The sequence below is a fragment of the Temnothorax longispinosus genome, chromosome 8, assembly GCF_030848805.1.
Source record: "Temnothorax longispinosus isolate EJ_2023e chromosome 8, Tlon_JGU_v1, whole genome shotgun sequence".
Taxonomy (NCBI): Eukaryota; Metazoa; Arthropoda; class Insecta; order Hymenoptera; family Formicidae; genus Temnothorax; species Temnothorax longispinosus.
In genome coordinates this window covers 12,497,834-12,569,922 of record NC_092365.1, presented here as the reverse complement: position 1 = coordinate 12,569,922, position 72,089 = coordinate 12,497,834, and the positions used below count along the sequence as shown (strand labels likewise).

Here is a 72,089-nt window from a genome sequence, read left to right as displayed (position 1 = left end):
TCATGATGAAATACGTGATTATATCAAAGCGATTATATCAAATTATGTTGGACCTGTAGAAGCTAGCTGGCGTATACTCGGTAAGAAATTACAAGATAAAAGTCACGCTATAATACGTTTACCAGTTCATCTACCTAATGAACAAAATGTTATCATCGAAAATGAATCTATTGAAGATGCAATGACTTCTGCTTTAAATCAAGTCACCATGTTAATAGATTATTTTGCATTGAATTTACGTGATGTTGAAGCAAGAAAATATTTGTATGTAAATATTCCACACTATTATACTTTAAAAAAAAAAATAAATAATGGTAGAAATATATCGCATTGGGTTAAACGTACACTGAAAAAAAAATTGCTAAATTCAAGAAAATTTTTGTACATATGCAACAAACTGTAAATATTTATGAAAAAACCAAGGAATCCAGTTTTTACTGTTGAATCAAGTATACTTACACGTTCTCTCTGTTTCGTTTTCTTTTTGTATACATCAATTGACAATGATTTCATATAATCTGCACATTCTTGAAATTTTTCTTCAATTTCAACATAATTATCGCTATGTATAGGTTTTTTGAAACTATGTTGTCTTAAATTTTTGGAGTTGAATATGTCGAAAAGATCATTAAATAGTTTTACGAATTTTATAGTTGGCGAACAATCTCTAAATTCCGGTAATTGTAATTTATCTTTACATATTGTCAGAGCATCAGCCACGGAACAACTGAACAATTGCGTGGCTAACTTGACCTTCATTTTATTGTTGTGGAATTGTATATGTTTTGTCGTTAATTTATTTACCAAATGGAGGCCTTCGGCTTCTTGTAGTTCGTGTAGATATACAACGTAGTCCCATTTAATGATCTTTTCAGTATCATGTTCATAATCTTTTTCATATACTTGTTTTACACGATCTAGCACATTTCGCACTAGTTTTATCATGTGAGGCGGATCCATAAATACGTATACATTACTGTCATTCGCTGGATGTTTAAACCAAGACTGAAATGTTAATTCCTCATGCGTGTTAAAATTACACCCAAGTCTTTCAAATGTGCTTACATTAGATTTTAAGCCATCACACGTTACTGATGTAATTAACATTCCAGTTTCCTCAATAGCTGTTAAACATTGTATTAATAAATGACTTTTTAATTCGGTACTTACGCCGTTAACGAGATAGTACGCAACAGGTAACTTCCAAGATGCATTAATGCATACTATACAAAATACTAACGCTTCTCTAGCTATTTTTTTTTTATCACAGTCGATATTATTGCCATAATCTACGTAACCCACTATTTTACATGTACTATCTCGTTCAACTTGTTGGTATATAGCCATCTCGTCAAATACTAACAAACCTACTAATCTATATGGAACGGAATCAGCAAATTGGCGTATAGCTCTTAAAGCTTCAGAATTAATGCCCGGTTCTCCATTAAATAAACGGTACCATTTTGGTATGGTCTTTACGTGTGGCAAACACTTGTAAAACTTACTACGAACATAATTGTATGCTCTTGGCGAATAAAAATATAAAGTGAGAGCAAATCGCCGAATACTAGGTTTATATGTTTTTGATACGGGTAAATTTTTTCGCTTTCGTATTTCACGCTTTACAAGTTCTTTCGTACCTGGATCGAAATCTTCTAATACGCTTAATTTTTCTGGTGTGAGATTCTTCTTCGACATTCCCTTTAACAGGTCCCGTAGCGAATGAATATTTTTTACTGCTATTCGTTGCTTATAAACGGAGACCGCCAGTTTTCTTTTTAAAAGTGCATTTTCACGTGTGCGTATTTCCAATAGTTTCTTTGTTGGCGAATTCAATACTCTCTCTGGAGAAATACTTGTGGAACGGTGTGCCCTTCCAAAATTAATATTGCACATTTCTTCTTCTATTTCCATTTGTTCACCATCTATTATAATAATAACATTATTATAATTAGATCATACAGACAAAGATTGTTAAAAATTATTATGCTAAATTTTTTTTATAATGTATATTAATGTAATCTCAATACTAACCATCTCCATCATTTTGTACAACATTTTTCTCACTGAGTTTTTCCGGTTTTCCGTCATCTGTGTATCTTATAATTTTGCAAGCATATTCTTCACCCAACTAAAACATGGAAAATCTATAATCTGTATCTCATTATTGCACAATAAAAATTACTAATTAAGAGTAAAATTTTATTGTTTGCTTACAAATGGAACAGCATTTCGTTTGAGCGTTCGACGAATATTATTTGTGTCGTAGTCCACTTCTCTAAAATGGGCAGAACATACAGCACCATATTTCGGTGGATTGTAATTGTTTAAGTGTAACACTTCTAACCACTTCTGTCGCTTATTATCGTTCTTTGGGAATCTAAACTAATAATTTATTTGTTAAAATTATGAGTTTCATATGAGGGGCGTTCAACAAGTAATACAACACATTTTTTTCTCATTCAAGGTTTGTTTTATTGCAATGCTAAAATAAAACAAACCTTGAATAGGAAAAAAATGTGTTGCCATTACTTATTGAACGTCCCTCGTATATAACGTAAATTCCTAAATACTTTCCTTAATTAATAAATAAAAGTTTATATACTTACGAGTGAAATTAAAACGAATGGCGCATTTCGTTTTCTTTATTTTCTTGTTCGGTGTTTTTATTTTCTTCCCGGTTTTTGCAACCGGCCACAACACAAATTTTCATTTTTGTAATTACGGTAAATACTTATGCAGAATTTGCATATTTATTTTTTATTTGCAGAATTTGACGTTTGCGATCGTCATATGCGACAACTTCAATTCACGCGCGCGTAACGTGGTCCGAACGTCCCCGAGTCTAACCGAACTTTGCCGAGACTTGGGTCTATTTCCCCTCCCGCGCTATCCTTACCCCCCTTGTCCATAGTAGCAGTTTACGCTCCGTCTATCTTATCCTAGGTCTATGATTCGAAAATACGCGTTGGAATTACTTAAAAAATTAACGCAATTAACTTTTTTTTATCCCACGGACAAATATATGCGTCAGAGGTACGATTAATAAACCGTGACGATACACGTTGCGAAATCAAAATTAAATTGCATTTGGAAATAACCGAGGTGGCAATACGAATTCATAAAATTTAATGTTGCATAATATCGATTAATGGAAGTAATTTGGTTCATAAAGGTGTGAGTGAGATTGATTTCTTTCTCGGCGCTGTAAATGAACGCTCGTCCGCACTTTCTCTGTATATTTTGTGTTGTGATACTATTCGCTGTAAAACGTATTCTCAATCAGTGATATATATTGTAATGATTACTTGTAATAAAAATAAATCTGATTAACTGACAATTATTGTCACTGATTCACTCTTCGCAAATTTATTACTGCTATCTTATTTGTTACTATCTACATATTTGTTATTCTAGACTATACTGGCTTCTTTGTTAATTAAACGCCATATCAGGTAACCATTAATTATAACACAATTTTGAATAAATATATTTAATACAACTCAATTTGTGCGCAGGCATAGAAAATAAGAGAAAATAATGACATTAAAAGTAATGTGATGCTAATATAAAAATCTAGAACAAAGTAGAAAATGAATTACAGTAGAAGATCAAAATATATTTTGAAATAACGTTGTTGAAAAAAAGGCTAACATAATACTAAGATAATATATTATTATAAATTTAATTAATAATTAATTGCGAAAACAAGTTTTAGACACGAGAGTATAAATGATTATACTCCTCGAATGGGGGGAAGAGGGCAAAGCTCAAAGATCACCGGCGTATTTGACTCGGAGTAGGGATAAAGATTCGACCCGCGATCCCCTCGGAACACGGATTTGACTTCGGTCGCTACAACGCACAACGACGTATATATTTGCACCCCCGCAACTCCGTCACGGCGGTTGTTGCATAAACGTACATATTTATTTATCACTGCATAATCCCTGATTTTATTAAAAATCATTATTCATTGCCCTCTCCCACTGAAATGGTAATGCACCAGTACCTATAAAAAAATTTAAATAAGCATTTCGAATTTCGATGCCATTGTTCAATTGTCTGCCTCTAGTAACTGGCAACGAGCTAAATCCTTGAGAAATTAAATTGCGCTCTTCAGGTGTTAAACACACATATGTACTCTTGGAAAGTAATGTTTCCTCATTACTGATGTGCGAATTAGCACTTGCCGAATTTTGTCGTTTTGGGAAAGGCAGGAAGAAGCACGAAAGCGAGTTAGAAAGCAATTGCAAGAAAGCGTGTATTTTTCACAAGTGCAGTGTACAAAGCAGAAGTGCGCGAGTTCGAAGTTCCGCGAAAATCGGAGTTAAAGCGTGATACATTTACACAGCAAAAGCTACGTGCGATATGCGTGCGGGCCCGGCCATGCGTGCGTTATTTATAGTCTCCGACTTTCCAGAAGATTCTACCCGTGATCGACAACAATTCTGTCTAAGACAAAGGCGGTGGCGAATCTTCTAGAAAGTCGGAGGACAAGTTGTTTGTTTGTATTCGAAGGCTCCATCCGTTTGCCTCGTGCGGTTGCTAGCCGACTTTTAAGCCGCGCGATTCGCGGAGCGGGGCCCGTCAGCGCGACGCGTCATGCAGGCGAGCGCGCGCTCGTAATTGGCGCGAGCGAATCTCGGTGTGATCCCTCGCGGCCAAGCCGCCTTTTCCGAACATCTGATAATAAAGTTATGAAGTGCTACTGTTGCTTGAACAATTTTTTTTGCATTTGCAACACTTGCAATTATGGGTCTTCTATAAATTCTCCATCTTACTGCTAGAATCCCGAAAGCGCTCTCTACAACACGTCTTGCTCGACTGAGCCTGTAATTAAAAACTTTTTTCCTGAGATCTAGCTTGCCACTTCGCGGATACAGTCTCATCATGTAGGATAGACCGGGGCACGTTGTCACACGGGGCACGTTGTCACATCGGCTTTATTAAAAAAACTAATAACCAGAGAGCACAGTACCCGTCATTCCCAAAACGTGTTAGTGTATGCCCATCTTTGGTGTGTTTACAGTGTTGAGATTGCTCCAGCCGTGTTGACGTAAAATCAATTTGAAAGTTTTTTGCGACCGTAAGTAACATTTTATTGTCTAATATTCAACGTACTGGACATGAAGCTTATGTTTTTTCAGAATAGACCTTTATATTATCTTAAATTATGTACTTTTACCTACCGCGTGCAATACCTAACCTTATGAATATCTCAAACGTGTCGGCCATGAGGCTGTTTGAAGTAAAAAAATGCCCTCGGGGCACGTTGTCACGAATTTGATGGGAATCTATTGCGAATCTTCGGATGACGATAACGAGTAAAAATATTTTATGTTTAATCACCGACATGATTATAAAAAAAAAAATGTGTATCAATAATTTGCGCATTCGAGTGGAATTCTTGTATTTAGATTAAGACGAAAACTTCGTGCTTTTTGTACTTTTTTTAAATAAAATAAATGTTTCTGTGAAGGATTTTACTTTTTTACATTGCAGCGCACTATAATATATTGATATTTACGTTGAATACAGTTTGGATAACATTTTGCATGCAATTACATTTGATGTGACAATGTGCCCTGGTCACGGGGCACGTTGTCACAAGCGACCTGTCGTTATTTATTGTTATGTAACAACTGTAGAATAACAACCACACAAAATTTGATATTGTCCAATTGAAGCTGAGGGTTTACTCGAAATTTTGGCATATCAAAGTACTCTTAAATATTGAATGTAAAAAATACAAAAAATATTGAACCAAATGTGTGACAACGTGCCCTGGTCTACCCTACGTTGTCAGTGGAAAAGCCTCATCCGCTAGCAACACATAAGGCAGTGGTGGTCCATCAATTTCGATAGGCTTTGTATTTGGCAGTTTGAATATACCTTCTTCGAAACGTTTTCCCATTTCACTATTTTTAAAAACTCCTCCATCACTATGTCTACCTTCCGCACCGATATCGACCATAGTAAATCGATATTTTGCATCGTTGATCGCTAACAGATTGATGCTGTGGTGTCCTTTGTAATTGAAATGCGTCGAGCCACTATTTGCCGGAGCCTGTAAGACAAATTACATATATTGCAGCTTTTGTATCATAATTCATAATAAAAAAAACATCTTTTTATGTACCTGCAATGTAACGTGCTTTCCATCAATACATCGTATACAGTTTGGATAGTTCCAAAGTCGCTGAAATTTGTTGGCAATTTCCTGCCAATTCTCTGGACTGTCATCAGTAAAATATGTCTCCTTCAAAGCATTCCATATTGCCTCGCAGGTCTCTGATATTATCTTTGATGCAGTATTATGGCCAATTCGATAGGCATATGAGATCGATGTCATGCTGTCTCCTGATGCTAAATATTGAAGTGTAATTTGCAGACGTGTTTCAGGAGGAATTGGCTCTCGAACAACATATTGTTTCACAATCGATGGGCCGACTAATTTGAGTAGTTCTTGAAATAAGATGGGATCCATTCGGAAATAATTGACAAATTTTTGTTTGTCTGCAGTCTCCATTTCAATTACGAGATTATCACTCGCTCCTTGTAATAATCGTCGTTGTACGGTAAATATAGGACGCACCCAATATTGTCATTCTTTTTTAGATTCTTCGTCTATCGCAATTACGTACAGTGCATACAATAACAATATTTTACGTCGCAATTCTTGTCGACGAAAACTATTGTAACTTCGTTTAAATTTATTTACAAAACAGAAAATGGCTAGTAGTATTGTTTCGGAATCCATTTTCTGCCGTACACCGATGTCACGCAAAAGTCACAACGATTCTTCGGCGAACGCAAGCGAGGTGATCCTCTTCGAGGAGAAAACGAGGGCGATCTGGATCTGAAACGTAAATCGACATGGTGATACTGTTCTCGGGGTAACGTAGGTGATTTGGATCTATATTAAGCGGTGGCGAATACCTTGGCGATGACCTTGGTGATCTTGATCTCGACATTGTCGTACACCGATGTCACGCAAAAGTCACAAAAATTCTTCGGCGAACGCAAGCAAGATGATCCTCTTCAAGGAGAAAACGAGGGCGATCTGGATCTGAAACGTAAATCGACGTGGTGACACTGTTCTCGGAGTAACGTAGGCGATTTGGATCTAGATTAAGCGGCGCCGAATACCTTGGCGATAACCTTGGCGATCTTGATCTCGACACTGCCGTACACCGATGTCACGCAAAAGTCACAACAATTCTTCGGCGAACGCAAGCGAGGTGATCCTCTTCGAGGAGAAAACGAGGGCGATCTGGATCTGAAACGTAAATCGACGTGGTGACACTGTTCTCGGGGTAACGTAGGTGATTTGGATCTAGATTAAGCGGTGGCAAATACCTTGGCGATGACCTTGGCGATCTTGATCTCGACACTGCCGTACACCGATGTCACGCAAAAGTCACAAAAATTCTTCGGCGATCGCAAGCGAGGTGATCCTCTTCGAGGAGAAAACGAGGGCAATCTGGATCTGAAACGTAAATCGACATGGTGACACTGTTCTCGGAGTAACGTAGGTGATTTGGATCTAGATTAAGCGGCGCCGAATACCTTGGCGATCTTGATCTCGACACTGCCGTACACCGATGTCACGCAAAAGTCACAAAAATTCTTCGGCGAACGCAAGCGAGGTGATCCTCTTCGAGGAGAAAACGAGGGCGATCTGGATCTGAAACGTAAATTGACATGGTGACACTGTTCTCGGGGTAATCTAGGTGATTTGGATCTAGATTAAGCGGTGGCGAATACCTTGGCGATCTCGATCTCAACATAGATTTTTTGCCGTACAACTGGCTTCACTTTGGAGGTTATTACGTTTGCCCTTTTAGGTGCATGCGTCACAAGCGTGTTTGTGTGCGTGTTTACAGTACGCGTCGCCAAACGGTCCTACTGTCCCATGGAGCGGATAAAGAGAAAGCGTAACCAGCGGATCGTCAATCACGGATCCGTTTCAACGGAATCTTTAAAAGGGCTCTATCGGAAAGATTCTGTGATTGGCGATCCGCTGGTCCGCTTACGCTTAATCTGCTGAAATCCGCTCCATGGGACATTTAGGAGCAAATTTCGGCGTACCAAAATCGGCGGATCGTCTGTGATTGGCCGCAGACTTCGATACGCCCGATACTCGCGTATCGCAATACGCGCCATGGGACGGCACCCTCAGACGTATGCGGGAAAACGAGACGTACATATTGGACTCGCGTGGAAAAGATTCAGTTTGTTGTTATTCATCAAACGTCGTGTCCATTTTCGTATTTTTAAAAAAATCTTCCCGGCGACTTTTTTTTGTTTGACTTGACAACGCATCGAGTCTAAGTAATAAAGATAGCACGCTCGTCATACCTCGTAGATTCTGTTACTGCAGAATCTAACGCGATAAAATACAGAAGATCGTCTCTATATTTGGCGACAACTCCTGTCCCGTAAAGATAATAAATGCCGTGAGTTTATTATAGTTCTGTACCGTTGGGGAGAGAATCGCAGAGAAAATACGAAAGATGGAACCGAGGGTAAATTTGTCTATTCTTTTTAGGTTCTCGTGCGTCTTCGCATGAACGTCGACATCGAGCTTTGTACATTACCTTCGAGATCCGCGACTTCAGAAACACCGGGATCACACTTTCTTTCATCGCGAATGTCGAAAGCCCAAGATAGAATCGTATCTCCTATAGAACGCCTCTCGTACGTTTCGAAAATAATTGCATCGCTAAACGTGTCTTTCTTCCATATATAGTTCCCCAAAAAATTAATACAGTCCTTATATCTCTGCGTACTAAGGAAAAAGAAACAATCGGTGAGAATGTCAATGGTACATAAAAAAATATCCAAATACGCGCCGTCGAAATGAGATGCCGTGAATTAAATGTAAACGACGAAACGTACGAAGGGCGAGGTTTTATCTTATTCTAGCGTGGTACGTCAGCTAGGTGTTCACGGTGTTATGCGATATCCGCTAAAAGGTATTATATTGTTGCGCCCGTACCGAGACACCCGTTTGTGGGCTGAATCTGGCTCTGCTTCGCGGAAGTTTCAAGTCGAAGCGCATCCCTTGACAACGGGACGCAGTTATTGATTTATTGATTTATAAAAACGCCTGTCAGATTGTTTCGGAGTTTTGAACCTTTCGTTCTTACTCTCCAAGCTTTTTTGTATTTACGTTCCGAGTTTGAATAAACCGAGTTCTTCCTTTTGTAATAACGAGTGTCGTTATTTCCGCGGTCCCGGGAGTGCGCGGTCGCGAACGCGAGTGAGCGCGATTCTAGCAAGAAAAGCGCAACATTTTTTGGGAGCTCGTCCGGGATCGTGTGAGTCCGTGTGCTATGTCGACGTCAGTCGTGACGAGAAAGAGACGCCTGGTGTAGTCTTCGGAGCCTGCGACGGAGTCGGCAGCGTCAGAGACGACGGCTCTCCAAGCCGTACTTCTGGAAATGCGGCAGATGCGTCAGGAGCAGGCACAACGGGATGAGGAGCTCGCTTTAACGCTCCGCCGCGCCGGCATAACGAGGAGCTCCAACTTCTACGGGGAGACCGGTTACTTCATCCAGGAACACAGCTAATTTCTTCCAATATAAGAGCGAATCGCGGTCCTGAAGTAGGTACCCTTAGTGCGGGAGACGGCGCGCAAAGTGAAATCGGTTACAAACTAAAGCCTGATATGTTTGACGGTGCAGTTCCGTGTTACGGGAGTTTTTCTCCCAATTTAATCTAATTGCGCGCGCAAATCAGTGGGACATTACGGCCAAAACCGTGGCTCTGGCGTCGAGTTTAAGGGGAAAGGCGCTTTCCGTTTTAGAATCGGTGGAGAATTTAGAAAAGTTTGAGATACGAGGAACTTAGATCGAAATTAGAATTACGTTTCGGTGAGGGACAGTGTTCGCAAAGTTAGTATATACAGTTTACGAATAGAAGACAAAGATTTGGGGAAGATTTTGCTACTTTTGGGTCCGAATTAAAAAGGTTCTCTCGATTAGCTTACCCTGAGTGTCCCTGCGTGGTTCGGGACAAGATCGCCTGCGCCCAATTTATCTCTTCTCTTATGGATGGATGCATTAGAAGGACTCTTCAGCTGGAAGGGATTACCTCGCTGAAGTTGGCCATAGAAAGGGCAAAGGCCGTGAAAATTATACTGAGAGATAATTTTGACAAAAGGAAGGGGTTTGAAAAACGATTTGAGAAAGGGAAGGATGTGAGCGCGAAGAGTTATGAAAAGGGAGAGGGAAACGAGAGGGTCGAAGAAAAAGGGAAGAAGGTAAATGGTTATAGTAGGGAGGGTTTAAATAGAACAAGAGAGTGTTGGCAGTGTGGGAAGGTGGGACATTTCCGTTTTGATTGTCCCGAAAATAAGGGAAACTCGGATTAGTTGCTCTCGGCGGAAGGAGGACAACGGAAGACATTACCCCGAATGTTAACAGTCCCCAAGTGTTTTCTATTAATCGGATTAAGTCGAGTTCCAATTATTTTAGTTATAAGGGGAGGTTAGATGGTAACGAGTGTAGTTTCAAAATAGATACGGGCTCAGACGTTTCGGTTCTCAGTAGGAGAATGGTTAGAGAGGGCAAACACATTATCCAAACTGAGGAAAATTTTCTTAGGTATCCCTCTGGAGAAAAAGTTCCAAATTCAAGGTCATCGCAAGGGTCCTTTTAGGGAGGTATTCCGTGGAGATGATTGTTTACTGGGTGTAGATTTCTTGGAGAAGGTGAATTTAGAAAATGTTTTTGAATTTGCTTTTGGTTCTTCGGAGTTTGGCAAAAAAAAGGTTTTGAGTTGTTCTCGAATCCAAGCTTCTTCCGAAAGAGCCCCATTCTTGAAAGAGCTCTATACTAACAATTCTTCAAACGAGACTCAGAAGGAAATCTTTTCAGATTTTTTAGAAGAGTACCAGGACGTATTTTCTGAAGAGATTGTTGCTGGAAATTGTGGAATCGTGGAGCATGTCATCAATTTAGAAAATTCTTCTCCTATTAAGCAAGTTCCTCGTCGAATTCCCTTACGAATGCGAGATAAAGTAGATAAGGTTATTGAGGAAATGAGGAAACAAGGGGTCATTGAAGCCCTTCACCTGCTGTTTTAGTGAGAAAAAAAGATGGGACGTTAAGGTTTTGCGTCGATTTTAGATTAATTAATGTAATAACTAAGAAAGATTCGTTTCCTTTTCCCAGAATAAACGATATTTTCGATCAGTTTTCAGGTAACTTTTGGTTTTGCACTCTAGATCTTAAAAGTGGTTATTGGCAGATAAAGATTTGTTCCGAGGACAAGGAAAAGACTGTCTTTTCTATTGGATGAGAATTATGGCAATTCACTGTAATGCCTTTTGGGCTATGTAATGCCCCCGCTTCCTTTCAGCGGTTAATGGAAAAAATATTGCTAGGGTTATTATATAAGATTTGTTTGGTCTACTTAGACAATGTGATAATTTTTGGTAAAAATTTTGATGAAATGCTGGAGAATTTAAGGAAAGTACGATTTTGTTCAGCTGATCTTAAAGTAAACCCTAAAAAGTGTATTCTTTTCGCGAAAAAAGTGAAATACTTGGGACATATAGTCTCTTCGGGGGGCGTTACTACGGATCCGGAAAAGATCTCTGCTGTGAAGGATTGGCCGATTCCGCATAGCAAGAAGCAGCTTCGAAGTTTCCTTGGGTTCTGCTCGTATTATCGGAAGTGAGATTCCGCTTCATTAAAGAAGGTTTCCGCTCGCGTGAGATTGCCCAAAATAGAATTGCCTACCTTTTCCGGTCAATACGAAGAATGGCACGTCTTTTACGACGTATTCAATTCCTTAATACATTCGAACCAATCAATAAATGACGTGCAAAGATTCCATTATTTGAAATCCTCGTTAAAGAGCGAGGCCGCGGAGAGCATAGCCTCGTTAGAAATTTCGGGCATAAATTATGTGAATGCTTGGGCTAGATTGCAAGAAAGTTAATTTATAATAAAAGGTTGATTGTGCAAAATCATATAAATGCGATATTTGATTTACCAGCGGCGAGAAAGGAAAACGGAACTGCGATTAGGCAAATACTAGATGGCGTTCTAAAGCATACTCGAGCCTTGCAGGCACTGAAAAGGCCCACGGATCAATGGGACGATTTGCTGATCCACATAGTGACTAGCAAATTGGACCTCGCCACCATAAAGGAGTGGGAAAACGCGCTGGGACCGACCATTATGCCCAATTTCCAGGAACTAGTCGCGTTCCTAACTAAAAGATGCCAAACGTTAGAAGCGGTAGCGAATCAACAATCGCATGTAAGTACAAACTCACGTAAGGGTGGACCCAATAAAATTACCGCTGCGCATGCGACTGCCGCAAATGCTAAGTGTGTTTATTGTAAAGGCGAGCATCAAATATACCAATGTAAAACGTTTCAAGGGTTAACCGTGGAAGAGCGTACCAATCAAGCGAGAATCAAGGGCCTGTGTTTAAACTGCCTACGGCCTAAGCATTTAGCTAAGGATTGCATAGCTGGTAATTGCAAAAAGTGCGGTAAAAAGCATAGTTCGCTGTTGCATGTGGAGACGGGAAATGATACGGAAAACAAAGCTAAGCAGTCAAACCTAAAGCCGGAATAAGATTCGAATACGAATAGCGTCTCGTGTAATCATGCAAATTTAGTAGAAGCTGCAGCGCCGAAGCAAGTGTTGCTCTCTACAGCGGTAGTAAGGATTAGAGATAGGCGCGGCCAGTTCATAGAGGGAAGGGCGCTGCTAGATAACGGATCCCAATCCAATTTCATCTCGGAGAAATTTATGAATAAGCTAAGGCTCCGGGGTAACAAGACACAAATCCACATTAATGGGATAAACCAGCAAATCGCACGCGCCTTAAAAATAGTTGACCTGAGCGCCACTTCCCGCTTTGATTTATTCAATACGGATTTAAAATGCGTAGTAATACCTTGTATCACGAGAGGCCTGCCCGCGAATAAAATAGATGCGGGGGGACTAGAGATACCGAACAATATTAGATTAGCAGATCCTAAGTTTCACATTCCAGGGGAAGTAGACTCGTTGATAGGAGCCGAAAAATTCTGGGATCTCGTCTGTGTAGGACAAATTAAGCTGGGCAAGAACAAGCCAACCTTGCAAAAAACAATGCTCGGCTGGATAATAGCTGGGGTCGTGACAGGGCAAAATAGCGACGCTAAAAGTATTTTTTGCCATTTAAGCATGGAGGAAAGCTTATGCGAGGCAGTAAATAAGTTTTGGCAAATAGAGGATAGTTTAACTCAAAAGAACTTAACGGAGGAAGAAAAATGCGCGGAGGAATTCTTTGAGAACACCTATTCGAGGGATGCCGAGGGTAGGTTTATAGTAAAGCTGCCGGTGAATCGAAAAATATTAGATAAGTTAGGCGACTCCGAGAGTCACGCGATGAAACGGCTTCTATCGGTAGAAAGAAAGTTAAAGAAAAATCCAGAACTTGGGGCAGAATATGTTAAGTTCATGAACGAATATTTGGAGTTAGGGCATATGAGGCCGGCTAACAAATCAATATCTAAGACGAAAAGGATCTTTCTTCCCCATCAAGCCGTAATAAAAGAAGAGGCCACTTCTACCAAAACGCGAGTAGTATTTGATGCGTCAAGCAAAGATTCAAAAGGCCTTTCTCTAAACGACGCATTGTACAATGGTCCCGTGATTCAATCCGATTTGTTCTCTATTCTGCTGCGATTTAGATTCTTTCTATATGTGCTGTGCGCGGACATACGGAAGATGTACAGGCAGATTAGGGTCCATGAAGAGCATGCAGAGCATGTGCCTTTACAGACTATCCTTTGGCGACCAAACCCCGCGGCGACGCTCCTAACTCTAGAACTACTTACCGTAACATACGGCCAAAAAGCATCCGCGTTCCTGGCAATCAAATGCTTGCAGAAATTAGCAGAGCTCGAGAGAAAAAGATTTCCCTTAGCTTCAGAGGTCGTTGTCAGGGATTTCTACGTAGATGATCTATTAACCGGGGCTGCCACGATGCAAGGCGTCAAGGATTTAAAAAAGCAAGTAACCGATCTATTGGCGCTGGGAGGCTTTGAGCTTCACAAATGGAATTCATATACAATTAGATCCGCAGGAAAAGGCGCGCGTAAAAAAACCATTGGTGAATTTGTGTAAAGAACAAGAATCAAAGCTACTAGGCATCTTATGGGATCCGAGTAGGGACATACTACTTTACAAAAGTCCGATTGTCAAACAAGAAAACAGGATAACAAAAAGGGTAATGTTAGCAGAAGTATCTAAGCTGTTCGATCCATTGGGATTGGTAGGCCCTATAATTACCGCGGCGAAAATCTTAATACAATCCTTATGGGCATGTAATGTTGGTTGGGACGATTCGGTGCCCATGAGGATTCACAAGGCTTGGTGTCAGATAAAATCCCAACTACACCTGTTGGAGTTTATAGAGATTCCCAGGTTGGTAATCTCGAAAAATCCCGACTCTGGGATACAGCTGCACGGGTTTTGTGACGCGAGCGAGCAAGCATACGGGGCATGCATATACGTGAGAGAAGACGGCGTTTTGACTGCTTTACTTTGTTCCAAATCTAGAGTGGCGCCGTTAAAAACATTGTCTCTGCCACGGTTAGAGCTATGCGCGGCGGTTCTTTTGATTAGATTGATGAACAAGGTGGCCTCCATCCTAAACGTGAGAGTGTACAAGCGTCATTATTGGACGGATTCGCAAATAATCCTAGCATGGTTAAGTTCGCCGGCGAGACGATGGAAGACGTTCGTCTCAAATCGTGTTAGCGAGATACAGGATGGCTCGTCGCCCTCTGCGTGGCACCATATAAAGTCAAAAGAAAACCCGGTTGATTTGATCTCTCGTGGTGCAACTCCGGAGAAATTAAAGGGTTCAACACTCTGGTGGGAAGGTCCGCGATGGTTACGCTTGAGCGAAAATGAATGGCCTGCAGAGGGCGCAGAACTATCCAGCAAAACTGTACTCGAAGAGCGGGTAGAGGTGCTGATGGCGGAAACCTCCTTGCAGGAAGCAATCATACCCTACTATCAATACTCCTTGTTAGGCAAATTGTTGCGGGTAATAGCGTACATCTTAAGATTTTGTTACAACTCGAGATACGGGGTGAAAAATCGTAAAACGGGTTGCATATCCGCGTTGAAAATAAACGAAGCGCGGGTCGCGTTGATCCGGATCACTCAGGCGCAAGAATTTGAGAAGGAAATAAAATTATTAAGGTGCCACGAAAGCGTTCCCAGAGGTTCTAGGTTGTACAGCCTAAATCCATATCTAGATAACTGTGAGATACTGCGAGTAGGTGGAAGGCTGGAAAACGCGCAGCTGCCCGAGGCCACCAAGCATCCGATCATACTGCCGTCGACGCACCACGTCGCGAGACTGATCATCAGAGACAAGCATCAAAAATTGTTCCACGCGGGCGCTCAAGCGACGCTAGCCTCAATAAGGGACGAGTACTGGCCTCTCGCTGCGAGAAACGAGGTCAGGAGAAGCATTCGGAATTGCGTGAGATGTGCCAAGGCGTCGCCCGTACTGTGTCAGCAAATTATGGGTCAGCTCCCGAAGACTCGGGTTACTCCTGTTAGGCTGTAACCGGACGATGCATAATTGGGCTACAAGACACGCTATTTTGTTTTATAAGTCATCGGTCGCCACTCGGTTTGACCTATTTCTACCGAGAAGGTAAGTATCTTTGACGTGAACGACGATATGGTCAATCAATTTGTTTAAATAATTCTATTTTTAGAATCCCGCCACGGGGTCCTCTTCACCATCGCCCGTCCTCAGGGACTCGATATCAATCGCCTCCCAAAGTCGCCCAGGTTCAGCGATGGATGACCACCGCTTGATCAGGTAAGTACGTGTCCACTAACTCCCTAATCCTTCTTCCTTTTTAGATTCCCGCCACGGGGTCTTCATCTGCGTCGTCTCCCCTCGGATACCCGATATCAATCACCGGCCTGTCTCAACGTGCAACCAAGATGACGCGACAACCGCTTGATCGGGTAAGTCCCAGCATTAAGGTTAATTAACTAACTAATTCTCTTTTATTTTCAGGTTTCCACTACGCGGTCCTCATCACCATCGCCGATGTCATGGATCACCGCTGCTCACCGCCGTCCAGGATCACCGCGTATGGAAGATGTCGCGACACGAGATAAGTATGAGAACTGTCGCCAGAATTATGTTTAATGCCGTTTCTTTTCAGGTTTCCGCCACGGGGTCCTCGCCTATGGCCTCCTCCGTTGCAGACCCGATGATAATCTACGACCCGGATGGGCTCCCACGCAAGATGGCTGACCACTCCGCTTGATCAAGTAAGTAGAAGGTAAGAAATCGATAACTACGTATATATTTTCACAAATGATTCTTCCATTTATTCAAGATTGTCATTTCACACAGATGGTTGTTCACAATTGTTGTTCCCGCACAAGATGGCGGTCGCACGTCTCGCAAAGTGCGAAGTTTTCGTTTACGGTACGTCAAAACCTTTCGCCTTTCGTATCGGCGACGAGTAACGCGTTTCACGGGCGTTCCCGTTTGTTTCGGACGCTGTGGTACGTTCAATTCGTAATTCGGTACGTAATCGCGATAATTACAACGACACGCCGAGATATACGCGCGAGACAGGTGTTATACCTACGAGCGCCCACGAGAGACTGCCTCGAGGAATATTCCTCTCTCGGGCTCCCTACCTCTGGTAAGTTACCCCTACCATGGGGTTTCGGCCGCTTTCTCTTCGCGGTACTTTTCCGTTCTCTGCGTTAACAATAGGTGTTTACGACTTTTAGCCGCGCCAGATGTTCGCCGCTACGCAGTTACAATAGGTGTTGACAACTTCTGGCCGTGCCAGATGTTCGCGGTGAAAATTTCCACTTGTAGTACCATGTACGCGATGCCCTGAAACGGCCCCCGGATAGTGGTTTTCCACCACTCGTAATTTTCAACCTACGACGACGCCGACCCGTGCGCACGTCTTCTCCTACGTCCCTTTAGGCGACCCCGGGTCGACTTCTCGAGGAAGATGTCTGGGTCGCGTTCGCGACGTCCGCCGTTGACGGCGAACCCCGGGTCTCGCTTTCACGGCCCGGTCTTTCCGGACTCAGTCCCTGTGGACGACGTCCGAGTATCGACTTGGCCGACACGTCGCCGTATCTCGCGTCCGGGTGATCGGATTTTGACGGCGACCTGTTCCTCGGGTGTACCAGGTCCCGTTGGCTGTGATCCGCTGGGTTTTTCCTGCGGATGACGCCTAGCTACCTATCTGGTTACCCAGTGGTCGGATCGCGTCGCTCTTCGGCCGGTCCCCTATTTTTCGACCTCGCGGTTTGGATCGTGTGGCTATCAGTCCCTCATCACGCGCGGTTCGACCACCTAGCTACCCCGGTTCGCTATCTTCCGATCTAGTAACCGTATCGCGTCGCTCTTTCGCTGGTCACCTATTTTGTGACTCCGCGGTTCGGACCGCGTCGCTATTATTCCCGCGGCACGCACGGTTTTACTACCTAGATACCCTGGTTCGCTATTTTACGATCCGGTGACCGGATCGCGTCGCTCTTTCGCTGGTTATCTATTTGTGACTCCGCGGTTTGGACCGCGTCGCTATTATTCCTGCGGCACGCACGGTTCTACCACCTAGCTACCGCGGTGCGCCATCGTGCTATCCCGGGTTCGAATCGCAACGCTCTATCGCTGGTCCGCTATTTTGGGGCCTTGCGGTTCGGACCATGTGACTATTACTCGCGTAGCTCTCACGGTTTCGGTACTCGGTGACCGCGCTATCCCGAATCGTTATACGCTTCGCTATATTCCGCGACTAGTGCGAATCTGGGCTCGCGTGCCCCGCGTTAAAGATTGTGTGTGGCTCGACCGCCGTGCTTTTCCGCGCGTTACCGCGATCCATGCGCAAAGCAAACAAAAATCATAATCATATCTCAAGGTCGGGCCGTGTACTTTATTGCCGCTCAATGAAAATAAATGAAAGATGGATCGGGAAAGAAACATATTTAAATTTTTAATGAAATGAGCCGCTGCTCGGCGACCGCTGTTGCAAACCTTATTCTAAATGCGCCGGACGGATCAAAATAACACAAAATAAATATCGTTACTCGTTGCTAACGGAAAGACAAAATGAGAAGTCGTGGGGCTTGGGCTCCCTATCGGGATCCGTCCTCGGAGCGCTATGGGAGGGCTGGCCTTGGCCGGGGCATCTTCTTATTCGTCCGAGGAGTCCTCCCCCGAAGAAACGCTCCGGAACTCCTCCTCGTCCGGCTCGTCCTGTGCCGCGGATTGCGGCACCGCCGTCAATACTACCGTCTCTTGGACGGTGGTTCGGGTAAGCTGCACCTGGAAGGCGCAGCCAAACGCCTCGGCCGCTCGCCTGATCGCCTCCATCTCCTGCGGCGAGCCCCATCGCTCGGTGCTTGTCATCGTTCGCACCGCCTGGTGCGTCGTGACACCTCTCGAGGTACATGGGACCATGTCCCATGTGCTCAGTTCCTCGACGTGTCGAGGTAGCGGCGTTTGTGCCCGCTCCGCGCGATGCAACTGCTCCTGGGAGAGTCGCTCCAATACCACTCGGGGCTGTCCAATTAGCTGCGCGCGCACCGTCTTAGCGGACGGCTTCAAGGCCATTCCACAACACTGGAGTGGACTACTGTGGTCCGTTCTTAGTCCGTGACAGAGTGCGGAGAAATAGCAAACAGTACAAGGCTTATGTTGCCATCTTCGTTTGCATGGTGACTAAGGCTGTCCACCTGGAACTGGTCGAAGATATGACCACTGCGGCCTTCATAGGAGCCCTGAAAAGGTTCATCTCCCGAAGGGGGAAGGTGGTAAACATGTACTCGGACAACGGGCTGAACTTTCGAGGTGCAGATAACGAGATGCAGGATCTATTTCAAAGTCCGGATCTGCAGCACGCCGCCGCTGAGGAGCGCTTGAACTGGCATTTCATACCGCCAAGGGCCCCCCACTTCGGCGGATTGTGGGAAGCTGCCGTTCGGTCGATGAAACAGCAATTGACGAAGACTATAGAAGATGCATCCCTTACGGTGGTAGAAATAATGACGGTATTGGCCCAGGTTGAAGCAATTCTTAATTCGAGGCCATTAACGCCGTTGTCAAACGATCCCCTGGACTTGAGCGCATTGACACCTGCTCATTTCCTGATAGGGGATTCTTTGACCTCATACCCAGAGCCTGATATTCTAGACATACCCATGAACAGGCTTTCTCGGTGGCAACACGTGGAGCGGTTGAAGCAGCACTTTTGGTCGAGATGGTCCAAGGAGTATCTAGCCGTTTGTCAGGGAAGAACAAAGTGGAAGTCCGAAACCCACTCCAACCTAGAAGTAGGCCAGCTGGTTATGCTGAAGGAAGATGAGTCCATGCCGTTGAAATGGGTGCTGGCGAGAATTGATGGCGTTCATCCCGGTTCAGATGGCGTAATACGAATCTTAACTGTCCGTACTAGCAAAGGCATTTATAAAAGACCGATTGTAAAGATTTGTCCACTCCCTGTCGAAGAGCCCGAAGCTCAGAAAAACGAACGTGCTCCACATTAGGTTAAGGCCAGCAAGCGAGGCACGGTAGGTCGCGACTTCATTTTGTTTTAGTTGAAAATATAAATATTTGTCAAGGCGAGCGGCATATTCAGAGGTGAGCATTATGGTACTCTTAAATGTGGTTAAAGTATTCAAACTCGGTTGCCTGCCCCTCATGCCGCGCACCTCCTACTCCTTTAACTGTTAGCCGTGTGTGGCGCTAGGGCGGATGCCGCCCCTACTCTCGAGTTTCCTAGCTATGCGCAGCGAGCAAGATCAGATCGCTAACGATTGTCGAAGGAGGTTGTTCACGTGTCTCGTAATAAAGTTCTACTTCAGTATAAACGAAAGTTTCATTAATCGTGAAAAAGAGCTTAGTGCATTACACCCCCTGCACTGACGAACATGGGTAGAAGCTTTTCCTCTCAGGAATATTAGGGCAAATACGGTGGCAGAAGTCTTTGTTTATCAAATTATTTCTAGACACGGAGTCCCCTTGGAGGTCCATACGGATCAGGGAAAGAATTTTGAGTCTAAACTCTCTGCAGAATTGATGAATCTCCTTGGTATTAGAAAAACGAGAAAAACTGCTTTACATTCACAATCGGATGGGCAAGTCAAGCGGCAACATCAGACTATTATTAATTATTTAGCGAAGTATATTTCTGAAAACCAGAGGGATTGGGATCGCTGGGTTCCTATGTTTTTATTAGCGTACAGATCTTCTAAGCACGAGGCTACTGGAATGACTCCCGCAGAACTGTATTTTGCTCGAAATCTTAGGTTGCCGTTGGATCTGTTTTTAGGAAGTCCTCCGAGAGAAAGGACTCAATCGGTTGGAGGTTTTGTTGAGAGGTTGAAGAAGAAATTGGATAGGATCCATTCCAACGTTAGGAAGCGAATGGACGTGAGGTCTTTGCGAGTAAAGTCCTGGTATGATCGGAAGGCCAGGCAAACTCTTTTTCAAGAAGGGGAAAAAGTTTGGTTTTATAATCCTCGAAGGATGAAAGGTAGAGCCCCTAAATTGCAGAGCAATTGGGAAGGACCTTTTTTAATAGTGAAAAAGTTGAATGATGTGGTCTATTGTATTCAAAGGTCTGTGAGACATAAGAAGAAAATTGTGCATGCGGATAGGTTGGTTTCCTTTTCCGAGAGACAATAGAGTTTGATAGGGAACAGGGCTTGTTATGGACTAAGTTGGGTGTGATAATTTGTGGGAAAGGTTAATTACGGTAGAAATTAAGATTGTTGTGTCACATTGTTTACTGCGCGTGTTATTTTGTTCTTAGAAATTTACGGAAGCTGAAGCGGTCGTAACTCTTCGCCGAGTTGCGACATCTTGGGAGCTGGCTTGTTGCCAAACCTAATACCGGCAAAGGATAAGTTACGAAGCTAGAAGACTGCCTCTCTCACGGTTGTTTGATCCGTGGTTTTTTCGTGAGACATAGGGCAAATGCAGAGGCAGAAACTTGGGGAGTCTTTCGAGACGTTGGGTCCACGGTAAGCTTTCCCTCCTTGTCCGACAATTTAGAAGAGGAGCAGCGACATCTACGACGACTTCGGGAGCTGAGAAAAAGAGGCCTGTGTTGGGAAACAAGGTCTCCTGCGAGGGAACTGATGAGGGGTCGCCCTAGAGTCGGCAAGGGGGAGAGAGTATCTCCTTCCGAAAGATGTCGATTGGGGACTCGCTTCATGAGGAAGAGGACATGGTCCTGGACTTCCAGAGTACGGTTGGGACCAAGGAGAGGACGGTGCCTTGTAACTTGTGGCTGCAGCCCAGGGTAGAGCAGGAGGCCGTCCCGGTACCATGGAATCGTACGGAAAAGTTCGCCCAGTCAGGAAACTGCTCCTCCGGATTGTCGGGGACGACAATCTGAAGAGGGGGGAGGCAGTGTTGCGCCCGTACCGAGACACCCGTTTGTGGGCTGAATCTGGCTCTGCTTCGCGGAAGTTTCAAGCCGAAACGCGTTCCTTGACAACGGGACGCAGTTATTGATTTATTAATTTATAAAAACGCCTGTCAGATTGTTTTGGAGTTTCGAACCGTTCGTTCCTACTCTCCAAGCTTTTTCTGTATTTACGTTCCGAGTTTGAATAAACCGAGTTCTTCTTTTTGTAATAACGAGTGTCGTTATTTCCACGGTCCCGGGAGTGCGCGGTCGCAAACGCGAGTGAGCGCGATTCTAGCGAGCGAAGCGCAACAATATACACGCAATATAATTACGGAGTAGCGTTCACATTTATTGTACATATAGACAATATTAACCTGGATGTATTTCAAATTGCATACTCTGCTAAACAATTCCTTTATTTATCCTAACCGCTAGAAGGTTAACTAAAAATGTAATTCTGTACTTCTTACCGTCTCATCTTACTTTGTTTGCTCGCTAACTTACTTATATATAAGTAGTAAGTAAGTTGAGTAGGCAGTAAGATGAGACGGTAAGAAGTACAGAATTACATTTTTAGTTAACCTTTTAGCGGTTAGGATAAATAAAAGAATTGTTTAGCAAAGTATGCAATTTGAAATACATCCAGGTTAATATTGTCTATCTGTACGATAAATGTAAACGCTACTCCGTAACTATATTACGTGTATATAGTACCTTTTAGCGGATATCGCATAACACCGTGATCACCTAGCTGACGTACCACGCTAGAATAAGATAAAACCTCGCCCTTCGTACGTTTCGTCGTTTACATTTAATTCACGGCATCTCATTTCGACGGCGCGTATTTGGATATTTTTTTATGTACCATTGATATTCTCACCGATTGTTTTTTTTTTCCTTAGTACGCAGAGATATAAGGACTGTAATATAATTTTTTGGGGAACTATATATAGAAGAAGGACACGTTTAGCGAGGCAATTATTTCCGAAACGTACGAGAGGCGTTCTATAGGAGATACGATTCTATCTTGGGCTTTCGACATTCGCGATGAAAGAAAGTGTGATCCCGGTGTTTCTGAAGTCTCGGATCTCGAAGGTAATGTACAAAGCTCGATGTCGACGTTCATGCGAAGACGCACGAGAACCTAAAAAGAATAGACAACCCTCGGTTCCATCTTTCATATTTTCTCTGCGATTCTCTCCCCAACGGTACAGAACTATAATAAACTCACGGCATTTATTATCTTCACGGGACAGGAGTTGTCGCCAAATATAGAGACGATCTTCTGTATTTTATCGCGTTAGATTCTGCAGTAACAGAATCTACGAGGTATGACGAGCGTGCTATCTTTATTACTTAGGCTCGATGCGTTGTCAAGTCAAACGAAAAAAATTCGCCGGAAAGATTTTTTTTTAAATACGAAAATGGACACGACGTTCGATGAATAACAACAAACTGAATCTTTTCCACGCGAGTCCAATATGTACGTCTCGTTTTCCCGCATACGTCTGAGTCTTAATAGTTTCAAAAATGTCGGAAAGAATATACAACATGTATTCGTGTTATAGTTATATCTACATAAAACGATATATCCTTACAGAACTTGAAACATATAAGTAATTTTTTTGTTTCTTATACCTTGAACTTTTCTTTTGTATCTTACTTGTATCAACTTTTTTTTTAGATGAACTTATTATTTAAGGAAAAGATCCGAAGTGTCACCATCTGATTTTGATGAACTGTTAATATGTCGTTTTTTGGATAAAAATAAGGGACGCGTATTTTTTTATACGTGCCTAATCGTATGTTTAGAGAGGTAAACACCCCTTTGAAAAGAATCAGATTTTCTTTTTCGGGGCAAATATCTCCGTAGCTATAAGAGATATAGAGAAAGTTTTTTAAACAAAAGTTGAATGGAATGAAGAGAGATAGATGGAGAGAAAGAGAGAGAGAGAGAGAGAGAGAGAGAGAGAGAAAACAGTGACAAAAATGTTTTTAAATTCTTTTATTTGTTTAAAATTTTTTAAATAATAAATATTTTAATTAGCATTGTCACTGTTTCAAAATATTCTTAAAATCATTCAACTTTTGTTTAAAAAATCTTTTTTTATCTTTTAAATACTTTTGGAGATATTTACCCCAAAAAAGAAAATTTGATCTTTTTGAAAAAAGTTTTTTAAACTTCTAAACATACGATTGGATATGTACCAAAAGAATACGTATCCCTTATTTTTATCTAAGAAAATCGGATAAGGAGCACTTCGGACTTTTTCCATACTAGCTTAATTTATAAAGAGTAATAATTATGTGATTTTTCAACAACTATATCTACGTAAAAATAAAACAGTTTTAAGGCTTTTGATACTTAATCAGCCATATTGAAAATCGTGACGTCAGAGGCGAGAAATAATACATGGAGAATTCTTGCGTGCTATTTTTTAACCAAGATATTTGATTAGAAAAAAAAAACACTTCAGATCGTTTTAACACTTTTAAAATAGTCCGAAAACTAATCTTTTTGTTGACAATCAATCAACAGCTGAAAAATGACTGTAATATGAAATCTAGCTTGCAGATGCACAATCACTTGATCGCATCATGACACTTTGCACCAAGTCTCATATAGTTATTTAACCACCCTTAATTATTAACTTATAACAAAAAAGGTTAGTTTTGGACTATTTTAGAAGTGTGCTAAAGCGACCTGGAGTGTTTTTTTAAATCCAAATATCTTTTTATATAAAAATGGCACGCAAAAGCGTTCTCAGCGTGTTATTTTTCGCGTCTGACGTCACAGTGTGCAATGCGCTGTGAGCAATACGGTCGTGTGTGCAATGCGCTGTGTGCAATACAGCCATGTGTGCAATGCGCTGCGTGCAATACGCTGTGTGCAATACAGCCGTTTTTGCAATGCACTGTGTACAATACGGTCGTGTGTGCAATAACAGCCATGTGTGCAATGCGCTGTGTGCAATACGGTCGTGTGTGCAATGCGCTGTGAGCAATACGGTCGTGTGTGCAATGCGCTGTGTGCAATACAACCATGTGTGCAATGCGCTGCGTGCAATACGCTGTGTGCAATACAGCCGTTTTTGCAATGCACTGTGTACAATACGGTCGTGTGTGCAATAACAGCCATGTGTGCAATGCGCTGTGTGCAATACGGTCGTATGTGCAATGCGCTGTGTGCAATACGGTCGTGTATGCAATGCGCTGTGTGCAATACGGTCGTGTGTGCAATGCGCTGTGTGCAATATGATCGTGTAGACAAAGAGGTTTGTGCGCAATAATGCTTGTAGGCAATCGCTCTGTAGGCAAATTGAAATGTGTGCTATCGGGAGTGTGTGCAATGGGTGTGTGCAATCAAACCTGTACGCAATCGTTTTGTAAGCAACTGGAGCCCTCCCTTAATCTTTTATGATTTTTTATCTTTGTCTCGAATCTGATTAAATTAATAACATTACCCAGATGGCACAATTGATCTTTATGAATTCAAAAAGATCTGAATCTGATCTTTATGAATTCATAAAGATCAGCTGTACTATCTTGGTTAATTTATATAAATATAACCTTACTTTTTGTACGTAAAGATTTTTAATATTGTTTTTGTAATTATGTAAATATACTTTTTCTTACAAATGTGTGTTTCTAATTTTTTTATTATAGATTTTTATTTTATTAAAATTTTTGTTTACCTAATTTAAATAAAATGTTTGGTATTCAAATACTCTAATGAATTTATTTATTATTTTCAAGTCTTACATTAAAAACCTGAAGTATATATATATATATTTTTTTTTACATGCTATATACTTCCCTGTCTTTTTCCATATTTTAATTTTTATTAACTTTTATCTTTTTCCTTCTTGGCATTATAACTTACGTTACATATTCTTAATATTTATAATTATTATATTATTATTACTGTTTTGAAATCATCGTCAGCGACGATTTGAAATAAGCGCCGTAACGCCGGCTCAGACGTCGCGAGCGCAATCGGGGAGAGCGCGACGGTCAGCGAGCACGGCAACGGAGAAGCACCGGCCCTAGCAACCGTTGTTATTCGTCTTATCTTCGAGTTTTGCCGGATCGTTTCGTTCTCGCGTGTTTGAAAATCTACATCTAAAGAAAAGAAGTGAAGCGAGACGGATTGAGTGCGCGTATCGACGAGAAGAAAACGTCTCACGTTAATTGTGAGGTTTGCAACCTGGAGCGAGGAGACTTCATCGAGCGGAAAGCAGAGTCTTTCGACGGAGCCGTGGCGGAGGTCGACAAGGCCGGACGGGACGCTCTGATGCCCCGGCTTTTCCATTTTCGCATCCTGCCTAAATCCTCCCAACCGATACCTGCCTAATCATTCCCAACTGATACAACTTCGAAACGCCCGAGAGTTCTGACGTCGTAGCTTCCGACCTCGAGAAAGGCCTCAGGTTTGATTGCTCGATATAATTGCTGCGGTAATTCGAGGTAATGCTTATGCGACGATTCCCGCCTTTATTTTACCGCGCGATTACGGCGGCTACGTGATAGTTGATGTGGTGCTAAATATCCGCGTTATATGTACTTTTCGTGTGCGGGCGTTCTCAGTTTCTTTTCATTGCGCGTATCCGTAGCCGGTTGTGTCATTGTTCATTTTTCGAATTATTATTCGCGGTATTACGAGCAGTGCCTGTGCGGTTATTTTCGATATTTCTTCGTTTACGCGTCTGGGTGATATGTTCGACATTATTTTATCTCTCGTTACGATATCCGCGTTGTAATGTTCAATTTCGTGTACGAGTGACCCGGTATGTTCCCTTTGCGTACGTGCGTTGTTTCTTTTCGACATTGTTTCTATGCGGGCGACTTCGGTATTTTCCATTGCGTGAAGTTCACCAAAATACTATGCGAATGAACGTGAGTTTATTATTTCTTGCAAATGTTACATGGTAATTCAAGCGTTGTTCGCGATTGCTGAGTCTGTTTTACTGCATTATCATTTGATCACTTCAAACGATAATTCTATTTCTTCTACTCTCGCACCGAGATTTCTTGCGTATGCTGACGAGAAGGTTGTGAGAAGATCGGAGATTCGCTACGAACGAGATATCCGCAGATTCACACGTTTGACGGATCAACACGAAGTTGATGCGATGCGTTGTTGCGAGATTACGAAGGAGCTTTGCGATCAACACGAAGTTGATGCGATGCGTTGTTGCGAGATTACGAAGGAGCTTTGCGATGATGCGATGACGGGCAACACGATGTTGCGAGATTACCGCGTGTGGCTTTGCGATCAGCCAGGGTTACCGCGTGTGGCTTTGCAATCAACACGAAGTTGATGCAATGCGTGGCAACACGATGTTGCGAGATTACCGCGTGGCTTTGCGATCAACACGATGTTGATGCAATGCGTGGCAACACGATGTTGCGAGATTACCGCGTGGCTTTGTGATCAACACGATGTTGATGCAATGCGTGGCAACACGATGTTGCGAGATTACCGCTAATCCCTTGAGATACACCGCTTCTGAGATTACCGCTATTCCTTTGATAACCGCTCAGCTCAACGAGATCAACTGCGCGCTAGACATCCTTGCTCTGCGCGCCATTCATCCTTGCGTTCTACGTTCCTGTGTTCTGCGCGCTAGACATCCTTGATTTGCGCGCCATTCATCTTTGCGTTCTACGTTCCTGTGATCTGCGCGCTAGACATCCTTGCTCTGCGCGCCATTCATCCTTGTGTTCTACGTTCCTGATATCTGCGCGCTAGACATCCCTGATCTGCGCGCCATTCATCCTTGCGTTCTACGTTCCTGTGTTCTGCGCGCTAGACATCCTTGCTCTGCGCGCCATTTATCCTTGCGTTCTACGTTCCTGTCATCCTTGCGATCTACGTGCTTATCATCCTTGTTAACTGTTGCCATTCTTGATTTCTAATCTCACTCGGCGCAACACGAATCAGACTATCACACAACAATTACAAATGTCTTTTTGATTTGAAATTACTCAAGGAATTAAACATATATAAATTTAAAAACAAAAATAACATATTTTACTGTGTTTAATATAACTTTACATACTATTTTAAGAAATTTTATATTTTTAGAACGTCCTTTATTCTGTACACCAAGGTCAGATAAATATTTGTGTTAAAAATTTGCACAAAAACAAATAAGTTTCCTGTTTAAGTGTTTTTATGTTTATACGCTAAGTATAGGTAAGTTAACCTTTTAAAAAAAATAGTTACTTTTTTTCTTTCTTTCTCTCTCTCTTTCTTAGATCAGGTTGCACTATAATGTCTTATAACTTTAATTTTAACTGAACTCACTCTTCGTCTTTTTCTGTCTTCCTTAGAAAGAAATGATGAATGTTAAGTTATAAGGTTAAAGTTATGTGACATTGATGCAACTGGACCTTAAACGTACAAATACGCTAATTTGTTTGATAGAAATTCAATATTATTTACAAATCACTAAATTTATCTATTTAATTAAATCTCCTGGTAAACAATTTTTTACATAAAAACATATGTAAATATATACAATTATATATGAAATATGTTCATACCAAAAATAATTAAAAAATCATTTTTACGTTGTATTTTTTATAAAAAATAAAGTTTGGGAAAATGAGAAAAATTTGTCCATATATAATCATATATAAATATAACGTTATATTTAATATAACAGCTGTTATATTTATATGTGATTAGTAGCAGTAGTAGTATAGTAGTAGTGAAAAAGTAGGTGGTCTCCCTAGGATCTTCGGCGGTACCTAGATTTTACTGATTCTTTGTATATATGATTATATATAGTTAAATTTTTCTCATTTCCTCAAACTTCACTTTTTATAAAAAATACAATGTAAAAATGATCTTTTTAATTATTTTTAGATTTTTAGATTCTTCTTTTTATTAATTTTCCTGTATATATACAGAATACAGATTATACAAGAGAAAAAAAAACATATATAGACGTATTTCATATACAAATATATATATTTATATATTTTTTTATTTTTATATACAAAAAATTTTTTATCGGGCCATTAAGTATTTTCCTCCTCTTAACATATTTTGCTGTTTGAAATATAAGTTTACATAGTATTTCAAGAAATTCTATATTTTCAGAACGTCCTTTATTCTGTACACCAAGTTCAGATAAATAATTTTGTTAAAAGTTTGCACAGAAATAAAGTTTTCTGTTTAAGTGTTTACGTTCATACGTTCAGTATAGGTAAGTTTTCTTAACTTTTTAAAAATATGGTTACTTTCTTTCTCTCTTTCTCTCTTTTTTTCTTAGATCAGGTTGCACTAACGTATTATAACTTTAATTTTAACTCACTCTTCGTCCCTTTCTGTCTTCCTTAGAAAGAAATAATGAATGAGTTAAGTTATAAGGTTAAAGTTATGCGACATTGATGTACCTGGATCTTAAACATACAAATACACTAATTTCTGTTTTAAAAATTCGATATTATTTACAAATTACTAAATTTGTCTATTTAACTAAATCTATTATTAAATATTTCCCCCTCTCTCTTCATTACATATTGTATTTCTTATTGATGTATACCACAATACTAAGTATTGTATTTTTTATTGATATATATTTCTGTTTCTTTAAAACAGCAAATACTTCTTAGTTTTATATTAATATTTGGATATGTTTATTTACATATTATTTCATTACTAAAAAATACAATTTCAGAACAATTTTGGTCTTATTTAAAACAGATAATTTTCATTATTTAACTTTGTTTAAATTTTTATCATTGTTAAATTACAGTTAAATAATAAGCATTTGAGATAAATAATATACACTTTCAAGACAATTCTAAAAATTTTTAAATACATTTATATTTCAATATATATGAAACTTATTAATCTTTCCTTACTTTTTATCTTAAATATCTTCATTGCAAATTTGATTGTACTAATAATATTAGTTTATATAAACATAATTATCTTTTTTAACTATATATATTTTTTACATTGTTTTTTTAATTACGTATTGTATAAATATATTTGTTTTTTTTTTATACATGTATATTTTTAACATTGCTTTTTTAATTATATATAAGTATATTCTCTTTTAAATGTTTTTTTAATAGTTATATAGATTTTTACTTTATTAAAATTTATTTGTAAATTTATGTTTAAGTGTAAATTTATTAATATAGTCAGTTTAATTATACCATGTAAAAAAATAAATTTTTATTATAGACTCAGGAATTTTACTTAAGCGCGTAAATTTATACTTAAAATAGTTGGTCCCTAAATTATCTATTTTAATGGTTGTAATTCCATTACACAATTTTTTACAATTTACATATTTTACATAAATTTGTCCATTGATTACAGTGCTATAACATATTTTCTCTTAAAAAAAAAAAATTTTTTTTAACTATTTAATGTACATTCTAAAACAATTTGGATTTTTTATTTAAAAAAAATTTTTATCTTCTTTATTTATATTATACAACATAAATTACGTTAATCTTATATCATTTTTTATTTATATTGTTTTCATCCTATATCTAATTAAATTAATAATATTAATTTATATAAATATACTCTTACATTTTTTCTCTTCTTTCTTTTCTTATTTTTGGATTATAATTTGTGTTATATATACTTGATATTTATAACATATACATATATATATATATTTTAAACATTTTCAATATTGTTTTCATAATTATATAAATATACTTTTCCTTAAATGTGTTTCTAATTTTTTCATTATAGACTTCTATTTTATTAAAATTTTTTTCACCTAATTTAAATAAAATGTTTTTAATATTCAAATACTCATATGAATTTATTCATTATTTTCCAGTCTTAAAAATAAGATACATAAACATTTCATATGTTATATTCTTCTCTGTTTTTTATATTTTAAGTTTTATTATTTTTTTTCTATATTCTTGGCATTACTCATTAATGTATATAATTTCTACAACTTTTATTCTTATTTATATTGTAGAATATAAATTATGTTAATCCTTAAACATTTTTTTTATCTTACATCTGATTGAATTAATAAATATTAAATTATATAAATGTACTCATATTTTTTGTATAGAAACATTTTTAATATTGTTTCTGTAATTATGTAAATACAATTGTTTCATTACTGTTCGGGCGCGCAAGAAACGCGCCGAACGAATCGCCGAATCCGCTCCGCGAGAACGCGAGATAATTGCGAGTGGCTTCGTTCAGTCCTTTAACTATGAGACGACCGGGGTTTCAGCTGAACGCGGACTCGATCGCTTGTTAGGAACTTGAGTGGAAGGCCCAAAAGACAGCAATTGACTTACAATACATATAAACTTTATTCGATATGATAACAAAACTGACGAAACGCGAGATGTACAGATAAATTAGTGCGAATGCACTCGGCGCGCTGTGACTTGTAGTGTTTGAAGCGCGGTGTTACATAAAGAACGACTCTACCGAAACGCGGTTTTATCCTATTTTATACTCCTTCGGCGCGGTCCGTGACGTTGCATCTGCACGCGGGCGGAAACGCGATCGGTATGTGCGAATGCCCGGGGCGATGGCTACGAGAACCCTCGTTACGAGGCTGAGTACACTCGACCTCGCTGAACCATGGCCGTCGGGAGTAAGTTGGATAGAGTTCGGGAACACTCTGAGAACCCTCAGTAGAGGCTCGGAACACCGGACCTCCTTTTGCGTGTGCCCTGGGATATTGAATGGGGTAGGCTTCGTCGAAGGCAGCAGAGAGCCGGAGGCCGGAGCTAAGACGAAGTGCCGGCTCCTGTCGGAGCGCCGACTTAAATACCCCGGCGCGGCGGGTTCGTTGGAAGGGAGGCCGGCGGTCGGGCGAGCCGCGTGGGGATGCTGACGCGCGCTCGCCTTCGGCGCGGATCGGCTTCTTCCGGCGGTTCCGAACTTATCGAGAATTTTGTGTGAGAAGCAAACGAAAAGTATATCGCAGTACATATAACGGACGGATACAATTTTTTATATTAATAAATTGGGAGAATCCCCAACAATTACTGACTTTTATTTTATTAAAATTAATTCTTAACTTAATTTAAATAAAGTACTCGGTATATAAATATTTATGTTGATTTATTTTCAAGTCTTACATTAAAAACATAAAATATATAAATATTTTATACGGTATATTCTTTACTATTTTTTATATTTTAATTGTTATTATCTTTTTATTAATAGTATATTTTATTAATAGTATATTTTTCTTGGCATTGTAAATAACTTATGCCCCAAATAGCAAAGCGTGTCTAAGCAAAATTGCGCAAAACTGTAATTGCTTATGATGCTGGTAACTTGCCGTAGGATAATTCTGGTATATATGCTGCAGTTAAGGAAAACTTAATTTATCAAGTATTATTTACTATGTTTAAGGCAAATGAATTATATTAATAAAAACTTTATACTGTCTACTACTATAAAAAAAATGTAAATATGAGATATTTATTCTTTGTATTTAATAAAAAAAATTTAGAAACCCTTGTATTTTTGCCTTGTATTTTGGATGAATGGGTGAATGGATGAATGGATTTAGATGAATGGATGAATGGATGAATGGGTGAATGGATGAATGGGTGAATGGATGAATGGATTTAATAAATAAATAAATTATCATTCATTCATCCATTCATTTATTCATTTATTTATTAAATCCATTCATCCATTCACCCATTCATCCATTCATTCATTCATTCATTTATTTATTTATTAAAGGATGAATGGATTTAATAAATAAATAAATGAATGAATGGATGAATGGATGAATGGGTGAATGGATGAATGGATTTAATAAATAAATAAATTATCATTCATTTATCCATTCATTCATTCATTCATTTATTTATTTATTAAATCCATTCATCCATTCACCCATTCATCCATTCGCCCATTCATCCATTCATCCATTCATCCATTCATCTATTCATTCATTTATTTATTTATTTATTAAATCCATTCATTCATTCACTCATTCATCCATTAACCCATTCATCTATTCATCCATTCATCCATTCATCCATTCATTCATTCATTAATTTATTTATTAAATCCATTCATCCATTCACCATTTATTCATTCATCCATTCATTCATTCATTTATGTATTTATTAAATCCATTCATCCATTTATTCATTCATTTATTTATTTATGAAATTGCGAAAACCCATAGCTTACATCGAGATCTTTCAAAAACTATATAATAAAGTATATTTTTCTTTAATACTTTTCCAGAACAAACCCATATCGAAAAATTAACCACGAAAACATTTAGCTTACATCGAGAGCTTTCAAAAACTATATAATAAAGTATATTTTTCTTTAATACTTTTCGAGAAAAAGAAAACGTTGCATGAAAACGTTGCAAGAAAACGTTGCATGAAAACGTTGCATGAAAACGTTGCAAGAAAACGTTGCAGTCGTATAAAATATACGTCTTATAAAAAATTACAAATAATGTTTATAAATAAAGCAATAAAATGTCATAATAAGTTATAAAATATGTGTAAGAAGTTTATTAAGATGTAAGAATGATAAACAAATTATAAAATTAAAAAATTTTAAAAAGAAAATAGAAGAATGATAGATGCATTAAAGATTATTGTTATACAATCGAAAAAAAGAAGGAAAAAGAATACATAGGAGATTTCGAGTTTTACAAAGTGTCTGTACTATGGCATAAATCCCGCATGCTAACTTGCCGTATATTCCAAACAGGAGGAATTTACAAGATATTAAGTTAAACAAAAAATACAAAAGCTATGCATTTGTATTATACTGTATTCCATCATTTACTATCCCTCTACACTTATGTATCATGAAATAGCCATTAAATTAGAAATTAGACCTTTTACATTCCCTACAGTAATCATTTTACATAGGTCGTAAAATGATTGTGTAACACAAGATCGCGCTCCTTCCTACGCTGAGAAATCGATTCAATTCACGACAGTTTCGTTAATATCATTATCATTACTATTATATAAAACGCGACTGTTTGTCTGTCCGTCCGTCCGTCCGTCCGTGTGTCCGCGAACTACTCATTCGTTAGTGGACCGAATTTTTACCACGAGTACATGAAATAGGGGTAGAATTTCCCGGGGAGTGCCATAAAGTATATAGTTTTTCGTTACCGATTTTCTGGAAACCGATTTTTTTAATTTTTTTAATTTTTCTGTCTGATCGCGAACTACTCATTCGTTAGTGGACCGAATTTTTACCCCGAGTACATGAAATAGGGGTAGAATTTCCCGGGGAGTGCCATAAAGTATACAGTTTTTCGTTACCGATTTTCTGGAAATCGATTTTTTTTATTTTTTAAATTTTTCTGTCTGATCGCGAACTACTCATTCGTTAGTGGATCGAATTTTTACCACGAGTACGTGAAATAGGGGTAGAATTTCCCGTAGAGTGCCATAAAGTATATAATTTTTCATTATCAATTTTCTGGAAACCGGTTTTTCTAATTTTTCTAATTAAAAAAATTAAAAAAATTAAAAAAATCGGTTTCCAGAAATTGACCGCGAGCGATTACTCGCGGTCAGACAGACAGACAGACTTAAAAATTAGAAAAATTAGAAAAACCGGTTTCCAGAAAATTGATAATGAAAAATTATATACTTTATGGCACTCTACGGGAAATTCTACCCCTATTTCACGTACTCGTGGGTAAAAATTCGATCCACTAACGAATGAGTAGTTCGCGATCAGACAGAAAAATTTAAAAAATAAAAAAAATCGATTTCCAGAAAATCGGTAACGAAAAACTGTATACTTTATGGCACTCCCCGGGAAATTCTACCCCTATTTCATGTACTCGGGGTAAAAATTCGGTCCACTAACGAATGAGTAGTTCGCGATCAGACAGAAAAATTAAAAAAATTAAAAAAATCGGTTTCCAGAAAATCGGTAACGAAAAACTATATACTTTTATGGCACTCCCCGGGAAATTCTACCCCTATTTCATGTACTCGTGGTAAAAATTCGGTCCACTAACGAATGAGTAGTTCGCGGACACACGGACGGACGGACGGACGGACAGACAAACAGTCGCGTTTTATATAATAGTAGCGACTGTTTGTCTGTCCGTCCGTCCGTCCGTCCGTGTGTCCGCGAACTACTCATTCGTTAGTGGACCGAATTTTTACCACGAGTACATGAAATAGGGGTAGAATTTCCCGGGGAGTGCCATAAAGTATATAGTTTTTCGTTACCGATTTTCTGGAAACCGATTTTTTTAATTTTTTTAATTTTTCTGTCTGATCGCGAACTACTCATTCGTTAGTGGACCGAATTTTTACCCCGAGTACATAAAATAGGGGTAGAATTTCCCGGGGAGTGCCATAAAGTATACAGTTTTTCGTTACCGATTTTCTGGAAATCGATTTTTTTTATTTTTTAAATTTTTCTGTCTGATCGCGAACTACTCATTCGTTAGTGGATCGAATTTTTACCACGAGTACGTGAAATAGGGGTAGAATTTCCCGTAGAGTGCCATAAAGTATATAATTTTTCATTATCAATTTTCTGGAAACCGGTTTTTCTAATTTTTCTAATTTTTAAGTCTGTCTGTCTGTCTGACCGCGAGTAATCGCTCGCGGTCAATTTCTGGAAACCGATTTTTTTAATTTTTTTAATTTTTCGGGAAATAATCGATCGAATTTTAAAGAATTGTATATGAAATATACATGCTCGATTTGCTCAAGTGACGTCATTAATCGCTCGCGGTCAATCAGGATAAGTTGCTGCATTCACATATTATATGTCATCTATCAAAGACAAATCGCAAGGAAAGAGGAGAAAGAAGAAAAAGAATATTCATAGATCATCATAGATATAAGAAAGAGAAAGAGAAAGGGAGAAAGAGAGAAAGAGAGAGAGAAAGATAGGGAAAGAGAGAGAGAGAGAGAGAGAGAGAAAAAAGGTATGTATTTTAAATATCAAATTTATATGTTGATGTCTTTTTATCTCTCCATATCTCTTTGTTTAATTTCCTTTTTAGTTTAATATCGTATTGACTTTTTGTCTTTTTTACAGATTTAAAGGTAAATAATAACTTTTTAGTTTAATATCGTATTGACTTTTTGTCTTTTTTACAGATATTTAATCTTACACAAAAAAACGTTAAAACCTGTTTTATCCTGTTCCCGTTATAAAGATTTTAAAGATTTTTTCCTGTTCCCTGTTTATTTCCTGTTTCTATTTTTCCATTCCTTTGGATTTAAAGGTAAATAATAATTTTGGTAAATAATAATTGACTTTATTGAATATTCTGATTTATCTATATATATAATAATAGTATGATATAGATAATGTTACAAGTTTGCTTTTTATATTCTGATTATCTATATTATTATCTATATTATTTATATCTACATTATCTATATAATGATAGTATGATATAGTATAGATAATGTTACAAGTTTGCTTTTTATATTCTGATTTATCTATCATTATCTATATAATGATAGTATGATATAGTATAGATAATGTTACAAGTTTGCTTTTTATATTCTTAAATTTCACAGTCAACACTACTTTCTCTCTTTCCCTATCTTTCTCTCTCTCTTTCTCTCTTTCTCCCTTTCTCTTTCTCTTTCTTATATCTATGATGATCTATGAATATTCTTTTTCTTCTTTCTCCTCTTTCCTTGCGATTTGTCTTTGATAGATGACATATAATATGTGAATGCAGCAACTTATCCTGATTGACCGCGAGCGATTAATGACGTCACTTGAGCAAATCGAGCATGTATATTTCATATACAATTCTTTAAAATTCGATCGATTATTTCCCGAAAAATTAAAAAAATTAAAAAAATTGGTTTCCAGAAATTGACCGCGAGCGATTACTCGCGGTCAGACAGACAGACAGACTTAAAAATTAGAAAAATTAGAAAAACCGGTTTCCAGAAAATTGATAATGAAAAATTATATACTTTATGGCACTCTACGGGAAATTCTACCCCTATTTCACGTACTCGTGGTAAAAATTCGATCCACTAACGAATGAGTAGTTCGCGATCAGACAGAAAAATTTAAAAAATAAAAAAAATCGATTTCCAGAAAATCGGTAACGAAAAACTGTATACTTTATGGCACTCCCCGGGAAATTCTACCCCTATTTCATGTACTCGGGGTAAAAATTCGGTCCACTAACGAATGAGTAGTTCGCGATCAGACAGAAAAATTAAAAAAATTAAAAAAATCGGTTTCCAGAAAATCGGTAACGAAAAACTATATACTTTATGGCACTCCCCGGGAAATTCTACCCCTATTTCATGTACTCGTGGTAAAAATTCGGTCCACTAACGAATGAGTAGTTCGCGGACACACGGACGGACGGACGGACGGACAGACAAACAGTCGCGTTTTATATAATAGCGATGTATATACACACATTTAAAATACACACATTAAAATACACACATGTATATACACACATTTAAAATACAAATATTAAATTACTCGAAATTAATTGAAGCAAATATAGGGTAACTCCAATGTTTACGCCGCAGATGTCAGAAAAAATAAAAGAAATAAAGGTACTTGTTCGCAATTATTCTGTTATGATGCCTTTATGCTATATTAGTATTGTGTTGTAATTTTAGTTCTTTACTGTTAACTAGCTTTTCGGCCCGCGCTTCGCGCGGGCCTCAAAGCTCTTATATTTTCGGCCCGCGCTTCGCGCGGGCCTCAAATAGATCTATCTGTATATTAATTATATATGCTTTTTTTTATTCTCACTTTAATAATAATTTGTAATTTAAATACATTCTTTTTATTTTTAAAAAGTTTTAATTTTTCAACATTAATTTTTAATATTCGTAAATTTTGAGATATCGGGCCTTTTTTTTTTTTTTTTTTTTTCGTTGGAGGAGGAAAATGCCTAATGCATACCCTAGGGCCGGTCCCTAGGGTTATGCCGGACTTGCACCGGCTAAAAACCGGATGTCTCTTTGCATCATTTTCTAATCTTTCTCTCCTTTCCTCCGTACTCTCAATTTCTCGCTGTCGTCGTCTTTGCTGTGCATGTCTCTCTGCATCATTTTCTAATCTCTCTCTCCTTTCCTCCGTACTCTCAATTTCTCGCTGTCGTCGTCTTTGCTGTACATATCTCTCTGCATCACTTTCTAATCTTTCTCTTCTTTCCTGCATACTCTCACTTTCTTCCTGTCATCGTCTTTGCTGTGCATGTCTCTCTGCATCATTTTCTAATCTTTCTCTTCTTTCCTGCATACTCTCACTTTCTTCTTGTCGTCGTCTTTGCTGTGCATGTCTCTCTGCATTATTTTCTAATCTCTTTCTCCTTTCCTCCATACTCTCACTTTCTCGCTGCTGTCGTTTACGCCTGCCCTCCGAACTCACTCTAGACAAATTTCCTTTTCTTCTCTTTCTAGACATTTTTTTTAAATCCACCAAATAACGCAATGTAAATATATATAACAGACGGACAAACGGACGAACGGACGGACGGACAGACAAACAGTCGCACGATATATATATTTATGATCTACTCTCGAGAGTTTTACTCGCAGGTGGACACGCACCATTAAAGTTATGCTAACATAAACAAACGTTAAAGTGAAGCTTGGTAAACCTCGTAAACTTTGACATGCAAAATAATTAAATTTACTAAAATTAAATGTTTCTATTACACATAATTCAAGCTAAACTAATTAATATTATCTAAGGCGTAAGACGCTACGGCAATGCCTATGCAATACGTGTGCTACCTGTTACTACGTTTACGCGAGCGCGTTACTTCTGTAGTAACTTACGATAATTCACTCGTTTACGCGGAGTAAATTATTGTAAGTTACTACAAAATCCCGTTTACGCGAAGGAATTATCGTAAGTTTAGTATGGGCTGGCTCTAATACTTTTTCGCCGCGGTGTATAACATCTGTCGCTCGACGTTCACCGCGCCGCGCCGCGCCCCGCTCGCCGCTCGTCTCTCGACCCCCACCGCTCGCCGCGCGCCGGGCACCGTGCCAGCCCAGCCAGCCGCCGAGGCCCGCCTTTATCGCTCCTTGTGCGCTCATTCGCTCAGACGTTTTATTTAATAACTCGTTAACTATTGCGAATTTTGCAAAATGGTACGAGACTTTTCTTTTCAGTTTGACCCAATCTACCCCCCGTATTCGAGTGGTTACTTTTATATCGAACACCCTGTATACCTAAAAAAAAACCAAGTGGTAGTATCATTAATCTTAAATTCAAAAATAAATAAAATCTATTCTAACCTAGGTGGTAGTAGCTTTAATTTTTCTTAACAAAATTATTAAATTACAAAAAAGTTACTTTATTCAATCCAAGTGATTGATATCTATCTCGAAAAAACCTAAATAACAAGATAAACTCAATCCAAGTGATACGTACCAACCTAAGTGGTAGTAGCCTTATTTCTCCTTAACAAAATTATGTCACAAAATTGCGTTGTCTAACTCAACCTAAGTGACATGTATCTTCAAAAAATATATGAAATCTTTAAATTACGCCAACTACAAAGAGAATATATATATTGCTTTGAAAAATAATTGTAGTGCAACTACTTTTAAAAAATAAAACAAAATTGTGTTACCTAACTCAACCCAAGTGGTATGTATCTTTGTATTCCTGAGAGTCTTTCTATCAACCCAAGTGGTAATAGTTTTAATTCTCCTTGATAAAATTATAATATTACAAAGAATTATTTTAATCACAAAGAATTAAAGAGGTAACATTATAAAATAAAAATATTTAATTAAAATAAAATAAATAAATTTTTCTTGTAAAAAACTTGGCGCTGCTTTTTTAAGGTTTACAACCTTTGCACAAGACTGTCGTATGGCAACGTAGTGTAATGAAACGTGGGTCAACGCACAAGAAACGTATCAGTTACGGCGTTAAGCGTCGTCTACAATGGCAGCAGGAGTATGCAATAAGACGTAAGCAGTAAACTATTCTATTGACCAATCACAGTCGATTATTCTTGAATTGTAAAAATCCCATTAGTCAATAACTTACTGCTTACGTCTTACTGTATACTCCTGCTGCCATTGTAGATGACGCTTTATACGTCAATATGTTTATGCATATTTATGCAGTTATGCTCTTTATGCATATGCTTATGCACCTATGCAAGTTTGTCTAGGTTGACCTTGGACAAAGCAGCGCCAAGTTTTTTACAAGAAAAATTTATTTATTTTATTTTAATTAAATATTTTTATTTTATAATGTTACCTCTTTAATTCTTTGTGATTAAAATAATTCTTTGTAATATTATAATTTTATCAAGGAGAATTAAAACTATTACCACTTGGGTTGATAGAAAGACTCTCAGGAATACAAAGATACATACCACTTGGGTTGAGTTAGGTAACACAATTTTGTTTTATTTTTTAAAAGTAGTTGCACTACAATTATTTTTCAAAGCAATATATATATTCTCTTTGTAGTTGGCGTAATTTAAAGATTTCATATATTTTTTGAAGATACATGTCACTTAGGTTGAGTTAGACAACGCAATTTTGTGACATAATTTTGTTAAGGAGAAATAAGGCTACTACCACTTAGGTTGGTACGTATCACTTGGATTGAGTTTATCTTGTTATTTAGGTTTTTTCGAGATAGATATCAATCACTTGGATTGAATAAAGTAACTTTTTTGTAATTTAATAATTTTGTTAAGAAAAATTAAAGCTACTACCACCTAGGTTAGAATAGATTTTATTTATTTTTGAATTTAAGATTAATGATACTACCACTTGGTTTTTTTTTAGGTATATATTCTCTTTTTGTAATTGGCGCAGTATTAAAAAATTTCACATATTTTTTTTTTTTTTTAATAGATACCACTTGTTATTTAGGCTTTTTCGAAGTAGATATCACTTGGATTAAATAAAGTAACAATTTTGTAATTTAATAATTTTGTTTAAAAAAATTAAAGCTACTACCACCTAGGTTAGAATAGATTTTATTTATTTTTGAATAAAATTAATGATACTACCACTTGGTTTTTTTTCGAGGTACTGGTTTTCTTAAATATTTCAATGCATATCATATTTTTGCTTTACCTTCTGTTATCTCATCTAAAGTGCTCTCATGATATAATGTATAATAATATTTATCTTTTAGATTCTCTTTAATAACTTTTTGTAATTTTTGTGAGAATTGTGCTCATTCAGTATAAATATTAGTCGTTTCCTCAAAAGAAAAAATATAATCATTGTCAATCTGTAAATAATGTTAAAAGATAAAATCCACGCGTGTACGTGTGTGCACGCATACATACACATAATTAAAATAAAAATATATAAAATGTGGTAATCAATAATTATGTAAAATATAAAATACTTCTAGAAAAATAACTCATTCTCTTAAAATATATGCAGTTTATATAATCCTTTTATTACTAGTGGCACATGTTATACAAATATATTTATAAAGCATTATTCTAAAACTTAATCGTGAAAAATCGTTAATTAAGACACAAATCGTAATATAAAATAAGTGACAATGATTTTATTATTGAAATATTAAAAGAATGAAATCTTGGAAAGTAGACATTAATATTTTTAGGTATGTTTTTCTTTGAACTTCAAATTTCTTTTCTTAAGTAAGAGAAAAATTGTTTTAAAAAAATGTAAGAAGAGACAAATATAATACATTACATTTTTGCAGTAGATAACAGTTATATAAAGAACATTAATTATATAGAAGATAGTTACCAAAGGATATCTGTGTGGTTGCTTTAAAACAGGCCATTCCTCAAATAACGTATGTAAGTTATTATATATGTAGCTTTGCAATACGTTCTTGTCTAAGTGCTCGCGAATGCTCCCAATGATTTTGTACCATAAACCATGCTGTATTATATTTTAGCCAATTAAAATGGGTTATACACTTGTCCTTCTCCTCTGCAAAATTTTATACAAACTTGTTAGTAGCATTTTTTATAAACTCTGTACAGAAAACTAAAAATTGTTATATACACGTACATGCAGAAAAAATATATATGACGAGTTGGTAGAATGTACTATTTAAAATAACTTGATAAATATTGATTTTACGGGAAAAAAATAAATACACCTAATATTTATATACTTTCTTCAAAATGATATAATTTGTATATGAAAAAGTCTAACGTATAATTAATGTTTATCAAGTTCTTTTAGGTGGTGATCTAGGAATGCACCCTAATAAATATTTGTGTATGTGTGTGTGTGTGTGTGTGTGTGTGTGTGTGTGTGTGTGTGTATGTGTGTATATGTATGTGTATGAGTAAGAGTACGTGTATGCACGTGTGTGATATGAATTATGCATGTACTCTGAGAAATAGACTCTGCATCTTCTTCTATTTCTTCATCGTCCTGAGATTTCTTTCTTTTCCTATTTATTAATCCACATTTTCGACATTCTCTCAGTTTATTTCTATAAGAATCCACTAATTTTCCTTTAGAAATTTTTTGTTGAGGCCCTTCAGTTTTAGGTGCAACGTAATAGATACTGCTATTTTCAGTAGGAAATATTTTTACAATTTGAGTTGCAATAAACTCAAAATGTTCGTTTTGCTTCCTCATAGAGAAAGCTTTGTTTTCGTAAAAAAATTTTTTTTTAGTTGCTTTTGCCAATGTGTTCAGAATGTTCTAAAAATCGCTATTTTAAAAAATGTCGGTATGTGTGTATGTATGTGTGTATGTGTGTATGTGTGTATGTATGTGCCAAATTTACCGAAATTTCTATAACTCCAGAACTAATCAACCAAATCTCAACGAATTATATATGAAATAGGGGTAGAAAAAACTGAAGAATATATAGAATTAATAAAAATTGTTAATAATCAAGGGGTTCTTATTTAATAAAATTTTGAATTTTTGCAGAAATGTTTGTTTATGGTTTAATTTCCGTAAATTTGGAGATATCGATCTATTTCTAATTTTATTATATTTTTCAGTCTTTTCTACCCCTATTTCATATATAATTCTTTAAGATTTGGTTGATTAGACTCAGCTTTATACGTGATCAAAGGTCTCTAGAAACCTTTGCTCACAAAGCTTCCTCTATGAGGAAGCCAAAACAAATAGAGGAAGCTTTGTGAGCAAAGGTTTCTACTTGCACACTTAAAAACTATGAGAAAGCAATGTGCAGGTTTCTACTTGCACACTTTACTTGTTTTAGAGATATCTTAGTTTATTTATAAATGTATAAATTATTATTTTTCTTTATCAAATTAACTAAATTAAAATATTTCTAAAATATTATCTTACCCTTGTTTGTCACTATAGAACAAAGACATTAATTTCGTTACAATTACGTCAACAAGTTTGGAACGTAATTGTCTGTTAAGGATGTTTGGGTTGTACAATACCAGCAAAAAGTGATTAAAATTTGAAAACTGCAGATTTCTTAGATTTATATCGCTTGAAATATAAAATAAATAAATTTATATTATATAAGAAGTTCAACTATCGTAAAATAACATGATTTTTAACGTCTTCAAAAAAAAGAATATTTATAATTAATATTTTTCGTAATCAACGACAGAAACTTTTGGTCTTGAAAATGCCCTGAAATCAACTGCAAAAAACGAAAAAACGAATAATTTATAAGACGATTTTCGGTTACTATAGGTATCGATATATATTTAATATAAAAGTAATAAGTTATATATATTTAATTAATAATTTTAAAACAAAATGTAAACATAAAATATACCATTTAATGCCAGCTTTAAATATGGCAACACCGCCATTATTTTCTACGTTGGCATTACTGCCTGTCACCTTTCAAGCGCGGAATCAAAATGCCGAAAAATGTTGAATATCGTAAAAAATTTCGATAAAATTTCGATATTGACTCAAAGTGTTTACATTTTCAATACATTGATCTGTACTGCCTCACTGCGATGTTGCCAAGTCTCATAAACTAAAATAGGTTATGCAGCGTACTGACCACATTTTGCTACAGTTTTAGGTAAATAACTTTTAAACGAGTAAGTGGATTCAAATGAACTTTTGTACGAATATTTATCATAGTTTCATTAGCATATGTACAAAATTTGATTTAATTCGTAATGCTATTTCCTCATCAAATTATAAGAATAAGAAGAAATTTCATACGTCAACAAACTTTTGATTAAAATATCTCAGAAACTAAAACCGTAATAAAAAATCTAACGACATTTTTTAAATATAATGTCGATACAAGCTTTCGATTGCGACTAGTCCGAATAAGATTGGTGCAGCCAATCCCGAGATATGATAAAAATTAATGCAAACAAAAAAATTAAATAACTTTTAAACCAGTAAGAGAATTGTGCTGAAATTTTACACAGATACTTAGACGTAATAATAGAACAATCTATGAAATTTTTAGATTTTTGGTAATGCTTTGAGATGTCACCCATACATCCTTAAGTTTTATTTCTTTTTTATAATTAGCAATAATAATTCTTCCATCTATAGATTCTTCCAAAATTTTTTTATAATCCTAAAAAGATGTATAAATGATGTATTGATTTGTAAGAATAAGAAAAACTGTATAAACATGTTTTTTTATGTAATACAAAATCAAATACGTATTTATGAAAAGTATTATATTTTCAAATTATGCTACGTTTTACTGAAGTTTAAAAAAAAGTTGAAATTTCAAAAAATCTTACTAAGGAATACACATTTTTAATATCGGTATCCTTTGATTCATAAGCCACGGAATCTTGTATTTCTATTAGTATTGCGTTTTCATTTTGTTCCAATATTTTATGAGATTCGACTTCTTTTTCTTGTATTTGTTCTATTGTTTCTTTGGATATGTGGTGTTTATGAATTTTGTATCATATCGAATATAAAAAATTATAAAATAATCAATACATATTTTTATAGAAAATTTAACGATCTACAAAAAAGGTCTCTTAAATTTTTTTCATAAGTATAACAATTTAGACGATATTAAGGTTTAAAGTTCAAAGTGTATAAAAATTATATTGTCTAAATGGTTATATTTATGAAAAAAAATATAAGAGACCTTTTTTGTAGATCGTTAAATTTTCTACAAAAATATGTATTAATTATTTCATAATTTTTGATAGTCGATATGATACAAAATTCATAAGAAGCAAAAACAAGTTTTATAAAATTTATCAAACTTTAACTTTGAATATCTTTTGAACGGTTGAATTTATGAAAAAATGATAAGAGATCTTTTTGTAGAGCGGTAAATTTACTACAAAAATCTATGTAGTGCAATGCTGTATTACTATTTGTTAGATAGTTATAAAATTTTTTCTATCTTAGGACTAAATGAAAAATTAAAAATTGCGATGAGCGACCTGTTAATATTAAGGGCTCAAACTTTAACAGGTATCTTATTTTACCTTCCTGCAAGTATATATGCTATTCGTGAAATGAAAAAAAGTTGCTCTAAACTGACACACCTTAGTAATTACACATACTATTATCTTCATTATTAATTTTATTCCTTCTAACCTTTGTTGACTGTTCTTTTAAAAACTGTTTCCTTTTCTCTATAAAAACACATCTTGCACCAACGGTAGGTATTAATTCAAATAATGTTTGTTCCGAAATACTTAACAATAATGAAGGGCTTATTTCTTGGTCTGTAAGATTCCAATCAATTTTTTATACACTACATATTACTTTTTCAATATTGATGACACGTAATGTTTACCAATTTTAACAAGTACATTGAATATGCAGTATATCCTATTATCCAAATATACGAGAAAAGAATTTTGAAGTTAACATACCCAAAAATTTTGATGTCCACTTTTCCAGACCCCATTCTTTTAATGTTTTAGTAATAAATTCTTCGTCGCTCATTTTATGCTACGTTGCATACAGTTGAAAAAATCAGAATAATACGGAAAAAGGCACACAACGCTCAGTTCACCTTCCAAGTTTGTATCGCAGAAGAACAACCTGAAATAGTTTCAGGATAAAATAAATTAAAATACAATGCAATGAGACACACAATAAAGAAACAGGTTATAGAATGCAAGTATTAAAAAAAATAAAGGCAATAATATAATATGAAATAAATGTTGCAAGTTGCGGTAAGCAAGTATGATACCGCAATAAATATATCGTACAAAGTGACAACAGGTATTGCGATCTGAGTAAAGTTATGTGAATAATATATGACGCTAGTAAAGAAATGTAAGGTGGAATACAAATAATATAAGTAAAGCAGATAAGTCAATGAAAGATATAGAGCGAGTAATTTAACACAAGTGAGTAAATGAAAGAAATAATGCGAATAGTGTTTCGGTAGTAAATCCATAAAGAAAAAAAGCTAATAGTATAATCCAAGTGAATTACTGAAAGATATAATGTGCGTATCGCCACTCAAATATAACAATATTAGTAGTGTAACACCGATAAAGCTCCGGACATAACGGTAATGCAGGTATAGTAATGTATAAGAAATTTGATGCGGTCAGAATAAACCAGATATTACAATCCGAGCTAATTAATGCACGTAATATGTGTAACGCCAGTAAATTGACGCATGATAGATAACATGAATAATGGGGCGCAAGTAAAGTAACGTAATAAAAAAGTAAAATGCAAGTTATGTATCGCAAGTGGGTCAATATGATTACAATGTAAAAAATGCAACGCGAATAATATATAACGTATAAATGAGTCAACGTAAGACTCGTCGCAAATAATAAATGCAACTAAATTAACGCCAGAAGTAAAATATAAGTAAGGTAACGCAAATGAATCAACGCAAGGCTTACATTCCGCAAAATGTAAAGTAATCGGAAAATCTAATACGAACACGCGCAACGGTTGTACACAATACAGTAACCGACGCGACGAGGGAGTAAGTCGAGGCGAGGTGAAATTCCTGACGAGGAATGTAAACAATTGTAAGAACTTCGAATCGCGTCTAGGCGGCGAGACGCCCCGGTCATGACGGAACACACGATAATATTCAATAAAACGAAGTAATTACACTAGCGCAATAACACACGGCCATAGCCGTCGCGTGCCCGATAGAGTGACTCTAATAAAGAACACACTTATCGCGAAAGAGTACGCGCTTATCCGATAAATCGGATAGATGATAAACAGAGTATTTATCGTTCGTTGCCAGATCGTCAAGGACAATGACACGTGAAGCAATCCCGGATAGCGACAGCGACAGCGACGCGGCGAGGGGGGCCGCGAGCTCGCGCGATCGTCTTTCGTTTTACCGGCTCGAGACACGATTCTCGCGCGTAAAATTGCGGAGTCGGTCGGAACTCGGAACACGCAAAAGCGACAACACGCGAGATCTGGTCTCTGCTTTCTTTATTCGAGCTTGCGATATCTTATATCAGTCGATAGCTCAGTGATCTTTCGTTTCTAAGTACATTCGGCAGTACGATTAAGAACGTTGTTTAATAGTTTACGCGACTAGTGTCATTTGCTATTCATTATTATTAACGTATACGGTGCGCGACATTCGTCGAGCGAACTTAGTGCGTGCGGGCCAGCGAGGCCTCGGCGTTGCAGCCCCACGTCGGGCGCCAGCATCTAGGAGACAGGACCTTCCATCTAAGCCGACGTCTTTCATAGACGCTGCACGACGCTGTTTCTCTCAGGCGACGGACTCGGACAGAGCATCCCGTGCTAGGATCCCTTGTCGTCATCATCCATGACGATCTGGCAACGAACGGTAAATACTCTGTTTATCATCTATCCGATTTATCGGATAAGCGTGTACTCTTTCGCGACAAGTGTGTTCTTTATTAGAGTCACTCTATCGGGCACGCGACGGCTATGGCCGTGTGTTATTGCGCTAGTGTAATTACTTCGTTTTATTGAATATTATCGTGTGTTCCGTCATGACCGGGGCGTTTCGCCGCCTAGACGCGATTCGAAGTTCTTACAATTGTTTACATTCATCGTCAGGAATTTCACTTCCCCTCGACTTACTCCCTCGTCGCGTCGGTTACTGTATTGTGTACAACCGTTGCGCGTGTTCGTATTAAGGCTATTCTACAATTGCGTAAGCGTGGTCGTAAGTGGTTGTAAGAGTGTTGTACGGCGTGGTTGTAAAGCGGTACTGCGGTTGTAAAGCGTGTTGTGGAAGATGGTTGAACTTCATCTTTCACGACTACGCCAGATGTGAACGTAAGAGCCAACCAATCAGAGTGCTGTTACGCGTCATCACGCCGCGCGCTGCCATAATTGTTTTTGTCGAAACAGTAAATACACGTGATCCGAACCGAAGACCGCTATAAAGATCTCAAGAGTCAAGTTATAACATTCTTTCTCGGCATCCGAAAGTATTCTTTTTTTCTATTGTAGTGTTTTTGGTACGTATTCATCATGGAATACGAGGAAAGTGCTCAGTTGGAAGATGAAACTTTTTTAAACTTATTATCGTGTAGAGAATTGATTGGGCTGGTGAGAAGCAACGAGTTATTATGGAAAAAACGATGCATTTCACACAAAGATCAACAAATGAAAAGTTTGTGCTAAACGAGTATCGGAAGTGCCTTGACCTCTGTACTTTCCGGTAAGTTATTATACACGGTGAAAATCCAGCTGTTGTGAATGTAATATATTTTTGAGGTTGAGTACCTATCAATTATTGCTGCTACCCCTTTTCTCTTTGTGTTTCATTTTTTTCTGTATGTGTTTCAGGTCCAGATGCCGAGAAAGAATTTTATAAATTGAGACAAAAATTCGGTCGAGAAGCAAAAAAAGAAAAGGAGAGCGCCCCGCGATCCGGAGCTGGGGCAGGACAACCAACATATATTAGTAACTGGCCACTGTAAAGACTTGGAGTTTTTGAAAGACGTGATTAAACCCAGACGGTAAGATAATTATAGAATATTCTATTCTCTTTGTCAATTTCATTAGTTTCTATTATATAATTGTTACGTGACAATGTTATCTTTTTTACAGAACAACATCCAACTTTCCGAAGAATATCATTCAGAGGCCAAGTCCATCACCTTCTCTACCTGTAGCACCTTCAAGTCCAGCAATACTAGAGAACAGTCCATCTCCTGGCTCCTCGTTATGGAACTCCGATTTGGAAAACAGCATTTTTTCTATAGGCATATTATCTTATTTTCAGTTAACGCATGTAATTAGTGCATTAAATTGTTAGTACTTATTTATAATTATTTATGTGTGCTTTCTTTTTTTACAGAATCTGATGGAGACACTGTTCCGTCTATGAGCCCATCATCTTTGAAACGAACTGCTCCTACACCAGATAACTTTTATATAAAAAAAAAGAAAATTCAGGAAAATGTGTGTTCTACCATAGAGAAGCATTCTTCTAATATAAAAGCGCTAACAGAGATGGTCAATGATCGTTTGCATCCTACCCATAAAACCCAACAAAATCAGCCAGAAGAATCTCTATTTCTATCTATCTCAGCAGCACTACATACAGTGCCACAAGAAAAACGATTAAAATGTGTAATTGAAGTATTACAGGTCATACAGAAGTATAGCATGGAAAAAGAAACCTTAGAAACTCAGAAGTAGTATGAAAAAGTGAGTTTGTTCCAACCTGTTGGTAAACTAACTAATAGTTAAAAGTCGTATGTCTTTGTTTTTTCTTTAAATTAGACAAAAATAGACATATGATTTAACCTTTAGTTAGTTTACCAACACAGGTTGGTAAACTAACAGCACTTTACACAGTTTATATAAAAGAAAATGTTATTTTTCATTCATATTCAGTTCGATTATTTTATCACAGTTCAATAATTTTTTAAATCACATTTTGAGTTCTGTTTTTCTTCAATATAAGAAAGCAATATCTATTAATAGATATAAAATTAGTTTTTTGCAATATTAATTTAAAATTAGTTTTTTGCAATATTAATATAAAATTATTTTTTGCAATCATATATTTTTTTATAAGATATAAAATATAATAAGATGTAATAAGATTATATATTTAATAAGATATTTTTATAATAAATAATAAAATATGATATATTGATATAGTATGGGTATAAAATGTTTAGTATAAGATATAACAAGATTTAGGATATATTCCTTTCTTAAAATATAACGTGATGTAGTAATAAATGTATATTTGTTCTACAATGTAATGCTTTCAATAAAAAAAACATTTTTAATTTTTTAAAAATTGTTTTTATTACCAAAATAAAATTACTTTATATATAATTGAAACAGAAAATTATATGTAATGCTTTCATATAAGATGATAATTATAGTATATGAAAATTATAGTGAAAATTACAGTATATGGTAATTATAGTAATAGCAATAATAAGATATATGATAATAAAGGATTATAATTAAGATATATAATTAAAGTAAGATAATGTTTACGACGGGATAATGTTTGGAACATATTTTACATAAGATAAATTATTTACAAAGGAGCGATTAACCCACAGAAGATACATATGTGAATTCTATATGGATCTAATACTTCGAATAGACGTTCTCGTAGAAACTGTGCCGCACCATGAAAAATTTGACTCCTTTGTAAAAATGTGGAAATCTTTTGCACATTCATAGCGTCTGTAAACGGCATGGTGTCTCCAATCTTTCCTGAAAATGTAGCAAATATCTATAAGCATGTCCGTCTTAAACCCAAATATTACCAAGAGTTACCATATTACATTTACTTAGAAAACATTAAAAATGTGGCGGATTTATAATAGCACCGCGGAATGCTCGCTGATACTGCCAAGGGGCAGCTTCTTCACCAGCTTCAGAAATGAAGTAGTCGCTAAGTGTATCCCGGAGCTGAGCAGATCTTCTAGCTGGATTATTGGCACCGACTCGTCCAATACTATGCAGTCCTGTTTCATTTTCTTCATCCCGCCAAGTTCCAGGAATTGTATTCCCCTCTCCATCTTCTTGGTCTACATAGTTAGAGGGGCAGTAGGTACGACACTGAGGTGTCTCCTTACTTTCCTCTGTCATTATAAAATTATGCAGGCAAATCAAGGCTTGAAACATGATTTGTGAATTGTGAGGGTGGTTGCATATGCACCTCCTGAGAATGCGCCATCAAGATACGAGAATGCCGAAAGTGTTCTCTATAACTCGTCGAGCACGGGAGAGTCTATAATTAAAGACTCGCTGTTTATCCTGCAAGGCAGCACGCGGATAAGGCCTCATGAGATAAGACTTGAGCGGAAATGCCTCATCTGCCACAAATACATGAGGAAATTGTATCTGACTTCCGGGCAACATTTTAAGAGGAGGAAGTTTTGCTTCCCGTGCTCCAAAGCATCAGCAAATGCAGAATTATTCCACACTCCTCCATCACTCATAGAACCTGTAATTACATAATATAAATATAATAAGAGAGATGCATAAATATATATAATCCTAAATGGAAATAGACTGAAATAAAAGAAAGAAAAAAAATTGAAATATATATTTACCGTACTGTCCTACATCCACCCATGTAAACTTGTATGACGCGTCGCAAGAAGCCATCAATACAATGCTGAAATATTTTTTGTAATTGAAGAACTCGGAACCAGAATTGGGAGGAGCTTGAATCTGCATGTGGCGTCCATCTATGGCCCCAACACAGTTAGGGAACTGCCACTTCGAGTAGAAATCTTCAGCTATTTTCGTCCATAACTCAGGCGAAGGTTCAGGCAGATATAAAGGCTGTACAACTGTCCAAATGGCTTGGCACACTTCGTTCACAATTTTGTACATGGTCGATTTACCAATCCGAAACTCCCATGCCTTCGACTTAATACTGTCACCATGTGCGAGAAATCTATGCAGGTATATATCTTGTTTAAAATAACATCTTGCAAAAAAGAGAGTACCTTTCAAGATCATGAAGCAAAAAAATTACTCACGCAAGAGTGGCTGCAAGTTTGAGTTTTGGAGAAAGTGCCCGTCTCCGGCTTCTTTTTAGGAGAAGGGGACGCACCAAAGATAGCAGAATATTAAATTGTTCAGGCCACATACGGGAATATGAGAAAAACTCTTCATGGTCTGATAACATTATTTCTGATACGAGGTTTGAGTGAAACCCCAATTCATCTCGTCGCCGATTGATTGGGCGCACCCACCATCTTCTTAGCACTTGTCTTGTGACTGTTGCATATACAGCACACAATAAATTTACAAATTCGCAATTTAATAGCAATATAAGTAACAACAACTCTGTCTCTGGATCAATCATGGTACTACACCGTCCGATACTCCGACCGCCGTCACCGTCCATATTCAAAATACACACTGCACTCTGATTGGTTGCTGTAATCAAGTTTACAACGTATCGTTACTTTATTGTAGACTGAACCGTTGTACAACATTCACGACTACTACTACTCCTACTCCTACAACCTATCGCTTACGCAATTGTAGAATAGCCTTTTTAGATTTCCCGATTACTTTACATTTTGCGAAATGTAAGCCTTGCGTTGATTCATTTGCGTTATCTTACTTATATTTTACTTCTGGCGTTAATTTAGTTGCATTTATTATTTGCGACGGGTCTTAAGCCCCTTGCACAATGCCAGGCAACAGGCAATAGGAACAGGGAATAGAAATCAGAAATCATGTATAAATGCAGAATAAACAGTGACACAGGCAATAGACACAGAGTTTCCGTCACGTTGGAAATTCTGTGCCTATTGCCTATTGCCAACCAATCATAGCATTTGAATTTTTTAGGTTGTAATTAAGGCTGTTGCCTGGCATTGTGCAAGGGGCTTAACGTTGACTCACTTATACCAGAGAGAAACCTGAGAGCGGCCATCCCGCTTCGGGGGACGCCTGTCCTAATCTGCCAAGAAGACTAGAGACCAGGAGACCGAACTCCTTAAAATTTCAGTGGTGGGGGTGAGTCAAAATGTGGTCCGGCGCTGTTCGCAGTATGGTCGCCGGCCAATTCATGAACTACGGCGTGCTGGATTTCCGGTGCAAGATGGTGCAAGAGCTTCGTGCAACATAACCAAGAACATCAGCTTGGCAGATGTAAACACTGAATTTAATTTTGATGTCGTAAGTATTAATAAATAATATATGATACTTAGGAACGACGAAGTTCACATAGGAAACTTTTTGGATAAAACAAGTGATAAAAAAAATACGATATTCTGTGTTGTGAAATATAATTAATTGAATTTTTTTGCATAGGGCACTGAGTCTGGAAAAGTAATTGATGCAACCATGGGCGAATATCGAGAAGAAATTGAGGAAAGATTCGTAAAAGCAGGTTGCGAAATACACGGCGACTACAGGATTGCAAAGACATGCAAAAATTGTCTATTTCAATACCTACGAAAGAATGCAAAACTCATTCAGTTGCCACATGAAAGTTGGGGATTTGTTGTGCAAGATCACCGCATAATATTTGCTAAAGCAGAGAATGATTATACTATAAAATTAAATATGATCATTGATTCGAACATGAACGGAGAGATATATTTTAAACAAAACCATATAAAGTGGCTAATACCTGAGCCAGAATCAGTGAGAGATATTGTTGAAAGTTTGAATTGTATTGATAAACTCTTGGTTTTTCAAAGCATATAAATTTTTGTAATGAAATTGATAATAGCTTCCTCGGAACAGCTAAATTGTACATAAAAATGTTTATTGATATTGGATGTGTAAAATGCAATGTAATTTTTTTTAAATAAAATTATGGTTTTTCCTTTATATTTATCTCCTTATATTTTTACATAACTTTAAATATATATTATAACTTTAATAACATAACTTTTATTCAGTCTTTTTTTTATCGAACACTTGTTTTTATTTTTTTGCAGATTTTCCACCAAGTTTCGATTGTTTTCGATGTTTTTGCATCTCCACTTTCTTCTCATCATATATTTTATTGTAAGTTTTACTGAGAATATGTGCTCTGCTTAATGTATAATAATGAATCACCCGTTTTGTCAACGCTCCCTTATGTTCTTGACATCCAATGAACGGGAAACTCTCGAGGAGGATATTCTCTGCTATGCGCTGGAAAGAATAACAATTCAGCTCCTCGGCACCAATTGTCTTGAGAATTGCTCTTTCAATAGCGATCAAGAGATTGAATAAAGCGTCCGACGGGAACTTTAAATAGCCGTTGGTGAGTTTTTTGTAGAGAATATCTCAAATATATTTTCAAAGCATAATTTATAACGATTTTCAACTTACACATAAACTTTCGTTTCCTGCATCCATGGACTCTTCTTCAAAATTATCTTGATGTACATCGAAAATACATGGTACACTACCTTGATTCAATTTAAATTTTTCACGTGGTATTTCGTTTATTGTTCCATCTTTCAAGACAGTTCGAAAAGTCCGCTCAACATCGTTGTCCTTGAAATGTTTATCGCAAATACGTAAATATTTTCGAGTAGCGTTTCCCTTACTCAAAAACGGAGAAATCTTATCTATCCAGATTTGATTTTCATGAGAATCCTGAAAAGTGAAAAAATCAAACTGATTGTATGTTCTTGAGAAAATGATTGTTATTCATTTTTATTTCAATCAAATACACTTACCTTCGGAAATCCAAATAGCGTCCTTTTATTCGAATCCAAATTGGGACATTTACTCTCACAATTCACAATGCAACACACTTTAGACATGATTTCACTTTGTTTTAAACGGTTTGCAACAAACAAGAAGACTAGAGAACAAACGACGTAAAGATTCGAACTTATCCAGCACGTAGCGTAGTTCATGAATTGGCCGGCGACCATACTGCGAACAGCGCCGGACCACATTTTGACTCACCCCCACCACTGGAGTTCGGTCTCCTGGTCTCTAGTCTTCTTGTAATCTGCCCTCTGAGAAAGTGGACGTCAACTACGGCGTTACGCTAAGTAACGATCAGAGAGATCTCGGGTAACGATACATGGGTTCGTATCCGTGCTATGGTTCGTGTCCGAACTACTCAGATGGAGGGGATGTGCTGGTCGCGCAAGCCCCTCCTCTGTCAGTGTACGCTCGGCACTCGGCAAGCTTCGCGCGGGGAGAGAAGGGCAGACATACGATCTGCTGTTTCCTTCTCTCTTGAGCTGTTATGGCTCCTGCACACAGGACGCGGCAGCGCGGCATTCCGGCAACGCGGCACCGCGGTAACCAATTACCGTCTTGCCTTTCCGTTCTACTTTTGAAAGTAGTACGGAAAGGCAGATGGTGATTGGTTACCGCGGTGCCGCGTTGCCGCAATGCCGCGCTGCCGCGTACTGTGTGCAGGAGCCATTAGAGGCCACGCATTTCGGGTATCGCCTCTCATGTCTCGCCGAGTGCCGAGTCTCGAGTTGGCAAATCGACGATGCGCTATGTTACATTTATGTTTATATTTACGAGTTTTAATTGTTATATTTATAACTATTGCAATTATCCATTATCCATTATTATAAATTAGTATTATTTACAAAAAAATTGCAAATTAATAAATAAATTTTATTAAACATAAAATCGCGTATGATCATGTACTTCCGTAGTTTTTGTACCGTTAAAATTAAACATAAAATTAATTAATTAAATAAATATTTATAAACATAAAAACTAAAATTCGTAAATGTAATGTATAGAAATTCCCGTTCTGGCCAATATGCTTTTTTATCTAGAAAAAAAGTCATATTAAAAACATTAACTTTGGGATAATATTTAAATTTAATATTTAAATGCATAATAATAGTAAAATATTAACTATCAAGAAAAAAAGGTAGTTTATAGTGTTCTTTTTACTCTTATTAAATTTGCTAAATCACGAGCACCAAAAGAGGGATATTGGATTAAAATAAAAAAATTTATTATACAAATAATGCACACGGTTAATGTTTCGACTATAGTATTATTAAGGGATACTCAATAAGGTCCTGACTATTGCCTTATCAGGCTTGCCTGGTTATATATAACCAGGCATGCTTGATATGGCACCAGTCAGGACCTGATCTGGCATGCCGTAGTCAGGCATGCCTCATTCATATCTGATCAGGGCCGTACATGACAACAGGCACGCCTGAATAAAATGTCAAACATAATAAAAATTGGATAAATTAAAATTATGTCAGGACATAATAAAAATTCGGAATTATTTCTGTTTTGACATAATTTTAATTTCACGAATTAAAATTATGTCTGGACATATATAAAATATAATTTAATTTCAAATTTTTATCACGTCCCGACATAATTTTAATACATCCAATTTTTATTATGTTTGACATAATTTTAATTTGATGAATTAAAATTATGTCAAGACATAATAAAAATTGAATGAATTAAAATTATGTCGAGACATCATAAAAATTGTATGAATTAAAATTATGTCGACATCATAAAAATTGTATGAATTAAAATTATGTCGATACGTAAAAATAATTCCGAATTTTTATGATGTGTCGACATAATTTTAATTTATTCAATTTTTATGATGTCTTGACATAATTTTAATTCATTCAATTTTTATGATGTTTCAATTTTTATGACATCTCGACATAATTTTAATTCATTCAATTTTTATGATGTCTCGACATAATTTTAATTCATTCAATTTTTATGATGTCGACATCATTTTAATTCATACAATTTTTATGATGTCGACATAATTTTAATTCATACAATTTTTATGATGTCTCGACATAATTTTAATTCATTCAATTTTTATGATGTCTGAATTTTTATGATGTCTGAATTTTTATGATGTCTGAATTTTTATGATGTCTCAATTTTTATGGTGTCCGAATTTTTATGATGTTTGAATTTTTATGATGTCTCAATTTTTATGATGTCTGAATTTTTATGATGTCTCAATTTTTATGATGTCTGAATTTTTATGATGTCTCAATTTTTATGATGTCGCGACATAATTTTAATTCCGGAGCTGGTGATTTTCATCCCACAATATTGGCAGCATTGTGTAAGTAGCGCCAACAGTTCTTACAGCTTGAAATCGATGTCTACGTGTCCCAGGTCGGCGATGACGACGTCCAGATAGTGCGCTGCGTAGTTTTCGGTATCTAGGTGTATTAATACCTTGAATTCGATGTCTGCGTGTCCCAGGTTGCCGACGACGAGGTCCAGATAGTGCGCTCCGTAGTTTTCGGTGTCTAGGTGTATTAATACCTTGAATTCGATGTCTACGTGTCCCAGGTTGCCGATGACGACGTCCAGATAATGCGCTCCGTAGTTTTCGGTGTCTAGGTGTATTCATACTTTGAATTCGATGTCTACGTGTCCCAGGTTTCCGATGACGACGTCCAAATAATGCGCTCCGTAGTTTTCGGTGTCTAGGTGTATTAATACCTTGAATTCGATGTCTGCGTGTCCCAGGTTGCCGACGACGAGGTCCAGATAGTGCGCTCCGTAGTTTTCGGTGTCTAGGTGTATTAATACCTTGAATTCGATGTCTACGTGTCCCAGGTTGCCGACGACGAGGTCCAGATAGTGCGCTCCGTAGTTTTCGGTGTCTAGGTGTATTCATACTTTAAATTCGATGTCTACGTGTCCCAGGTTTCCGATGACGACGTCCAGATAATGCGCTCCGTAGTTCTCGGTGTCTAGGTGTATTAATACCTTGAATTCGATGTCTACGTGTTCCAGGTTGCCAACGCCGAGGTCCAGATAGTGCGTTCCGTAGTTTTCGGTGTCTAGGTGTATTAATATCTTGAATTCGATGTCTACGTATTCTAGGTTGCCGATGACAAGGTTTAGATAGTGCGTTCCGTAGTTTTCTAGGATGTAGGTGTCTCTGTAGGTGTCTAAGTGTATTAATAACTTTGAATCCGAATCTAGGACACGTAGATATCGAATTCAAGGAATTGTTTTAACAACTAGACACCGGAAACTACGGAGCGCACTGCCTAGGTTCCGTCATCGACCTGGAATACGTAGATATTACGTATAAAAATAATTAATTAAAATAAAATAAATAAATTTTTCTTGTAAAAAAACTTGGCGCTGCTTTTTGACTCCCGTTGCATACTTCCTTAAATTATTTTTTTATTTAATCAAAAATTTTGGGCTTTATTAAATTCAATCCAAATTTTAATACTTTATTAAATTTCAAGGTCTAGCAGCGCCTAGTTTTTTTAAAATAAAAATTTATTTATTTTATTTTAATTAAATATTTTTATTTTGTACTGTTATCTTTTTAATTCTTTGTGATTAAAATAATTTTTTGTAATATTATAATTTTGTTAAATATAATGTACATAAAGTTAAAAATATATATATCTATGTCTTATAATCGCAATCGAAAGCTTGTATTCACATGATATAATAAAAGTGCCGTTAGATTTGTTCCTGATTAATTAAAAGGCACCATTAATTAAAAACTTACAATTAGAGTTAAATATATATAATTTTCCTATATCTATGTATTGCAGGTCGATGACGGAACCTAGGCAGTGCGCTCCGTAGTTTTCGGTGTCTAGTTGTTAGAACAAATCCTCGAATTCGATACCTACGTGTCCTAGATTTGAATTCAAAGTTATTAATACACCTAGACACCGAAAACTACGGAGCGCATTATCTGGACGTTGTCATCGGCAACCTGGGACACGTAGACATCGATTTCAAGGTATTAATACACCTAGACACCGAAAACTACGAAGCGCATTATCTAGACGTCGTCATCGGCAACCTGGGACACGTAGACATCGAATTCAAAGTATGAATACACCTGGACACCGAAAACTACGGAGCGCACTATCTGGACCTCGTCGTCGGCAACCTGGGACACGTAGACATCAAATTCAAGGTATTAATACACCTAGACACCGAAAACTACGGAGCGCATTATCTGGACGCCGTCATCGGCAACTTGGGACACGTGACATCGAATTCAAGGTATTAATACACCTAGACACCGAAAACTACGGAGCGCACTATCTGGACCTCGTCGTCGACAACCTGGGACACGTAGACATCGAATTCAAGGTATTAATACACTTAGACACCGAAAACTACGGAGCGCATTATCTGGACGTCGTAATCGGCGACCTGGGACACGTAGACATCGAATTCAAGCTGTGAGAACTGTTGACGCTACTTACACAATGCTGCCAATATTGTGGGATGAAAATCACCAGCTCCGGAATTAAAATTATGTCGCGACATCATAAAAATTGAGACATCATAAAAATTCAGACATAAAAATTGAGACATCATAAAAATTCAGACATCATAAAAATTGAGACATCATAAAAATTCAGACATCATAAAAATTCAGACATCATAAAAATTGAGACATCATAAAAATTCAGACATCATAAAAATTCAGACATCATAAAAATTCGGACATCATAAAAATTGAAACATCATAAAAATTGAATGAATTAAAATTTTGTCGAGACATAAAAATTGTATGAATTAAAATTATGTTGACATCATAAAAATTATATGAATTAAAATGATGTCGACGTCATAAAAATTGAATGAATTAAAATTATGTCGAGACATCATAAAAATTGAATGAATTAAAATTATGTCGAGATGTCATAAAAATTGAAACATCATAAAAATTGAATAAATTAAAATTATGTCGAGACATCATAAAAATTGTATGAATTAAAATTATGTCGACACATCATAAAAATTCGGAATTATTTTTACGTAGCGACATAATTTTAATTTATTCAATTTTTATGATGTCGACATAATTTTAATTCATACAATTTTTATGATGTCTTGACATAATTTTAATTCATACAATTTTTATTATGTCTCGACATAATTTTAATTCATTCAATTTTTATGATGCCGACATCATTTTAATTCATACAATTTTTATGATGTCTCGACATAATTTTAATTCATCTAATTTTTATGATGTCCAGACATAATTTTAATTCGTGAAATTAAAATTATGTTAGGACAAAAATAATTCCGAATTTTTATTATGTCCCGACATAATTTTAATTTATGCAATTTTTATTATGTTTGACATAAATTTAATTTATTAGTAAAAATCGCTATTTTTCTCAAGACAATTATTTTTTGAAATTTTTATATTGTATAGATTATTATTTATGCTATTGAAAAGTAAAACAGTGTGCCATGCAATTTTTATTATGTATATCAAATTTTAATTCGATGAATTAAAATTATGTCGTGACATCATAAAAATTGGTTGAATTAAAATGATATCGACACGTAAAAATAATTCCGAATTTTTATGATGTCTTGACATAATTTTAATTCATTGTAATTTTTCTTAAGATTATTATTTTTTGATCTTTTATATTGAATGGAATATTTATTATGCTATTAAAAAGTAAAACGGCTTGCATTAAAAAGTAAAACGGCTTGCCGTACAATTTTTATTATGTTCCGATATAATTTTAATTGGATGAATTACTATGATGTCGGAACATAATAAAAATTCGAAATTATTTTTATGTCCCGACATAATTTTAATTCGTCCAATTTTTATTATGTTCGACATAATTTAAAATCATTAGTAAGAATCGCTATTTTTCTTAGAACAATTATTTTTGGAAACTTTTATATTGTGTAGAATATTATTGATGCCATTAAAAAGTAAAACGGCGTGCCATAATTTTCCTTCTCAGAATGTTTTTTACACACAGAAATAAACAATTTTACAAAGTTGTAAGAAAATCGGAGGGGAGAGCGTTATACTAAACATTTACCTTTTTAAGTAACAAAAATGCTTTTCCACTAGAAGGTATAAATGACAGACGGTGTAAATAATTCTAGCTGTTCTACAGGTATTTAAAACGCAAAAAGCTAAAATTTTCTTATTCAGAAGAAGTATATGTGGCTATCGTCTGAACTAAAACTAAACCAATATTTCCATTAGGCAGCCTTTTTATCAAAAATATTATTAATCAATATTAAATAAACAATTTACGGTCTGAACTTGTATTTTATAGTAGCCTAATAATATTTTTTATATACTATATTCACATATTTTTTTTAACCTTAATAAACTACGCGCCGACTAACTTGTCAGACTTATAACACAGCTCCTATTGGAGTAGTAAAATCTCCTCATTCCCCTCTAATTAAATCGATTTAAATAATAGTAAAGAATTTACTACTCCAACACAGGAGCTGTGTTGTAAGTCTGACAAGTTATGTCGGCGCGCAGTTTATTAAGGTTGGAAAAAATATACGTGTAGTACACAAAAAATATTATTAGGCTATTAAGATCCAAGCTCGGACCGCCGTAAACGGCTTATTTAATATTGATTGATTGTATAACGGTCACATAAAACGGGGGGTCTTATTTCTTTTATATTATTAAAAATATTATAACTTTTTTTTAAATTTTGTTAGTATTTTATTAAAAGAAAAAAATTAATAAACGTATAATGTTTATTCTAGTTCAGACAATAACCACACTTATTCTGAATAAGAAAATTTTTTGTTTTTGGGTTTCTGATACCTATAGAACAGCCAGAATCATTTACTCCGTCTGTCATTTACACCTTCTAGTGATCATGCAGGATATAACATAGAAAAAAATAGCATTTTTCTTACTTAAAAAATAAAAATAAATTCTTAAAATAAGGTTAAATAAGAACATGCAAAGTTTAACAATATTCGCTTTCTTAGTTCCGCTATAAAAAATTCCCATTTATGAAAAATACTTATTTTTAAGATCTTTCAAACCAGAATACGCCCTTAATTTATTGTTTGTTATTAATTATATACATATAAGTATTAGAAAGCATATGGTATAAAATAATTTCAATATTCAAATTATTGTAATAATAATAAAAAAATCAATTATTTACATTTTCTTCTGTGTGTGTATGCGTGATGTTATTGACAATAGTTTTTTTGCACGTTTACATTTTTTTTACAGATTTTTTACACGATTAATTTTCACAAGTGTGATGTCAAATACAGACAAGATTTTTGTTTATCTGTTATAAGCGTTATTTCGAATGCAAGATTTTAATAATCAAACGTTTTTAATAATCAAACATTTTCAAACTGCAAACGAGGGACAAGCAATATCATCTACACAGCATGTAGCCTTAAAATACTATGATCTTTTCTAGCAGCACTAGCGTATAATTTGTCCGCCGACATTACGAATTTCTTCTGCAGCAACACATAAAATGTTAAACAGTTTCCTCGAATGGTTGTAACAACGTCTGTACTTGCATTATTAATTTGTTAAGGTATTGTTCACATTCTCATTCTAAAATAATAATCCTATTAAAAAATGTTTATTCTTCTTTAAAGAAAATGCTGTCTCAAATGTTATTCTTTCAAAAAATTTTGACAGACTTGGAAGAAAGAGTTAATTTATATATAGAGACAGAAACTTATCTTAACTTTTAAAATATATTTTAAATTTCTTTAATGCATATAATGCGCGTGTGAGTATGAAAGTGCAATTTGTTTTTCTAAATATGATAAATATTATTTTTTAAAAGCTTAATGACAATAATAATCAACGGCAAGACGTTTGTGTGTGATAAAAAATTTACAACATAAAAATACACAAATTTATATAATTAAATGTAAAATATGTCCGTTTAATTAATAATATTCACGATGTTTAGAAATACAAATTGGATTTTCATATTCACACGCGTGGCCGGGGCGTATTAAAAAAAGAGGTGTGGCCTCGGGGGGTTAATGATGCAAAAACATGCAGACGGTGTTATAATCGTTCAAGAAAACTGTTCAATATTTTATGTGATTGTTGCAGAAGAAATTCGTAATGTCGGCGAATAAATTATACGCTAGTGCTTCTAGAGAAAATCGTAGTATTTTAAGACTACATGTTGTGGATCATATTGCTGATCACTCGTTTGCAGATTGAAAATGTTAAACGTAATCTTGCATTTGAAGTCACGCTTATAACAGATAAATAAAAATCTTGTCTGTATTTTACATCACACTTGTGAAAGTTAAGCGTGTAATAAATCTGCAAAAAAAATGTAAACGTGCAAAAAAACTTGTCAATAATATCACACACACACGCACACACAGTAGAAAATGTAAATAATTGATTTCTTTATTATTACATTTGAATATTAAAATTATTTTGTACCATATGCTTCTTCACACTTATATGTATGTAATTAATAACAATATGTTAATGACAAATAATAAATTACAAGGGCGTATTCTAGTTTGAAAGATCTTAAGGACGTTCTCCGAAAAATCGATTTTCTCTAGATTTTTTTTAAAACTGTGAATATACATTAATTTAGGTGTGCTTTATGCGTGGTATAAATTTCAGTACCTCTTACGATATTAAAAATCGAGATATTGAGCTTCAAAGTTTCAACTTTTAACATGGAATTCCTATTCCAAGCTATTGTAATATAGACATAATAAATTGTGAAAAAAGTTTTCTCTAAATGTTTTTGAAAAATTAGTATATAATCCATAACAATAGAAATAATATGCGATAAGTGTCAATAACCTTGCGGTACGCGTTTTCGAGAAATACTAGTGTAAAGTACGCGATTTGATGAATTTTTCGCTCGGTTCAGGAATGACAGAAGAGGAGAGGCGTCAGTTATTACTTGGCAACGCCGCATGAGTTCTCACGCGTGAAGTTAACTTTTTATTTTTTAGTTGTTATATGTAATATTTTGTATATAAACAATGAAGGGTCAAAGCACATAACATGGCGTAGCGATATACGACGGTCGTAGTACCCGACCTGACAGATCAGGATACGCCAAAGTTTGTGCGTTACTTACGTCCACGACTACGACTGTCATATGTGCTTTGGCCCTAACTTTAGTAAAATAAATTTTTCTTTTTAGGCATGAATACAAGTTGAGCACGACTGGAGCCGGGGAAGGTCTTTAAAAATAGGTATTTTTCAGGAATTTTTAATTAGGTGAACGAAGAAAGCTAATAACGTTAAACTTTGCATGTTCTTTTAATCTTATTTTAAGAATATCTTTTTATTTTTTAAGTAAGAAAAATATTTTTATCTATGTTATATCTTGATCACTAAAAGACACGTAAATAAGAGATGAAGTAAATGATTCTAGCTGTTCTAAATATCAGAAATGTAAAAACCAAAAACTTTCTTATTCAAAATAAGTGATGGCTATCAAGAGACACGGTAGTGTCTCGCGCCAAGTACACGCGGAGCGAGACCGACCGTGACTCTTTTACGCGACGCGACGGGTTGCGAGTACTCGAGATGTTGAGATCTCGATAACGAGTGAACGGATCAAGTTCTAAGTAGGCTTGATCGATAGCTTGGGGTCCAATTAGGGGGGGGTTTCTCTCATAATATTCCGCTACGTGCCCTACGAGCGGAGATATTGCGACGCAAAGTCCAAATGTGAAAATTTATTTTTAAGATACTCCTCCTCCTCCTCCTCCTCCTCCTCCTCCTAACGCCGACGTTCTTGTATGATGACGTCATAATCAGAAACGTTACTTTCACTTTTTCGACGCTGGCGGCGCAGGTATCGCCAGTTTCGATATCGCGCGCGTATTTCGAAATTAGGTCGATAAACTTATCGGTCAGGAGTAAGATTTTTATTTAAATATTTTAGGTAAATTAGGTATATACTTATTATAATATATATTGAGTCAATTCCTTCATGTTTATCTGGAGAGATTTCGTATCCTTACATCGTATTACCACCGCTGCCGGAAAAGAAGGTTCTCTACGCTTGGCAGAAAGTGCCGCTAGGAAATTTTTAAGTCGATTCTTATGAATCAAGCTTGAATTCGATGTCTAAGTATCCCAGGTTGCCGATGACGAGGTCCAGATAGTGCGCTTCATAGTTTTCGGTGTCCAGGTGTAATAATACGTTGAATTCGATGTCTACGTGTCCCAGGTTGCCGATGACGAGGTCCACATAGTGCGCTCCGTAGTTTTCGGTGTTTACGTGTATTAATACCTTGAATTCGATGTCCACATGTCCCAGGTTGCCGATGACAAGATCCAGATAGTGCGCTTCATAGTTTTCGGTGTCCAGGTGTAATAATACGTTGAATTCGATGTCTACGTGTCCCAGGTTGCCGATGACGAGGTCCACATAGTGCGCTCCGTAGTTTTCGATGTCTACGTGTATTAATACCTTGAATTCGATGTCCACGTGTTCCAGGTTGCCGATGATAAGATCCAGATAGTGCGCTTCATAGTTTTCGGTGTCCAGGTGTAATTGTACGTTGAATTCGATGTCTAGGTGTCCCAGGTTGCCGATGACGAGGTCCACATAGTGCGCTTCGTAGTTTTCGGTGTCTACGTGTATTAATACCTTGAATTCGATGTCCACGTGTCCCAGGTTGCCGATGACGGGATCCAGATAGTGCGCTTCATAGTTTTCGGTGTCCAGGTGTAATCGTACGTTGAATTCGATGTCTAGGTGTCCCAGGTTGCCGATGACGAGGTCCACATAGTGCGCTTCGTAGTTTTCGGTGTCTACGTGTATTAATACCTTGAATTCGATGTCCACGTGTCCCAGGTTGCCGATGACGGGATCCAGATAGTGCGCTTTATAGTTTTTGGTGTCCAGGTGTAATAATACGTTGAATGCAATGTCTAGGTGTCCCAGGTTGCCGATGACAATGTCTAGATAGTGAGCTCCGTAGTTTTCGGTGTCTACGTGTATTAATACCTTGAATTCGATGTTTAGGTGTTCCAGGTTGCCGATGACGAGATCCACATGGTGCGCTCCGTAGTTGTCGGTGTCTACGTGTATTAATATTTTGAAATTGATGTCTAGGTGTCTCAGGTTGCTGATGACGAGGTCCAGATAGCGCGCTCCGTAGTTTTCGGTGTCTACGTGTATTAATACCTTGAATTCGATGTCCACGTGTCCCAGGTTGCCGATGACAAGATCCAGATAGTGCGCTTTATAGTTTTCGGTGTCCAGGTGTAATCGTACGTTGAATTTGATGTCTAGGTGTCCCAGGTTGCCGATGACAAGGTCCACATAGTGCGCTTCGTAGTTTTCGGTGTCTACGTGTATTAATACCTTGAATTCGATGTCCACGTGTCCCAGGTTGCTAATGACGGGATCCAGATAGTGCGCTTCATAGTTTTCGGTGTCTAGGTGTAATCGTACGTTGAATTCGATGTCTAGGTGTCCCAGGTTGGCGATGACGAAGTCCACATAGTGCGCTTCGTAGTTTTTGGTGTCCAGGTGTAATAATACGTTGAATGCAATGTCTAGGTGTCCCAGGTTGCCGATGACAATGTCTAGATAGTGAGCTCCGTAGTTTTCGGTGTCTACGTGTATTAATACCTTGAATTCGATGTCTAGGTGTCCCAGGTTGCCGATGACGAGATCCACATAGTGCGCTCCGTAGTTGTCGGTGTCTACGTGTATTAATATTTTGAAATTGATGTCTAGGTGTCTCAGGTTGCTGATGACGAGGTCCAGATAGCGCGCTCCGTAGTTTTCGGTGTCTAGATGTAATAATACCTCGAATTTGATGTCTACGTGTTTCAGGTTGCCGATGACGAATTCCACATAGTGCGCTTTGTAGTTTTTGGTGTCTAGGTGTATTAATAACTTTAAATCTGAATGTAGGACACGTAGATATCGAATTCGAGGTATTAATACACGTAGACACCGAAAACTACGGAGCGCACTATGTGGACCTCGTCATCGGAAACGTGGGACACCTAGACATCGAATTCAAGCTTGATTCATAAGAATCGACTTAAAAATTCCCTAGCGGCAGAATCAAGAGACACGGTAGTGTCTCGCGCCAAGTACACGCGGAGCGAGACCGACGCGACCGTGACTCTTTTACGCGACGCGACGGGTTGCGAGTACCCGAGATGTTGAGATCTCAATAACGAGTGAACGGATCAAGTTCTAAGTAGGCTTGATCGATAGCTTACGAGCGGAGATATTGCGACGCAAAGTCCAAATGTGAAAATTTTTTATTAAGATACTTCTTTTTCTATCTACTTCTAACGCCGACGTCTTATATGACACTACAAAAAGGCGTGATATCCGTACAAAATTACCTTTTTCAAAAAAAAGGTAAAAAAATGCGCCAAGTACACGCATAGTAGTATATATGTATTATGTTGTTACCTCGAAAAAAACAAAGTGGTAGTATTATACCTCGAAATAACACCCTGTACATATTGTTTATACAATGCGTAATACTACAAAAAGGCGTGATATCTGTACAAAATTACCTTTTTTAAAAAAAGGTAAAGAAAGGCGCCAAGTACACGCATAGTAGTGTATATGTTGTTACCTCGAAAAAAAAAACAGTGGTAGTATTATACCTTAAAAAAATCTAAGTAACAAGTGGTAGACGAAATCTTTGTATCTTGAAAAATCTCGAAAAAACTTAAACAGTAGTATCTTCACTTCGAAAAAAAAAACAAAGTAGTAGTATTATACCTCGAAAAAACCTAAGTAACAAGTGGTGGACGTAATCTTTGTATCTCCAAAAATCTCGAAAAAACCTAAGCAGTATTATTTTTATTTCCAAAAAATTATTACTCAAGTGATACACATCACAAAATTACGTTACCTTATCAAAAAATGAGTCGCGCTTCAAGTGATCTATTATTACAATTACAAAAAAGAAATGATATCTCTTTAAATTACAGCGCCAATTACAGAGAACATATATTTTTTGAGATACAAAGATTACGTCTACCACTTGTTACTTAGGTTTTTTCGAAGTATAATATTACTACTGCTTTTCTTCGATTAGAATAAAAAATTGAATCATGAAGAATTACACAGGTAACAGTACAAAATACAAATATTTTATTAAAATATTTAAACCCAACAAGGGAATACAAGGTATTTAAATACAAAGTTTATATATGTATTTTAAAAGATTTAATCGCATCGCAAAGAATTACAGAGGTAACAGTACAAAAAATAAAAATATTTTATTAAAATACATAAATTTTTCTTGTCAAAAAACTTGGCGCTGCTAGAGAGAGAGAGAGAAAGAGAGAGAGAGAGAGAGAGAGAGAGAGAGAGACCTTTTACAAATTACACACACACATCGCCCACACCCACTCGCTCGCACATACACACCAGGCTGACCTAATTTTGAGGTCTAGCAGCGCCAAGTTTTTTGACAAGAAAAATTTATGTATTTTAATAAAATATTTTTATTTTTTGTACTGTTACCTCTGTAATTCTTTGCGATGCGATTAAATCTTTTAAAATACATATATAAACTTTGTATTTAAATACCTTGTATTCCCTTGTTGGGTTTAAATATTTTAATAAAATATTTGTATTTTGTACTGTTACCTGTGTAATTCTTCATGATTCAATTTTTTATTCTAATCGAAGAAAAGCAGTAGTAATATTATACTTCGAAAAAACCTAAGTAATAAGTGGTAGACGTAATCTTTGTATCTCAAAAAATATATGTTCTCTGTAATTGGCGCTGTAATTTAAAGAGATATCATTTCTTTTTTGTAATTGTAATAATAGATCATTTGAAGCGCGACTCATTTTTTGATAAGGTAACGTAATTTTGTGATGTGTATCACTTGAGTAATAATTTTTTGGAAATAAAAATAATACTGCTTAGGTTTTTTCGAGATTTTTGGAGATACAAAGATTACGTCCACCACTTGTTACTTAGGTTTTTTCGAGGTATAATACTACTACTTTGTTTTTTTTTTCGAAGTGAAGATACTACTGTTTAAGTTTTTTCGAGATTTTTCAAGATACAAAGATTTCGTCTACCACTTGTTACTTAGATTTTTTTAAGGTATAATACTACCACTGTTTTTTTTTTCGAGGTCGTCTGAACTAGAATAAACATTGTTTATTAGTTTTTTTTTTAATAAAATACTAATAAAATTTTGAAAAAAATTATAATATTTTTAATAAAAAAGCCGCTTTTACACACACAAAATAGAAATATTGATTTAATTCTAGTTCAGACAATTGCCACACTTCTGCAGAATTAGAAATTTTAGAGAAAGAAAATTTTAGCTTTTTGTGTTTCAGATACCTAGAACAGCTAGAATTATTTACACCGTCTGTCATTTATAGTGACAAGGATATAACAGAAAAGAAGAGCATTTTTGTTACTTAAATAAAAATAAAATTTTAAAATAAGGTAAAGAGAACATGCAAAGTTTAACGTTATTCACTTTTTTTGTTTCCCTATAAAAAATTCCTGAAAAATATCTATTTTAAAGATATTTTAAATCAGAATACCCCCGTTAATAATTGTTTATATTCTCTTCCTGACGGAAGATATTTTATCACCTCTCAATATAAATATAAAATTTATCTTGTCATGGTTTCATTCGATTACTCCGGCGTTTTTATATTTGTGATTCAATTAGATTTTATTGTTTATTTTGTTTATATTATTAGGAAATTGTTTAATGTTTTAGTCTAGTAGACTAATGTTTAATGTTTTAGTATGTTAACTGAAACATTATCATGTTTTAATATTTATATCTTCTTCTTTTATATTCATAGTAATCCGTTCCGAAGAAGACTAAAATTATAATAAGTACAGTCGAAATGTTATCCACGTGTATTGTTTATTTAATAAAATGTTTTTATTTTTATCCAATATCCTTTTGTTGTTGCTTGTAATTTAGCCGTAATTTGGCCAATTAAACATGCATAGGTAAAATAAATTTAATGAGAGTAAAAGAACATTATAAACTACAATTATTTCTCATAGTTAATAATATAATTATTGGTATGCATTTAAATATTACACGTAAATATTATTATGCTAAAGTAAAGGTTTTTAATGTAAGACTTTTTTAGATAGAAAAGCATATGTGTAGAACCGTGATTTTTATACATTACATTTGCAAATTTTAATTTTTAAGTTTATAAATATTTATTTAATTAATTATATTTGCAATCTTTATATATTTATAAACTTCTAATATATATACATATATATATTTATTTATAAATATAAAAAATAAAATTTGTAAATATAAACGCAAATGTAACGTATAGCGCATCGTCAATTTGCCAACTCGAGACTCGGCACTCGGCGAGACACGAGACACGAGACGCGAAACCCGAAATGCGTGGCATTGTGGTATAGCCGGCGCGTGCTAACGGCAACGCCGCGCCGGCAATGTCCCAGCTCAAGAGAAAAAGAGACGGCAGATCGTATGTCTGTCTCTCCCCGCTCGAAGCTTGCCGAGTGCCGAGCGTACACGAACAGAAGAGGGGTTTGCGCGACCAGCATATCACCTCCATCTGAGTAGTTCGGACACGAACCATAGCACGGACACGAACCATGTGTGTACCGTTACCGAGCGTAACGACGTAGTTGACGTCCACTTTCTCAGGCGGCGCGTCAGTATACGTCCGCTGGAACGGAATGATTCCGGTGGCCGCTCTCAGGTTTCTCTCTACTTATACGTTATATATTATCAGAGACAAACCTGAGAGCGGCCATCCCCGTTTCGGGGGACGCCTGTCCTAATCTGCCCTCTGAGAAAGTGGACGTCAACTACGGCGTTACGCTCGGTAATCTAGAGATAACTCGGGTAACGATACATGGGTTCGTGCCCGTGCTATGGTTCGTGTCCGAACTACTCAGATGGAGGGGATATGCTAGTCGCGCAAGCCGCTCCTCTGTCCGTGTACGCTCGGCACTCAGCAAGCTTCGAACGGGGAGAGAGGGACAGACATACGATCTGCTGTCTCCTTCTCTCTTGAGCTGTGACATTGTCGGCGTTGCCGCTTAGCACGCTCCGGCTATACCACGCATTTCGGGTATCGCCTCTCGTGTCTCGCCGAGTACCGAGTCTCGAGTCGGCAAATCGACGATGCGCTATGTTACATTTACGTTTATTATTATGAATTTTAATTTTTATATTTATAAATATTTCTTATTATTTTTCTTTAATATTTTTTATTATTTTTGTACATACGAATAGAGATTATAAAAAAAGAAAAAACATAGCATAGACATATTCGACATATTTTATATGATATTTTATATATTATATGATTTTATATATATATATATATATATATATATATTTATATATAAAAAAGTAAAAGATCTGCTCGATGAAAGCAAAAGCTAAATAGAGAAAAAACCGACTAAATATCGAGCAAAAGTTAGGTGTTAAAAGAAAATTGTGATTAAAGCAATTCGTGTATTTTAAATTTGCTGTAACAGAGCCTATCCGTTTGTGATGATTTACTGGCCGCTCCATGCTGAACAACGATGGTGCTAGACCGTTTGTACATAAATAATAATATACACGTAAACAACCCATACCAAGTAGTATTATAATCCGGTTGTAGCATTTTTCTTATGCACTAACTAGTTTTCAATAATATATTACAATGAATTAAAAAAATATTAAATAATTATGTTATGCGCGCGTTATTTGGGAAATCGCATTCAACCTTCTACACGGTTTAATGACACATTTTTACAATGAAGGAGTTTACATAATAAAAAAAAGTATTTTATCGGACTACAGAAAAGTAGTATATTTTAAATATATTTAAGTATGTAAGAATAAAGCAATTGTACTTACCTTCTTGCGTGAGTTTTTTGCAACGAGTGAGACAGCTTTCTTCATTCGTGTGATTCGTACAGTTATAAAATTATCGTTTATTACTTGAAGACACGCAGTATCAACTTTTATTTAGTCTAATTAATTTTTTATTTTCTTCTCTTACTTCTTTTTAAACATAAATTATATTGTTAACAAAAACTAATATTTTATAAATAAACATTATAATTAATATATCATAATTATCTTACTGAGATCTCCACACTGAAAATGTATCACATGTGAAACACCCCCGTTTAAAATATTAATGTATCACATTTGATCCACATATTGAGAAAAGATTTATGCTAATTTAATGTATGTCGATAAGGATAAAATATTATGATAGGAATATGGATACATTAGGTTATAAATAAAGAATACCAATACCTGGCTACATCAATAACTATGTATACATTATTATTTACATTTATACATGTGTGACACAAACAAAAAACGAATAAACTAAGGTATATAGGTTTTATTCGCGAAACCAGGTACTAGTTTCATTTGTGATGATATGCATTATCTTTTTTATTTATTTTAAAAGTTGAAAAAAACTGCTCTGCATAAAAATATTATTTTTTCATTATAACAAAATATATCATACATGTAATAATAAGTGAAATTCTTTACTATGTCACTTTAAAATATGATTACTTTCAGATTATAATTCTTTGTGTTCTAATTCATGTTGCCTCTTTCTTACTTAGTCTGAAAGTAAGTCATTTAGTAATTTCATCAGTATTTATTATTATATGTAACATAGAACGTAACATAGAAGTTGTAACAGTTTTACAAAGAAAAATGTATTTCTCATTATTTGGCATTATTAAGCATGACGCAAAGATCGCAATCACAGTTGAAAAAATTGCATAAATGAAAGACTAGCAAATCTTATCACGGGGAAATCTACATGTAGATTTCTTTGAAGTTTATTGACGTCTCTCTTTTCTGTTCAGTTTTTATTGACGTCTCTTTTGTGATTTATTAAAAATTACTGTTATACTTTTGTGTATAATATTGTACGATATTCGTTTATATCTTTCCCTTTAACTATGTTGAATACCGTCTGCCAACGAGTAATAAAATAAACATGAATGCATTTCCTTAAAATCTTTATAACATTCCTATCTTAAGATATCGTTGATAGTAAGAAATTTAATATGATTTCCCAATTTCATGGCATGCTCTCATTACAACTTTTTCTTTCTTTTCGTGATAGATTTGCTA

At 36.3% G+C, this 72,089-nt stretch overlaps 4 protein-coding genes, 2 long non-coding RNA genes and 1 pseudogene across 7 annotated transcripts in view; 4 read left to right on the top strand and 3 right to left on the bottom strand.

Moving 5' to 3' along the window:
• Positions 1-2,912, bottom strand: part of LOC139818310 (THAP domain-containing protein 2-like) — a 2,966-nt gene extending 54 nt beyond the window's left edge. Inside the window, exons 1-4 of the mRNA XM_071786927.1 lie at positions 2,856-2,912; positions 2,218-2,385; positions 2,035-2,131; positions 1,641-1,925 (exon numbers count right to left, since the gene is read on the bottom strand). Of these exons, the coding sequence (XP_071643028.1) occupies positions 1,641-1,925; positions 2,035-2,131; positions 2,218-2,385; positions 2,856-2,912 (607 nt within the window). The remainder of the gene's footprint in view (positions 1-1,640; positions 1,926-2,034; positions 2,132-2,217; positions 2,386-2,855) is intronic.
• A 2,869-nt stretch (positions 2,913-5,781) lies between these two features.
• LOC139818146 (putative nuclease HARBI1) lies at positions 5,782-7,488 on the bottom strand. Its single transcript, XM_071786687.1, has 4 exons — positions 7,363-7,488; positions 7,153-7,282; positions 6,143-6,862; positions 5,782-6,070 (listed from the first exon to the last, which is right to left on the bottom strand). The coding sequence occupies exons 3-4, from the start codon at positions 6,530-6,532 to the stop codon at positions 5,798-5,800; spliced, it is 663 nt and encodes a 220-aa protein (XP_071642788.1). The 5' UTR covers positions 6,533-6,862; positions 7,153-7,282; positions 7,363-7,488; the 3' UTR covers positions 5,782-5,797.
• A 6,762-nt stretch (positions 7,489-14,250) lies between these two features.
• LOC139818309 (uncharacterized) lies at positions 14,251-15,603 on the top strand. The gene has a single exon (XM_071786926.1). It carries the CDS (start codon positions 14,251-14,253, stop codon positions 15,601-15,603), a length of 1,353 nt encoding a protein of 450 aa, XP_071643027.1.
• Positions 15,604-18,746: 3,143 nt separating this feature from the next.
• Positions 18,747-19,577, top strand: LOC139818308 (uncharacterized). The gene has a single exon (XM_071786925.1). It carries the CDS (start codon positions 18,747-18,749, stop codon positions 19,575-19,577), a length of 831 nt encoding a protein of 276 aa, XP_071643026.1.
• A 27,848-nt stretch (positions 19,578-47,425) lies between these two features.
• On the top strand, positions 47,426-49,213 carry LOC139818018 (uncharacterized). The gene is made up of 4 exons (XR_011733363.1): positions 47,426-47,960; positions 48,089-48,261; positions 48,353-48,507; positions 48,603-49,213. It is a non-coding gene; the product is annotated as an uncharacterized lncRNA (long non-coding RNA).
• Positions 49,214-49,610: 397 nt separating this feature from the next.
• LOC139818077 (uncharacterized) lies at positions 49,611-51,434 on the bottom strand (annotated as a pseudogene).
• Positions 51,435-52,215: 781 nt separating this feature from the next.
• Positions 52,216-53,550, top strand: LOC139817831 (uncharacterized). 2 transcript variants are annotated; one of them, XR_011733313.1, is made up of 3 exons: positions 52,216-52,423; positions 52,559-53,046; positions 53,194-53,550. It is a non-coding gene; the product is annotated as an uncharacterized lncRNA (long non-coding RNA). The 2 variants fall into 2 exon arrangements; XR_011733312.1 differs by lacking the exon at positions 53,194-53,550 and having other exon boundaries at positions 52,559-53,083.
• The last annotated feature ends 18,539 nt before the right edge of the window (positions 53,551-72,089 follow it).

What these genes read in the sequence shown, in the direction of transcription:
- LOC139818146 (XM_071786687.1), bottom strand. Translation starts at nt 6,532, where the DNA reads ATGGAGACTGCAGACAAACAAAAATTTGTCAATTATTTCCGAATGGAT. An exon ending in GAAAGCACGTTACATTGCAG is followed by an intron (nt 6,071 to 6,142) that starts GTACATAAAAAG and finishes TTTGTCTTACAG; the next exon opens with GCTCCGGCAAATAGTGGCTC.
- LOC139818309 (XM_071786926.1), top strand. Translation starts at nt 14,251, where the DNA reads ATGTTAGCAGAAGTATCTAAGCTGTTCGATCCATTGGGATTGGTAGGC.
- LOC139818308 (XM_071786925.1), top strand. Translation starts at nt 18,747, where the DNA reads ATGGTGACTAAGGCTGTCCACCTGGAACTGGTCGAAGATATGACCACT.